General features: G+C 44.1%; 1 protein-coding gene across 1 annotated transcript; it reads right to left on the bottom strand.

Moving 5' to 3' along the window:
- Positions 1–13028: 13028 nt before the first annotated feature.
- STAC2 (SH3 and cysteine rich domain 2) lies at positions 13029–57551 on the bottom strand. Its single transcript, XM_069952410.1, has 11 exons — positions 57275–57551; positions 36607–36910; positions 30422–30519; positions 29831–29924; positions 27094–27212; positions 26863–26935; positions 26450–26496; positions 26263–26366; positions 18048–18099; positions 15886–16023; positions 13029–15154 (listed from the first exon to the last, which is right to left on the bottom strand). The coding sequence occupies exons 1-11, from the start codon at positions 57368–57370 to the stop codon at positions 15053–15055; spliced, it is 1227 nt and encodes a 408-aa protein (XP_069808511.1). The 5' UTR covers positions 57371–57551; the 3' UTR covers positions 13029–15052.
- Between the last annotated feature and the right edge of the window lie 487 nt (positions 57552–58038).

Below are 58038 nucleotides of genomic sequence, written 5' to 3' on the forward strand. Positions count from 1 at the left end.
AGGGCCTCTTCCCCTTTCTTTAAGCAATAGGTGGGGGGTCTTAGCACCTGGACCCCACTGATACAAACTTCTCATAAGTAGCTATGACATGTCAGAGGTTTGTTTTAATGATAGGTACACGTTAGGGGTACTTTTGTTGGGGAAAATTGTTTTCAAAACAACTGGTGTCTGAAAGTTATTCAGATTTGTGAATTACTTCTATGCCAATGTCAGGAACTGTCCACAGCAGGAGAGGTTTTCTATGGGGATTTATTACTCTGGGCAGTTCCTGTTTTAGACAGAGGTGGCAGCAGAGAGAACTGTCACACTGAAAAGAATATACCATGCAGGACATACAGCAGCTGATAAGCACAGGAAGGCTAGAGACTTTTTGAATAGAAGTAATTTACAAATCTTTAACTTTCTTACACCAGTTGGTTTGAATTTTTATTTTTTGTAGGGTGGCTTCACACGTAATGGAATCGCAGTGGATTTCACACTGAGTTCCATACTGTCAGTTTGACTAGGATTACATACTTGCAGTGGAATTTTCATCCCATGGCGAGTATGTAAACGCCGCCCTCAAAGGGGTTACTCAGGGCTACAAAAACATGGCCACTTTCCCCCTCTCGTCTCCAGATTGGTTGGGGTTTCAAACTCCGTTCCATTGAAGTAAATGGAGCTTCATTGCAAACCACACCTGACCTGGAGATGAGAGGGGGAAAAGTGACCATGTTTTGTAGTGCTGGATAATCCCTTTAACCCAGCCTGATGCATACATTACCTGGTCCACGCTCTGGCCTGCTTCTGTGGCTCCTGGCATCCTAATGTCCAGCTCAGCCAATCAGTGGTTGCGGTAGGACAGCAGGATGAAAAGTAATCCCAGTCAAACTGACAGTATGAAACTTAGTGTCAAATGCCCTGCAATTCTGTCGTGTGTGAACTCATCCTTGAGGCAAACTCACATTTTTGCCATGAATTCTGCAAAATCTCTGGAAAAGAATGAAGTGAAGCCTAACTTATCGGCATGTTGAAAAATTACAAAATAAAAATAAAAAACATGGATTGTGAATATTTACGGCGCTCAGTTTTACACTTCATATTTCTCAACTCTTCTAGTGAGTCTGCACAGGACGACGTGCTGGGATTGTGGCCTCTTCATACTGTAGCGTGCGGAGGTAAGTCTTCCATTTGCTGGTCTACTCCTCGCATCAATCAGGATTTGTATGTCAGCTTCTTCCCTACATTGTGCGACACCTGAAATCAATATCCATTGTCTGTAGTCAGGGATGATACAAAGAGATGCAACAAATTCTGAATCCCAGCGCTCACTCCGCTGTCATAATGGAGCTGTCAACCGGGCACCAGACGGCTGAAGGTCAGCATGAAACCTGAGCCTCTTGGTCTAAAGGCTTTTCCATGTCTGTTTGCACTTTGTCGCCATTTTCCCTTGGCACCGCTGATCTATACTGGGGCTCCCGATCTCATATGGCGACGGTTCTATCCGCCCCCCCCTGGTGTAGTATTAGCACCTAAGTGCAGAGCCTTGTCTTGTGTCTACGTAACCTCTCTCTAGCTGTCAATTTGACCTCCCCTTGGATTTATAGGCTTTGCAGCACTCGCAAAGTGCAGGGCTTATATCCTGCAGCTAGAGCTGGTGCTTTACAGAGATTAATATTGATGGTAGAACTGTATATAACTGCGCATCTATCTAGCGGACGGTGTCCTAGTGTCAAACTAAGAATGAAAAGCGAGAAGCTGTGGTGTGTTTGGCCGGACATGCACGCTCTATTACACTCCTTACACATCGCAGCATGGCAAATATTGATACAAGTAATATGGGAAAATCTGCAGAACCTAAAGCTCCAGGCGCAGGATTGATGCGGAGGCTGAGAATAGAACAAATATGGCTGAGACAGCAAAAAAGAGCGTAAAATGAAATCCGGGGCAAATTAACGTAATTATTAACATGGCTATGAGGCGCGTGGCTGTAACCAGTGCTGGGTATTCATCCTCTTTGCGTCATCAAAGTTTTTAATAAGCTCTTAAAGGGGTACTGCAGCAAAAAAAAAATTCTTTCATATCAGCTGATGGCAAAAAGCTATGTAGATTTGTAATTTACTTCTATTTAAAAATCTCCAGTCTTCCAGCACTTATCAGCTTCTGTGTGTACAGCAGAAAGTGGTGTATTCTTTCCAGTCTGACACAGTGCTCTCTGCTGCCACCTCTGTCCATGTCAGGAACTGTCCAGAGCAGCAACAAATCCCCATAGAAAGCATCTCAAGCTCTGGGCAGTTCCTGACATGGACAGAAGTGGCAGCAGACAGCACTGTGTCAGACTGAAAATAATACATCACTTCCTGCAGGACATACAGCAGCTAATAAGTACTGGAAGGCTTAAAATTTTAAAATATAAGTAAATTACAAATCTATATAACTTGCTAATACTGGTTGATTTGAAAGAATTTTGTTTGCCAGAGTTCCCCTTTAACACTAGACATCATATGATGGACATTGTAGTCTGTATTTTCTATATGGAGGCCACTTTTGGGAGAAATGGCAATTGGCCAAATAAGTTGCTAGTTATCATGACCCTGCCGTTTTGGTTTGGACAAATGGGCTTCCTCTGTCGAATCCAGACAGTGTCTTCCTACTCGCACTGGGGGAGAAATGTGACCATCGGTTCAGCCCGATATCACTTGGTTGTATTCTGCATTGCGCTATGATGTGACAGCCGTGTTCTTAGCCTATGATGAGACTACTATTTGGACTGTGAGACGTGTTCCCATTGGTGACAGACAGGACAGAGGTAGTGACTACATCTCCTGTAGTGACGTCAGACAGGTAGAGAGACAGCAGAGGCCAGAGGGGTCCTGTGGCAGGAGAGGCCTATGGCTGGATCTATGTTTTCCAGGACTTCCTAGGGCTTCATCCAACTTCAACCACCAGTAATCCAATGGTGAGATTTCGAGTTTGGAAGAACCCAAACCTGCTCGAAGTTCGCTCCTCTCTAGTGCTTAGTGTAACCCAGGAGTAGGGAACCTTGGCTCTCCAGCTGTTGCAAAACTACAACTCCCATCATACCTGGACAGCTAAAGCTTTGGCTGTCCATACAAGGTTGCCAAGGTTCCCTACCCCTGGTGTAACCCTTTCCTTGCTGTTTCATCACTTTGTACACACAGTGCATCAATAACCCCTTCTGCCTACCACATTCTATGTATAATAGTGTATAAATAATTTCCCAACACAGCGCCAGCCTGCACTTTCATTTGCCCTATGTCATGGCATAGCACAGAGAAGCAAGTGCTGTGCGGTGACAACTAAGTGTATTTTCACGTGAGCAAAACCAGCATGATTTTGGCCAGAAACCACCCCCAAAACCATGAGGTGTCACTTTGAAAAATTGACTTGACGCTTTTTCTGTGCAGGTTGGCTCCGACTCTCTCGTTGTAACCCCATTAAGTCCCCTGTCCTCTTTAATAATAAACCAGCACTGGGGTCTCTATCAGGTATATGAGATACTGCTGGAGCCCCTTCCGTGTAGTGATTACATTGTGACACTGTTCACACTGAGAAAGGCAATCAATAATTTATTGTGACAATCATATGAAAGCTGTATGGGGGGGAAAGACAGGCATTCAATGACGTGTATATCACCCAGTGCCTTCAACTTCAGTATATTAACCTCTTCCTGCCCTGTACATCATGGCTAGATGTGGCTTGAGGCGAAACACCAGACACTTATCATCATCTAAGTGGAGGGTGGAAGCCGGGCCTGTATCTCATCAACCCTGCCAATCATTGCGGTGGCAGACAGATTCATAATGGCCCTGGGTGTGCCGTGTATGAAAGCCTGATAGACAGCCTGTCAGCTATAATACACGGAAATAAAGAAGTACTGCAGTGTTATACCAGTGATCATATGATCACAGCTACAATTTCCTTGACTATGTTCCATAGAGCAGTATAAGTACACAAATAACATGGGAGTCTCTGTTTGACAGATCCCATGAAGCAGCCGTACGTCCAAGGTATATTAGAGTCCCAAAAAGTGATAAATAGGTTATATTAAAGAGGTTACCCTAAGATCAATAGCTATCCCCTATACACAGGGCATGTCAAAAGTATTTTTTTTTCTTTTTTAAAGTAACGGGTACCCCCCATACTCTCTCTTTATTTCACCAGTTAAAGGGGTTGGTAAAATTGCTCAATGTACAGTATTAGTAAGCGTACTCGCAGCCCTTACTGACAGCAGCTCCCTGCGTGGTGACCCCTGGTGTGGAGGTACGGCCGGTCACTTGTCAGATGGTAAAGTGTGACGCCAGTTCTATGGTGGTTGGCCAAGATATAGCCGGGCCCAGTGATGTTATGTTGCGACGGCAGTTCTGGTTGGGCAAACAGGTATGGTGGCACACCTGCTTTTATTTTAAAGGGCCGGTTATACCTTTTTCCCCTGTGGACAGTGACCTGCCTGGTTGTTGCGGGGTCCCTTGGGTACTTATCACGGTGGCCATGCGTGGAGTAGTGGCCCACCCGGACTATTGGCACTGCCACCCACAGAAAGGGGAGTTGACCCAAGGAGTGTGTGTACAGTATACTGTGTTGGTGCTTGACGAAGAATCACAGTCTCTTTATCATAAATAAAATCTGGTTTACTCTGAAGATACTTGTATGCAGCAGATTATACAGCTTTGCATCGACATAAGACGTTTCACTTGATAAGACACTTGATAACTTAGGATCCAGATCTGTAGTGAAAGTATAGAGAGTGGTACAGTCATGCTGACTGAGCTGCGTGCTGAGAGGTACAAAGAATCAGAAGAGTAGAGAGGAGGATGTCGTGAGAGTCCCATCCCAAGTAGTACTGTCCTCTGCTGGGATGTTGGAGGTAGAAATAGAAGAATAGTTGAGAAGAGAGAGAATGCTTGTGAGTGCCTGTGTTTTGACTCTTTGGTCTTTGCACCACCCATTGCCATACCAGTGTCAGAGGACCAGACCTTGTTACCTGGGATGAGTGGAGTGCTGAGGGTTCCCTGCTTACACCCATGCTGCGAGATAGCGTTCATAGGCTTCTAGCAACTTTGCTCTATCCTGATCAGTTCCTTTAATTTCTTTATGGATACTGTCCTGCACTGTGTCTTTCCTTGTCCACTGCATGGGTTGAGATGATCTCTGATATGTCCTCTCTAGTGAAGGGTTTAACACTGCATAGTGTTGAGTGGAGTTACTTGAGAATAAGCTGTAGGTTGCATGTGCCTAGGTCTGCTTCTAGACTGCACACTGAGACTGGGGACCTGGCAGAGGACCAGGGCCCAACTGGACCACTGTAGAGAGCGTTCTGGCTTGTGTCCTTCCTCTACAGAGTCTAGCGACAAAAGACACTGAACTTTCTCTACCCATATGACTTCCTATCTACGGCCCCTGTAAGGTGTGCTGTGAATGGGTGAGGAGTGCATATGTGATAATTAAAGAGAGAAATGATAGGATAGAAGAAGAGTGTACTCTCCTTTCTCTGTATGTGACATACAAACAAACAAAACCCCCTTTAATACTACAGCTGTGCAACAACGGAATACACATACTTGCGATAGCGACATCTTGTGGTGAAACTTTAGCACTACTACATCACCACTTACACTAGAAAAAGTACAGGCTTTTACGAAGGGTGTAACTAATAGCAAACCCGTGGTGGGACACCACACCTGTGTACCGCATAGAGCTAAAATCAGACCCTCCTCCTCCAGGCTGTGCTGTCCTGCTCTGTGGTGAGTTTGTCCAAAAGATGGCCGACATGGAGGAGCATGTGACCATGCCCCGCCCCCAGTGTCCTCCATAGGCATATACAGGTTCAGAGTTGGACACTTGGGGCAGGGCATGGTCACGGTCACATGCTTCTCCATGTCAGCCATCTTTGGACAGACTCACCACAGAGCAGGGCAGCACAGCCTGGAGGAGGGGAATCTGATTTTAGCTCTATGAAGTACAATTTTACTATGAAGTGGGCAATACCTTTTTAAGTGTCATTTGGGCGGGGCTTCACAGGAAGCCCCCCTAGTCGATTATCTTTCTGCTCTAAAATCTCTTCATTTTATTAGTGGACATTTTTATCAAACATGCAGCATCTAAGCTTGTGGTTGGTGCAGAGAACCGCACATAGAGTAAGAGGGTGGTCAATATCACTTTAAGATATGCCTCGGGTTACAAGAAATAATTATCTGATTTAAGACATCATTGATTGTACAGGAGGAATGTTTCATTAAAGGATCACCTCCAGCTGTCCGTGAGACCACAAGGGGTCCTATAATGTAACCTGTAAGTATAAGTGGGATCCCTGCTTTCAGCATGTCACTCTTGTGCAGATATAGATGGTTGGATAATGTCATCTCCGTCACAAGGTTAATGATGTAGTAAGGCAAAGCTGTCATCTATAAATACCTAGTGACTGCACCCCCAGTAGAGACCTATTAACAGATATAGTATTGAGACGTTCTTGCCTATTTTTCGACTTTTCAGGCTCTGTTCACATTAGCACTTGACACCATGGTGTTTATTGGTAGAATTGTAGCTGAGCTATAAAAGTCTGAAACTTTGCTATAACATCGGTAATGTATCCTGCTGTGTCCCTACACTATGCTCAGTACTGCAGCTCTGCTGCTCTGATTGGCTGCTGTGAATAAGCACAAGCCCACTAGGGAGTCACTGCATGTTTACATGGTTTCCCTTATGGCAAGGACAGATTAAGGACTTACCGTATGCATTTTATGTGGACACCTGCTGAGACTATTTCAGGGTCACCTCTCTCATAATGAACAGGTTTAGTTTATGCTTATTATTGGCTGAATATAAAATTAAAAACTTTACTATCCCTCGCTTCCCCCATATATCCTGCCGTGTAATATGGCTTTAACTTATAGTAGCGTAATGGTACATACTTTTACATGTACACATAACTCGTTTAAGCGAAGGACAAGCGGCAATTTTTTTCTTTTAAACGAGAAGATAAATCGCTATGAAAAGTCGTTAATGCAATCGTAATCATGATTTTAAATATGATCCTAATTGCGTTTGGATATATACTATGAACAATGGGTTTTTACATTGAAAGACTTGGGAATGATTTACAATGATTTTGAGGTCAGCTCAAAAGATGTGATCTCTGACATATGAATTTTCGTTCGCCGTCCTCTGTGTCGGGATCACAGGTCCTCCGTCTCTTCAATGGGCTGGGTTAGCGCTTCTAACCCAGCCCACTGAAGTGAAGGAGGACACTGAGATAGTGACCACTGTCTCCTTCTTTGACAGCAGCCTCTCTATCACCCGCACTCTGTGCCCCCCAGCGCTCACCCGCACACCCTCTCTTCCCTCGCCCCGGCACTCACCCGAAACTTCCCCTCTGGTGCTCACCCCTCGGCACCCCCCACCCCCTCAGCTCATCCACGGCCATCCCCGGCTTTCACCCTCGGAATCAATCACCCGCGGCCTCACTCGTGTTCCCCCTCCCCCCCCCCCCCCCCCCCCCCCCGTGCTCACCCGCGGACCCTTTCCTCAACTTACTAGCTCAACTCTGCTATGTCACTGCCTCAACTCTGCTGTGTCACTATTTCAACACTGCTATGTCACTGCCTCAACTCTGCTATGTCTTGTGAATATCAGCTCTGCTACATGATGGACCAATCAGGCATAAGCATTGCATGATGGAAGATGTAGTTTTCTGGCCAGCGCCATGTTGGATATAGATCGGCGTTTTAAAAAACTTGTAACTATGCAACGGCACAGCTAGAAAGACGGGAGACGACTCAAAATACTCATGGGGACTTGGTGAGTAAGACCAGCTAGGTTTTGGAAAATTTTATTTTTTTAGCTCTTGGGGGGGGGGGGGGGGGGGGGGGGGGGGGGGGGGGGGGGGGGGGGGGGTCCTTTGGCACCTGATGTTCTCTCTATGGCATAAGCCTCCCATGGCCATGCCCGTTCTTTATCTAGTCACCGACATCTCCCCACTCCCCTCCCCGGGATCTCGTCTTACATGTCAAACATGTCTTGGCCTAAAAACAAAAAGTACATCTCTTTATTCTTGTCGATTCAAAATCAGTGGAGGTCATAAGGATTCAGTGGTAATTCCTTGGTCAGTACAAGATTAATTTTACATTTCCTGGTCCAGGCTAGTGATGGTGTCAATGGTAAATTACAGTGACTCCTGGGGGTCTCATCGGTGTGGGCGATTAACCACTTTACTAGCCCTGAATTGACATTTACTATAAGATCTCAATGGTCTTGCTCTCCAATCCATGGCTTACCAGATGTTGCTGTCGAAGCCTGCTGGGAGTTTTATCTTCGCAACAGTGATCCGTGTCCGTGTGACCGCGGCCCCGTAGCAAGCCATATCCTGCCATTGCGTTATGCTAGAAAATGGGATATGGTCTATAGACTAATCCGGGACAAGACCTTCCAGAGAATGTAGCTGCCCCTAGAGAGCCTGAATAAGACCTGTGGCTCTTTAACTTTACAGTCCTCCCAATACTCCGCACCACGTACGCCGACTGCAGCTCATAGACTTCCTTTATTTCTTAATAGTGGCGTAAGTAGATTTGGCCGATTTGACCTAAACGAAGCTTAAAAGTAAAAGAATAAATCCTTTGGATCTTCTCAGCTCATCGCTACGTGCCCAAATACGTATTTCTTTTGGTTCAGATTTCCTGAAAATTACCCGGTTGAGTCTCTTTGTCATCTTTTCTTTCCCCCCTCAGCAGGGGAGGGGTTAATGGAGCGTAATGCGCAGAGCTAACTGGGTGTGCATAAAGCCAGGAAGCCACTCATTATTTATAGCCGATCTGCTTGTTGGCTGGTAAAGGATTGTGAGTGTGCCCCGCTGCCCAGATGAGCGGCCCGGTGGAGGGAGGTGAGGCGAGAGGAGCGAGGTAGCCTGGCCTCTTCCATTTTTTTCTCTTTTTTTTTTTCTCATCCAACTAAAAGCACCTTTTTAGCTGATTGGGACTTTGTAAGCAAGCTTATAAAAGTGATTGGGGATTACAGCGGTGAATGTTTTCGGCATCAGCCAAGAAGGGAAATGTGTACGCGGTGGATTGTAGCTGACAGCATATGTTCTCATGCCCATCCAAAACCTATGCCTGCATCCTACTCGGCGGTGATAAGCAATAACTCTGCAAGCCAATATTTCCCCTGATCGTTCCAGGTCATGACTGCCCCGTAAAACCTTCATGGATTAACTCTGATGGTATATTGTCATTTACCAGAAGGGCCGGAGACCCCGCCCACATTAATTTCCGCTCCTAGGACTTTAACGATCTATAGATCATAGGTCTATAGGCTCCAGTGTCACTCGTCCATTGCCTCGGGATAACCTGGGATTGCACTGTGTCCTTCATACCATAGATCCCAACTCCATACATCCCCTGCCGCCTCCACCACAGAGACATCTCTCCAGTTCACTCCTAAACCTTGAGTCAATGGAAATTATAGTATGGGCCCTGGTCTCTACGTCCCTACTCTTCTACTGCAGAATCCACATCTTCTGCCAAGACTAATGCAACGGACATCTGTGGTCTCCCATTCACAGTCGTGCATCCTTCCAATGCATCCAGTGTATTCGATGGATCCCACCTGCTGCAGCAGCACTATCTCTACTACATAACTATATAAGCAGCTTCTACCTTACCATTTGTATGTTTTTACCTTAAAGGGGTTATCCAGAGCTACTTAAACATGGCCACTTTCTTCCACAGACAGCTCCACTCTTGTCTCCAGTTCACGTGTGGTTAGCAATTAAGCTCCATTCACTTCAATGGAACTGACTTACAAAGCCCCGGTAATCAAATCCCATATGTTCAGATTTGGACGAACTCTACTTGTAATGGAATATAAAATGCTCTTATAACGAATTTCAGAACTGCATTCATGTACATGGCCACATTATAGGTTTTGCTGGTACCCATAGACATCTGTAGGCCCATACCTAAGGGTCCTGTTCCACAGGATGATCAATACTGTAATGGTATTGATCAGGATGATGGACATCGTGCCAGAAACCCAATGGACCCCATTAAAGCCAGTCTATTAATCTCCATTTGTGTCTCTGTTTTTCAGTTCTTCTGCTCAAACAATGGAGCTGATGAACAGGAAAACAATAGATTCTTCAACGCCGGTGAACATAGCCCCATGCATGAACTCCGTCAGACTTGAAAGGTTTTTCGAAGAGGGAGCTTCCCGCAATTCATACTTCCAACTCCCTATGCCAACCCCTTTAAGGACTGCTTATATACACTTATGGTTGTGGAGTCCCTTCTATAATCTTTTGAGTGACTATTGAAAGGACATATTGGAAATTCTATGACTTGGTACTTGGACAGGAAAGGATATCCCACCATAGAATTTACTCAACAGAAATCCAATGGTTTCCAATAGTGACCAGTCATCTTAATGGAAGGATGAGTGTATCTTGTTCAGAACACACAAAATAACTGTAGATACCCCCAACAAAAGAGTCACTACCACTTTATTGTTATAGAGTTGCTTTTATTGGGTCCTTTATTGCTGCTAATGGGATACAATGGTAACAAGGTATATAGAGAAGGAAACCCTTTAAGACCATGCAAACTGCAACGTTGGTACACGCCTATTTTTGATAGGACGGGTCACTGGGTCCTGGTATTCAGAAAGGCAATGGGTTATGATAGTGCAGTTGTGGAAGAGAAGGCAAAAATAACAGTACTCAGTGCTGCTATACAATGCAGCGTGGGCAAGATAGAATATGGCATTAAAAAGCAGTGCAAGCCCTAAGGACAAGACCAAGAAATGGAGCGGAATGAATGTGGGCAACAGAGCGGACTGAGAGCGGAGAGGATTCAGGGAGATAGGAGGGAAAGGAAGGCTAGAAATGAGGACAGGAGAATGCAGGGAATGGGAGGGGAGAAGGGGTTAATGCAGGTTGGAGGTGAGGGAGTGGAGGAGCAGAGTTGGGAGGCGAAGAAGGAAGAGAGAAGGGATTAGGGTAGGTTGGAGGGCAGAGGTGTGGAGTTTGGGATTGAATGTGGTTTTTGACTGGAAGAAAGGTGGAAAATAAGGGAGTGGGAACAGGTGGTGGTGGTGGGGGAACGGACAGAAGATGGTGACTATCTAGACAAGAGGTTTGGATTTAGTATAGGTTTATTAAAGGGTTTGTCCAGCGAAAATATTTTTCTTTCAGATCAACTGGTATAAGAAAGTTATATAGATTTGTAATTTACTTCTATTTAAAAAAAACAACTCCTGTCTTCCAGTATTTATCAGCTGCTGTATGTCCTGCAGGAAGTGATGTATTCTTTCCAGTCTGACACGGTGCTCTCTGCTGCCACCTCTGTCTGAGACAGGAACTGTCCACAGCAGGAAAGGTTTGCTACTGCTCTGAATAGTTCCTGTCTCGGACAGAGGTGGCAGCAGAGAGCACCGTGTCAGACTGGAAAGAATACACCACTTCCTGCAGAACATATAGCAGCTGATAAGTACTGGAAGACTTGAAAATTTTTAAATAGAAGTAAATTACAAATCTATATAACTTCCTGAAACCAGTTGATTTGAAAGAAAAAGATTTTTTTGCGGAATTACCCCTTTAAAGAAAGGAACTGACTATAACGTCTGTATAGGGTTTGACTGTTATGTTGCGGCAAGGTGAAGCCTGGTTATGGTACTACAGCCGTTTGCCACCAGATACACCAAGGGGTGACCCCTTTTGCCATCCTGTCTACATCATGTTTTTTTTTATTTCGCTTTGGCTGGCCAGGCATGATGGGAGTTGTAGTTTTGCAACAGCTGGTGGGCCGAAGATTCCCTACCCCTGACAAAACCCTACCTCCTGATCTAATAGAAACTCATACATTCACACAGAGCCAGCACAAAGTAGTGCCCAACCTGTGCAATCACATAGGGCATCACTTAGGCTTGTATGGGCCTGGGGGACTGTAGATTGCACCCAATCCCAAATTTGACATCCAACCCTATGGAAGAAAGCTGTACAGGATACATGCATAGAAAGTTACTGAATGGGCATTGTAATTCTGGTGTCCATACAGGTTATTGTTGTATTATTTGGGCACTGTATGGTCAGGATTAATAGAAGGTACTGCGCATGGTGAAAATCCATCTAAAGGCCCCAATGTTCCGCTAATAATGCTAATCATATTGACCACACAAACAAGCGTTTGCTCGTTCACCAGCCAATCTCTGGCCCCTTTGTGCACAGAAATGCGTATTCCTAGTAATTGGCCTGTGTGAAAGGGCCGGTGTTTAAGTGGTCAATAAAATTATCATTATTATTACTCGCCCATCACCCAAATAGTAAACAGGCAAAGCAACAATAAGAAATTTAAAGGGCGCAAATGATTGTTTATGCACCCCAGTTGCACTATTGAGCACAGCACTGTCAGCACCTGCTCCCCCTGCCTAAATGTAAGATGGGGTTGTTCATTAAAAGGGAACTCCAGTGAAACTTTTTTTCTTTCAGATTACCCATTGTCAAAAAGTTATACAGATTTGTAGTTTACTTCTGTTTAAGTGGTGTATTCTTTCCAGACTGACACAGTGCTCTCTGCTGCCACCTCTGTCCATGTCAGGAACTGTCTAGAACAGCAGCAAATCCCCCAGTAGAAAACCTCTCCTGCTCTGGACAGTTCCCGACATGGACAGAGGTGGCAGCAGAGAGTACTGTGTCAGACTGAAAAGAATACATCACTTCCTGCAGGACATACAGCAGCTGTTAAGTACTCGAAGACTTGGAATTTTTAAACAGAATAAAATCACAAATCTATATAACTGTCTGGCACCAGTTGATTTGAAAGAAAAAAAAATTGCCCTTGAGTACCCCTATAATCACAAGTCTGAGTGCATGGACAGCACCACCCTTGTCCACTGGATGTATGTGGTATTGCAATTGAGACTGTTTCACTTTAATGGAGTGAAGTTCCAATTCCAGACACAAGCTATGGGCAAGGGTGGTGTGTGTGTTGTGTTTTTTTTTTTTTTTTTTTTTTTTTTTAAAGTGTGTGTTTTTTGTTTTTCGTAATAGTCAACAACCACTTTAAGGGAGAAGTCCAGTGGGTGGGTATTGTCAAAAGCAGGGTATCCTTCAACCAGATTGTGACGAAACCGGAGGGGAGCTAAGAAGACAGCTGGCTGGGGTCCAGGAGCAGAACGCAGGCATCGGGACAGGTGAGTATAACTTCTTTTTTATGCACACCTCCCACCACCTGGAATAATTTTTTTTTGATCCGTGCCAAACTTCCCCTTTAAGAATTATCTTCAAGAAAGCTGGTGAAGGAGGGATTGAACAAGTGAAGGAATGAGGGTTACAACAGAATAGGAAGAAGTGCAAGAATGAGAAGACGATAAGAACACCAGTCTATTGGCGGGAAGTCTGTAAAATAAAGACAACTATTCAAAATGCAAATAAATCTATGGAATAACCAGAAGTTAGAGATAAGCGGGCGAGAATAGCTGAAGGACACAACGGGATATATAATACAACTTAAAAGGTGGAAAGAGAATAGGAGGAAGCTTTGAAGGTGACTGATACAGCCATGGAAGAAAATGAATTATTCATCGGATCTTAAAGCTGACACAGCAATAATACAGGAAAAAATAAAGGAAAAAGATGAAAAGAAGTCGCTTGGCTATAGGGCTGGTGGCTCACCGATGGGATTTTATTCCTCCCACACCTTAATGACAACAGATACAGTAATACTCATATATATATCTATATATTTACACTGGTACCGATCCCCCCCTGATCAGCACCGAAAGGGTAATGATGGAAGTGCTGGAGCTGCCAGGGGGGCTTGTGATGTGTGACTCTGTGTAGGACAGATATGGTACAGGCAGAGCATAGGACTCTCAGAGAATAGCCTAGAGGCTGGATGCGGGGGTGGATGTACACACATTTATATAGATATATACAGATATAATGAGAGGATGAGCAATGGAGACAGAGAATGGGTGCTGGTGGGCACATTTCTATCTCTGGCACTGAGCTCTCTGCATACACTCTTCTATTGTTGTCCGCTTGCACTGTCTCTTTGTTATGTACATTGTTTGCTCTCTAGAAAGCGGCTCCGAAGCTTGCGGCTGCATGCTGTTCTTCTATCTACCTCCACAGGTTTTGCCCCATGCACTCTATTATAACCTGCTATCTTGAGAACCCTATAATCCCTTCAGCTACGTCTCTGTGAAATCTACAGTATACACCCCCCCCCCCCCTCCTAAGTAATACATACAAGCTATAGTCTCTATATTCTGCACCCATGCACCGCTCTCTTGTTTGCTCCTTCACCTATAAGTAATTCGGATGAGCCTCCTCTTGTCGCTCGGCTGCCGTCTCCTTTACGCCTTATGTAGCTGAACTTCTGCTTGTATTTTCCGAAGGTATTAGATCACAGGTTCATTGAAAGACGTGTAAAATGAATATTTCATATCTCCTCCATTAAAAATGCACGCGGCATGTCATTAAAAGAGCGACGAGCAACAATCCCGCTGAATGTGCGCGCTCTGCGATCTCTGGTTGGCACGCTCCTGCCACGCTTCTCTTAAAGAGGTATATAAATATTGATGGATTTACTCCCCCTTAAAGGAAGGGGGGATGCAACTGAAGGTGACTGTGACAATTACCCTATTCCTCAAGTGCTTTGTGCTGGGAGGAAAGCCGCTCCTGCAGCAGACTTGCAAGGTTGGGTAAAAACCAAGGGCTGATCCTGATGACAATCCAACCCCGGGATGAGGTCACTAAGAGACTTTCCCTGAAGAGATGGCCCTGAGTGATGATGTCACAGACACCTGGTGGACATATTGCAAAATACGCAGTTATATACTTGAAGTTATATATATATATACACGGCGGAAGAGGCTTGTTGCAGCATTTATGGGTTCTGCAATAAGTTGTCATTGGCGGGGTACCTAGATGGAAGTAGGTTGGGTCATCCCAGTGTTACCATGCCACTCAGTAGCATCTGAGCCCCCTGAATGCCTTATTGCTTTTGCACACAATCACAATTAGTTTTGTCCAGTAGGTATGTGCCAAGGCCGGTGTAGCCCCTCAGACCTCCACAAGACAGTCTTGAGGCACCAGGCCTCTCTTTTTTCCACTTGACACTTTAATGAGACCTTCAGACTCCGGTTTCGCGACTCCCACGCAAATCTGAGGAAAAAGAAGACATGTCAAGATGTGGAAGGGTAGAAGAGACAAAGTTTTGCCCATAAATATTTCTATCTTGGTGTAAAAGAGTAGACTGTGGTTTTAAGAACCTGTGCAAAGGTTTTTGATCGGTGGGGGTCCAAGTGTTCAGATGATTTAAAGGGAACCTGTCTTCACTTTCATGCTGCCTGAGACAGTGCTCGGTGGCTTCTCCCCACCGCATCGGCCATGATTGATAGTAATCTACATAATGTTGGAATGACTCTGGTTATAATGGCCTACACATCAACGTGTCTACTATTCTTATGCTAAAGGTCCTGGATTTCGTCATGCCATGTACTATAGTGTGGCCCTTGTTCTGAATACTGCCTTGGCCTCTTTCCAGAACAAACAATACTTTGCCCTGTGTCTGTGCTGTTTCTTCCTGTTTGCCCATAAGATGACAGACTTTTCAAAGACTTTATCCCAATATGATCTACAGGGGGGGTCCCATATTCTTCCATGTGTCAGATAAAGGAGATATCCTGCATTATATCAGAAAATCTGGCGATATGTAGTAGACATTGGGCAGGGTATATGTGATTCTCCATGGGCATAGTCCTATTCTTTATGACATATCACATGCAGTGATATGTACGTCAGTGTTAAGCTGCATTCACCAAGCAATAAATCTGACCACAGTCTACTGACCTGAACTAACAGCATTGTATATAGGGGGAATAGCAAAGACTTACCTGTCCTTCTTTCAAGCTTAGTTGTCCCTGCTCCTTCACGCCCTGGAATGTCTTTGTGCTTCTCCACACTGTTTCCCCTAGTCGTACCCGTTGCACAAAGTTTGCAGGGAAGAAGCCAGTCCTGTCACAACATTTCCCCTGGAAGTAAAGGTCATCATATGATGTCTATTCTAGTACACGTTAGAGCCCCCCCAAAGGGATACTATTGGGGGGGGGGGATGGGGAGTTTATTAAGGCTTGTGTTTCATACACTGGCCTAATGTGAAGATTTGCTGGCACAAAAACTTGATTTTCTTCCAATAACATGCTGCCAATGATTTCTGATATAATTCAAGTAAATTTTCTGCCATAAATTATTAGTAAAATTTGTTCAACTAAAATCTTTCTTTCCAGGAGTCTGTAGGCAGCACCAGCTCTCACACTGTGCTGCTGTATGACGTCCAGGAATAATATAATATGTATGCCTGTAATATTTTTTCCAGGAGTCTGTAGGCAGCACTAGTTCTCAAACTGTGCTGCTGTATGATGTCCAGGAATAATATAATATGTACACCTGTAATATTCTTTCCTGGAGTCTGTAGGCAGCACTAGTTCTCACACTACACTGCTGTATGATGTCCAGGAAATATGTACACCTGTAATATTCTTTCCAGGAGTCTGCAGGCAGCACTAGTTCTCATACTGTGCTGCTGTATGACGTCCAGGAATAATAAAATATGTATACCTTTAATATTCTTTCCTGGAGTCTGTAGGCAGCACTACTTCTCACACTGACTTCGAGGAATAATATTCCTGAAATTTTCTTTCCTAGAGTCTGTAGGCAGCACACTTTTGCAGCTGTAGGATAGTCCCATGGAGGACATGGTTCCTCCTATTAATCCCTACCCACTTTTAAAAGATTAGGAAGGCACCAAGTCTTTTTTGTAAAAATAAGGCCTGCACAAAAGTTTGTGCTTTATATATATATATAAAACAAAACTGGTGTACATAATTTAAAGGGAGCCTGTCATCACTTTTATGCTGCCTTAAGTTTGAGTAATTGGGGCAGTCCCACCAGCCTTTATTGGTAGAACTCTTCCTGTTTGCGTATGAGAGAGATCTATCAAGGCCAGCAGGTCACCAAGGATCACCATGAGAAGAATGACTTTAGACATTAGACATAAAGTATTAAAGTGATACTGTCACTCTTTTTACTCTTGCTTCATTTCTTCATGGAGAGAGGGCCCAACTGCTGTGAAGTCCCGCCTAGGTGACACTCCCCGGGCATTGCCGAAAAAGGGTTCCTACCTCGAGGACCCATTTAAGGAGGGAAGATAAAGACAGCCTGTCATCACGTTCATACTGCCTAAAACCCCTAAGTCAGCAGGACTCGTGTTGGTGCCTTCTGGATGCCCCACTGGTACTCTCTACCCAGGTAGGAAAGGATCTAACAATCAAGACTGGTGGGATGGGTAGAAGCTGCTGGAGACCACCCAGATGACTCATAGTTCAGGCAGCATGAAAGTGATGACAGGTTCCCTATAAGAACGTCTGATGATAAGAATAACTCATTGCTGGAAAAGAACTTGTGTGATTCTTCTCTTCTCTCAAACAACAAAGGGGGTATGGGGTCCACAGGTGCCAGCGAGCACAGATATGACGTGTTTCTTTGTATGGGCATTTTTAGGATGAATGGAGGCCTTTGTTACTTTCTATTGTCATCACTTTTAATGTTTCTCCCTGCCTATTTTCCATATCCCTCTTCTGTATGTCTGGGCGATCTCCCTCTGTGTTTATCACAGTGTGACCTCAATCGTCTGCCCACACACAGAGGAGGGCCTGGATGCTCTGACAATAACTTATGGAGAATGAGGCTGACAGTGCGGAGGAATGGTGGGTGGAGGGGTCACTCATGAATAATTACATGCTTGCACATGGGTAGGGATTATGGAGATAACATCATCTCCTCTCTCCTCCATCCCTGTATCATTCATTCCTATAATTGCTGTCCAATCTAATTGTTTTACACCTTCCTATCACTTATTTTGGAGAAGTCTTCATGTGCCACTAACAATGCTGAGACAAGAGAAGACCTGGCTCTCTACAATCCATTTTCACTTGTTTACCCCATCTCTTTTTTTTTCCGCTCTACCTGCTGAGACCATAAAATCTAGATTTCTCACCTTCCACCAATCCTCGTTTGAGTCATCCATCACCATAACTCTGTCACCGGGCCTGTGGGGGGGAGAAGAGGAGAATTGTAAGAGGGAGGGATGGAGGGGAAGGGGGGATACGGCGAAAGATGGCAGGACGAGAACACGATAGGGGGAAGAGGGGAGGAGAAGATGGGTGAAAGTATAAGACATAGGAGATTATGAGAACATACAGTTGGTGCCATGGTCTATGCACCATTATACAGTACTGAAGAGGTCAGGAAATATAGCTAATAATGTGGAAAATTTGACTAAAGATTCTATATGTATATTAAATATCTTCTATCTATGATCTATCTGTCTCATATATATATATATATATATATATATAAAGTATATATACATTTATACACATATATATCTTCCTACCTCATATCAATTGTCTATCATGTATCTGCCTACTCAGTATCTATCTATCTATCTATCTATCTATCTATCTATCTATCTATCTATCTATCTCTTTCATCAAAATTATTCTCTAACAATCTCCTTTCTTGAGCTGACCATATATATTATAGTAAGGACAGCTGAACCCCCTGATATTTGCAGGAACATATGACTGTTGATGTATTTGGGGGGCTTCCTGTCTTGTCCGACCCTTTTTTTGTGCTGAGAGATAGAGGGGTCTGGCAGCAACTTATATCCCTATTGACAACAAAGGAAACATGCAAGTGTATGGCGGGGGTCGGGATAGATGGCTGACGGCTGAATGCTTGCTATCTGAAGTATATGACCATCTGTGGTGTTGGGTTTGCAAATATCACTACAACACTGTTCTAGGGCTATCATATGATAATCTATTATAGCGTGTCTGACAAGACACATACTATCTTGAAGAAAGCTGCTTGAAGCCTTTGGCCATATGTTACATTTGCAGAAGCCTAGCCTGAAGCCACTGGGTCCTAATGCGAGTGCTGTGCCCGCATCTACCATGTGGTGTCTTCTTAGGGGGCAAAGTGGTCTTTAGGCCCCTCTGGCCACAGTGCCCCGGGTATTACTACTACTGCAATCCTTATAGCACCCCCCCCCCCCCCAATTGCTTGGCACATACAGACTAGAGCTGCCCCTGTCTATGCTTGGCAATGGATATTTAATTATGAAACAAGATTCACGCAGAGACTGAAGGACAACTAAGGTTAGCTAGTACATGATAAAACAGATGGCTGGAATAAAAGAAATGACCTTCAGGAGTTATACTTTATCGACAGGATAGGGAATAACTAGCTGGTTGGTGGCTGTTCAACCACAAAGGTGTCCCCGGCCACCGCTCTACTTACTGTCTATGGGAGTTCTGCCCACCGCTCTACTTTACTGTCTATGGGAGTTCTGCCCACCGCTCTACTTACTGTCTATAGGAGTTCTGCTCACCGCTCTACTTACTGTCTATGGGAGTTCTGCCACCGCTCTACTTACTGTCTATGGGAGTTCTGCCCACCGCTCTACTTACTGTCTATAGGAGTTCTGCCCACCGCTCTACTTACTGTCTATGAGAGTTCTGCCCACCACTCTACTCACTGTCTATGGGGGTTCTGCCCATTGCTCTGTTTACTGTCTACGGGAGTTCTGCCCACCACTCTACTCACTGTCTATGGGGGTTCTGCCCATTGCTCTGTTTACTGTCTACGGGAGTTCTTCCCACCGCTCTACTTACTGTCTGTGGGAGTTCTGCCCACCGCTCCCTTTACTGTCTATAGGAGTTCTGCCCACCGCTCTCTTTACTGTCTATGGGAGTTCTGCCCACTGCTCTACTTACTGTCTATGGGAGTTCTGCCCACTGCTCTGTTTACTGTCTATGGGAGTTCTGCCCACCGCTCTGTTTACTGTCTATGGGAGTTCTGCCCACTGCTCTCTTTACTGTCTATGGGAGTTCTGCCCACCATTCTGTTTACTGTCTATGGGAGTTCTGCAAAGTGCAGCATTCAGCAATATTCAGTAGTCCCAAAGAGATTAAATATGACAGCCGCAGAGCATGCTCACAGCAGCTCTTTTGGGGACCTTTATGTGTAGTTGGGTGTCATAGTGTTCAAACCACCACTCCTTTAGTAACACTGTAAAGCTAAAAGGGGTTTGGGGAGCAGGAGAGGTCTTCCCTTTCCTTGTTTCCAGGTGCTCCCCTTCTATCTCTATCTTGGAAGTAGGATGAGGGGGGCAGATACCATTGTGGTTTTGTCCGCATGTGATAGCCAATGGCTGTACAATGTTTTCACCCTATTGTGTGACTGTTGGCCACCACATGTTGGCATAGTTTCACCAACAAGAGATGATATGGCACTCGAACCCCTTGTCTTGGAAGGTATACTTTAGAGATTGAGTTTAGCGCAAAGGATTGAGCACGGAAAGTTAATGCATAAAGCTTCTTGTACAAACCATTTAAAGGACTTGAAAGACCACCAGCAAGGTTTCCTGTAGTGCCATGCAACACCTGACTCAATGTTTAGATGGAAGTAGACATGTGTTGTTCTCTCTATTTTTGATTTTTAGATTTTTATTATTTCGGCCTTGGTGGTAAGCTTGCACACATACTCACCAGGGGAGCGGTAGTATTTCCATCTTCAATGCCGTTCCGGTCCTGCTCCAACCAACATGACTTCTCCTTCAACTTTCTTGAGTCTACAGGGGCCTGAAGTCACTGTCTACTATGCGTCTCTAATGAGAGTGTTATCATATAGATACATAGAAGACACTAACTTCCAGCCTCCTCACAGAGGAGAGGTCATGTGGGTGCGTCCGGATGAGTGTGAGGTCATGTGGGTGCGTCCAGGTGAGTATGAGGTCATGTGGGTGCGTCCGGGTGAGTATGAGGTCATGTGGGTGAGTGAGGTGATGTGGGTGCGTCCGGGTGAGTACGTGTGCAAGCTTGCTGCCGGAGCCAAAATGAAAGAAAAAACTATAGTGCTTCTGGTTGGAAATTGAGGTGCAAGGCTAAGGCGTGTATCCAGCCCTCCATATAGTCTGCAGCTTGATACGGTTCCCTCTGTCTGAATGGATCTAAGAACACATTTCTGCTTGTTTTTTTGTAATTTTATGGTTAAATTTCCAATAGTAGTGAAAAATGAGCAGTAAATGTGATATTGATTTGTGACATGTGAATGATCCAAGGTTGAGTGTATTAAAGTGAGAAATTGGGTGGGACAAGGTATGGAGTAAATCAAATATCAATCCTTTTCCCCCCACATTATGAAAAGCCTTAAAGTGACCTCCTGCTTTCGGATCAACGGTGAGATCCTCTGTTAATTCGGAAGTTCGGGTCTCCATGCCTATGGTCACACAATGAGACCATAATGCGTTGGAACCTATTTCGTGTCCGTATCCACAGAGACCTGAAATCCCAGATTCATTCCCACTGATCTGTAAGGGGAGCTTCATGACAGATACACTTTAAGGGGGGCATTTATTAAGTCCGGACTTAAAAATTCCCCCGCAGCTCCGGCGCTACGGAGATTTATGTAGAGGCGGACTGCCTCTACATAAATCCGGTGCGCACCGCCGAAAACCTACGCCAGCTGAGGACTGGAGTAGGTTTTCGGCGTATATTTGGGCAGAACAGATGGTAAATCGCGCGGACTCTGAGTCCGCGCCCTCCGTTCCGCCCACTACACGCCCCCTTTCCGCCCCCCTGGCGTACTCGGCGGAAAGTGCCGATTTGCGAATATTCTATTCGCAGATCGGCCATTTGCGTATAAAAAAATACGCAAATCGCCACTTTCCGCCGAAAATCATCCGTTCGCAGGATGATACATGTGGCCCTTAGTGTAAAGAAACACCATGTCGTTTCAGGGCCAACATTCCCTTCTTAAAATATCCTTATATTATTATTATTTTTGTGATACGGAGCTCTAACTGTGTACAGATATGGGGTAGCTTTCTGTTGTATATGGGCAAAAGGTTTGGCATAAATTGCACCATAAATAAAACAAAGTATAAATGACTTAAAAAAATGGGTGGGATTAACAGAGAGAGGGGGTGGTTTAAAAGTTTTAGATAGATTTCTTAAAGGGGTATTCTGATTTATTTAAAAGCTAAACTGCAGCTTGCTAGGGCTGTAGAATAACAAAGTGCAGCAATACTCACCTCCCCGGCTCCACCACCGATGCTGTGTTCTGCCTGTGGTCTCTGGTTACTTAGCTTAATGATGCACTCTCCTTGTTCTGCTGATGACAATCTGAACCCACTGTAGCCAATCACTGAGGCTGAGTGGGTTTCAGAACATCATCGGTATAGCGGGGAGAGCGGATCACAGCAGAGAAGGGTGAGTATTGCTGTAGTTTGTTATTTTACATTCCAACAGGCTGCAGTTTAGTTTTTGAAGGGATTATCCAGGCTTAGGGTCCGTTTACACACACAGATATCTGACAAAGGTTTTGAAGCCAAAGCCAGGAACAGACTATAAACAGGGAATAGGTCATAAAGGAAAGACTGAGATTTCTCCTCTTTTCAAATCCATTCCTGGCTTTGGCTTAAAAAAATCTGTCAGATAAATCTGTGTGTGTAAAAGGCCCATTTGAAAAACATAGCCACTTTCTTTAAAAAGCAACACCACTCCTGTCCTCAGTTTTGGTGTGGTATTGCAGCTCAGTTGCATTGAAGTGAATGGAGCTGAACTGTAATATCACACACAACCTGAGGACAGGGGTGGCGCTGTTTTTGAGAGAAAGTGACTATGCTTTTTTAACCCTGGATAACCTCTTTATATGAGAATACACCTGTAATACTAAAACCAGAAAATGGTTCAAAAGTTGGCATAAATCTACTCTCATTTGCAATCACCACATTTTGAATTATTTGTAACAGTTTCCCCAATCTTCCAACAGTCTTTCCTTTCTTTCTGGCATATGAATAATACATTTGTCCTATAATGCTGAATTGTATAATTCTACCTAAATACAGTCACCACTAGAGGGAGCTTACCGTATACTTGGCATCACAGTTGTTTGTTTTTGCCTTATTGCTTTCTGAGGGCCATAAATGTTTTAATTTTTTTTCCATCAATGAAGCAATTTTTTTTTTTGAGGGGGGGTGTTCTTTTTTTACTACATTAGCTGTAGTTTTCAGTGATTAGGAAGACAAGGCTACTTTCCACAATTTTTAATCCGTGATCTGTGCAATTTGGTCAGTAATGGCATCCTGGTGCATCTGTATCCATATCCACATAAAATGTGTGACTAATTTGTCTAGTTGCTTTAAAGGGAACCTGTCAACCAGCATTCCGGCGCAGGGTCGGCCCAAACCCCCCCCCCCCCCCCCCGGTGGAGCCCCGGATACTTACCCTTTGCTGCAAGTACCGCTCCTGAACCCGGGCCCCGGACGGAGATATCGGCACCCGAAGCTGAGCACGCGCTGTATGCTAATTACCAGAGATGAGTCCGATGCCCATAGAGAATCACTGTAGCCGTCATTTTCCATGGGCGTCGGACTCATCTCTGCAGAGCGCGCAAACGGCTTCCGAAGGTGAGATCTCCGTTCCGGGACCAAGTCCAGAAGTGGGGCTTGCAGCAAAGGGTAAGTATCCGGGGCTCCACCGGGGTTGTCGGGCGGGCTCTGCGCCGTAATGCCGGGTGACAGGTTCCCTTTAGTTTGATCTGCATCTTTCACAGACCTCACGGATGTGACGTCCGTGACAAACACAGATCCCATAGACTTCTATTGGCTAATCCATGCCATGATCACATCTAAGTTATGACATGTTCTAATTTTTTCCTAGTGGCATGGATTGTCTGAATAGACTCATGGGGGAGAGTTATCAAACATGGTATAAAGTGAAACTGGCTCAGTTGCCCCTAGCAACCAATCAGATTCCACCTTTCATTTTCCAGAGTCTGTGAGGAATGAAAGGTGGAATCTGATTGGTTGCTAGGGGCGACTGAGCCAGTTTCACTTTACACCATGTTTGATAAATCTCCACCGATAGGATTCAAAGGCCCCTAAAATTGTCTGTGGTCGCGGATCCGCGATTACAGACAATTTCACGGAACATGTGAATGCATGCAGCCTTAGTTGTTGTCTATTGGTGTAATGCTGAGAGACATCTTAGTAGGAATGTGACTACTGAGATTATCAGCACAGCGGTTTAACCATTTAGTTACCACAGGCACAATTGACAGCATCTATGGAATTAAACGGGTATTTCTTTTTTTTTTTTTTTTTAATGAACTGGTATCAGAAAATGATATAGATTTGTAAATGACTTCTATTTAAAAATCTCCAGTCTTCAGTACTTATCAGCTGTTGTATGTCCTGCAGGAAGTGGTGTATTATTTCCAGTCTGACACAGTCCTCTCTACTGCCACCTCTTTCCATGTCAGGAACTGTCCAGAGCAGGAGCAAATCCCTATAGAAAACCTTTCCTGCTCTGGACAGTTCCTGATACAAAGAGAGGTGGCAGCAGAGAGCACTGTGTCAGACTGGAAAGAATACATCACTTTCTGCAGGACCTACAGCAGCTGATAAGTACTACAAGACTTGAGATTTTTTAATAGACATTATTTACAAATCTGTATAACTCTCTAACATGAGTTGATTTGAAAACAATTTTTATCTTCTGGAGTACCCCTTTAAACAGCTGAGATCAGAGTTATCTCCAACCCCGGAAGTTATAGTAGACGAAAGACTGTAATATACAGCTGACGCCTGCTGCCAATGATGTTTTCCCAGCTCCTGCACCACCATCATCCCGGTGACATATAGTATTGACAAGGGCATGCTAGGAGTTGTAGTTTGGCCACAGCTGCAGACCTACGGGGTGACGGCCATTGCCCTATTTAACACCCATAGAACCAAGAGTTGTTCGCTTCTTTATTTAATTCTGCACATAAAATCCTTGTTCTATCACTTGTCAGTCCTGCGCCCCTCCTGGGCTTATCAGAGGTCTTGGTGTTTTCATCTGACAAGTCAGAAACAAAGCAAGTCCTGAAACCATCTACACCCCAACATCTGAGGGATATCTGATGTGAAGCTCCAGAGTTGCTCAAAGGCCCTGAAAATCCTTCCCGTAGTTTGCTGTAAAGCATCCGTATTATTACAGGCGGCCTCCATACCCGGAATAAAAGCCTTTGTTCAACTCTTATTTAGTATGAATCATCTGACAGGTTCCTTCTATGGATATTGTTGTAGAGGAATTTTTGCAATGATGCAGCTCACTGGTTTCACTAGAAACTTTCTATATGAAAAATTTTTATATTAAAGGGGAACTCCGGCGAAACTTTCTTTCTTTCAAATAAACTGATGACAGAAAGTTATACAGATTTGTAATTTACTTCTATTTAAAAATCTCAAGTCTTTCACTACTTATCAGCTGCTGCATGTCCTGCGGGAAGTGATGTATTATTTCCATTCTGAGACAGTGTTCTCTGCTGCCACCTCTGTCCATGTTAGGAACTGGCCAGAGAAGGAGAGGTTTTCTATGAGGATTTCAGTTTCCTGACATGGATAGAGGTGGCAGCAGAGAACACTGTGTCAGACTGGAATAAACAACTTCCTGCAGGACATACATCAGCTGATAAGTACTGGAAGAAGCAAGATTTTTAAATAGAAGAATTTACAACTTTCTGACACCAGTTGATTGAAAAATAAATAAATAAAAAATAAATTGCCGGAGTTCCCCTTTAATATAAACATTGATTATATGATTTTTTGATGATCATATCAGTACATAGTATAAAGCTAGGGCTACATGGCCATGTTAGCCAACTCATACATGGCTTAGTAAGAGATTGCTATGTCTTGTTAATGAACGTGAGCATGGCTGCATTGCATTATACATGGTGCCACAACCAGAAATCTGCCCATTGATTTATGCTCACATCCACAATGGCTTTCATTAGCCGCAATGCACACAGTAGGACGCTGTACATTGCAATTTTTCAACAGCAAAAGCCCTAGTATAACTCCATAGCAAACCATGGGATCCTATAATGACAATAAATATTTCCATTCCATTACTGCAATCCAAGATCCTGGAAACTGCAGAAAATTGATGTTTAAACTATATTAGAAAATTGCATAACTTTCCATTATGTGAGGAATAGCCTCTTATCAATCGGTTTAACCAATCAGTGTCCTCCATGTAGAGTGATGGAGATGTAGACTGTATAAGACTGGATAACAAGACGGGTGGTGGTATAGTGATATGGATCATAGACAGGACACAGCTTGATAGTAGACAGGACACAATGGTTCTGGTACTCACTGTAATGGTAGATCATTAATCTCCTGAGGCAGGAATTTATATAGAGCCACATAGCAGTACATAGGTGACATTTCCTTCCTTGTCCTGCCGGCTGATACTGTGCTCTGAACAGAAAGAGACAGATCGGTTTTAGAGGGATACCTCCAAATTACTAGCACAACCCCTACCCCACCTGTCAATCACTCACCGTCACACTGCGGGCATCTTCACTGGTGGTTTCATCTACTGGGAACACTAAACAGAGGATAGAGAGTAGAGATCAGACTAGAGAGATGATGGTTGGGCTATAAGACAAATGGTGGATGAAGCTCTCTGCTGCCACCTCTGTCTGTGACAGGAACTGCGCAGAGCAGGAGAGCTTTTCTATAGGCATTTGCTCCTGCTCTGGACAGTTCCTGACATGGACAGAGGTGGCAGCAGAGAGCACTGGAAAGAATACACCACTTCCTGCAGGACATACAGCAGCTGATAAGTAGCGGAAGATGTGAGATTTTTAAACAGAAGTTATTCACAAATCTGTATAACTTTCTGACATTAGTTGATTTGAAAGATATTTTTTTCCTTTAAGTGTTTTCATGCAGCTCATGTCTCCTCTCTCACCGGGGTGACTCGGACTCTCCTCGCTGCTTTGGATGCTTCCTTCCGGATCGTCCGCCCTTTCTTCTTTTTCGCTCTGTAAGACACATCCATGTCTAGTGAACTGACAATGACAATCTGACAATCTCTGGTCGGGGGGCTGCAGATACACCTGTTATTTTTTAGCCTGCCACTTCGGCGAGCATCAATCTTCCCTGCTAGAGAAGGCGCGCTGGCGCTTTACCGTTCACTTACCAAGCTGCGGGTGGGGGACTCGGACACGCTGCTACACGTCGAGCGATTTAGATGTGCTAGAGAGGTTCCATAGCGCAGCGTCTCGTACACAGGATCGACCCCCCTACCTCTCGGAGCGGCTATTGGGGAAGGGAGGGAGAGACAGAAAACCAATGAGCAAGATTCTTCCCGGGATAACAACGGCCTTATTAAGAAGCAAGAAATCTATAGACAAAGGGAATGACAAATGGAGCGGTGGGCAGCCAGTGCCGGTGACATCGCCCAGACAATAGCGCACATCCCATCCAGGGCAGAGAGGTTGCCATACCTCTGTAAATGGATTCTTTTATTAACATTTTGCTACGTGGACAGATAAAAGCAATCCGAACACAAGCTCCATACCCTCGCACATATATATTCAATGGAAGCTGTGAAAATGAAGTGACACATTCTGTCGCTGACTGGCCTCCGCAGTGTATGTCAATGGAAACCAGCTGTGTGCCTCCAGGAACCACTTGCAGTAAATTGATAGGGAAGATGTCTCGGAGATGTCAGCATCTAGTAAAGCTGGGAAGACGTCAGGACCGCTTCCATCCGGAGGGGCATTATGCTATCCAAGAAATGCACTTATACGTTCATGTTTAAGAATTTTTTTTCTATTGAGTAGATATGTTACATTTTATGGAGGCCATAAAGGAATGATCAGTAGGGGGTCCCACCCCAAGAACCAACTCTGCATAGACGTATAGTTAATCTGACAGCTGCAATTCATGTTTTAAACTGCTGAAAGTGTTAGGACAAGGAGACACGTGGTACCTTTCATATACCTGTCTCTACTTCCAAAACATAGAAACAAGCTTTTCCTCCAATGCAAAGTGGTAGAGGCATTCCTATGTGCTGAGGGATGGAATGCCTCCTCACTCGCTATCCCATCCCTATTCCTGTTTAATAGCCTCAAGCCTTGCTTCCAAATCTTTGTACTCTGTTGTACATACAACTTGTGTGCAGGGATGGGCCATGGATGGGAGGGGGAGTGAGCAGGGATTACAGACCTCCACACTTTGCACCTTGCAGAACATTTTAATACTTTATGGAAGGACAGACCGATATATGAAAGGTATCGTGTCTCTTTGCTTTAACAGTATTAGCACTTTAAAGTGTGAAATGCAGCTGACAAATTCACTGTAAAAGAGGACATATTGTCTATGTCAGAGCCATAATGTTGAGCCGAGAGACTGAACTGTTCAGTTTCTGCAACATTCTCTGAACGCTCTACATTTGACTCCCTGTGGCTGCAGAGCTTGGATGCCGCCCTTGGGAGTCCTGGAAAACATGGATACAGCCGTACACTGCATCAAACTTCTGCAGCCACAGGGAGTCAAATGCTCAGCAATCAGGCTCGGAAAATGTTGCAGAACCTGAAAAGTTCAGTCTCTCCACTCAACGCTACTCTGTGCTCCTTCTTCAGACCTTCTTCCTCTCCGCTATTCAGGATTTCAGGGTTTCTATTGTCTATTTACAGTTGTCCCTTAATCTACAATAGCTTAAAGTTACGGGTCTTGTTTTTGGGCCACTGAAAACACGTGACCACCATTATGTTTCAAATATGCAAAAAAAAAAACACTGCAGAGTCACCATCACGTGTTTCTCAAAGTCAGTGAGCTAGCCAGACCTTCCTCTGGGAAGGAACAACCACGCCAAGGGGGATCTCCAGTTAAGGAAACCACCTTCCAACAAGCCACAATCAAAAATGACAGGGCTTGGGAAATACCCCAGCAAGGTATCCATCCACAGACAGCTGTTTCGGGGTATTTGCCCCTCATCAGTGTGGAATAGGATTCTGGCCAGTGGGAGCGAAACCTAGTAAGTGCATTCAAGAGAATGATAGTTGACCTCCCTGAGGTCAACCATCATTCTCACCAATACATTTCAGACTCACAGGATCTTATTTATGGCTGAGTATACAGGACACCATGCAGCAAATGCAATATGGTACCTGCCCCACTCATCTTGGAAACACACCTTCCAAAACGACAGGACTGCATTGGGGTGAAAGAGTAGATAATATCCTTTCTTCTCCCGGCACAACCCTTTTAAAGACTGCAGCTTAGAGGAAATGTCTGGTGCTATTTTAAGTTAAGTGCATTGGAGAGGAAATACCGAAACCTGTGAGAAACTGACTGACTGGTGACGTAATCCTGAGCGGTGGCGGCTAAATAGGGGACTGTTATTCAACAGTTATTCAATAGTCGATATGTATATCCTATGGATTATCTGGCTGCTATTTGGAGAGCCTTGATATGTCTCCGTGCCACTTAAAGGTGTTGAAAGAACCCTTATGCCTGGCTAGACGTACATAAATTCTATTACTGCCAGACACATACCTCCCTCAGAAAATATCATTTAGAGTTCGCAGTTAAAAAATACAACTGAAAACCAAATAGAAAATATAGAAACTTCTGTTCAATGACCTGCGCAATTGTTCTCTCAGCAGCCATCACTAGATAAAAAAGCCTCTGGTGCTTTCCACAATTTGTCTGAAAGTTTCAACTAAAGTAACCTTTCATAGGCAGCCAGTAATTTTCTGCTTCAACAAGCGCAATTTCACCAACACTTTACAGTCAAAATGCCCATCACTTCCCCTCCCATGCCATTCAACATGCCAACATGAAATATTATGGCGTAGCTTACGATGTTCAGGCGGAAATGTTGGCAAACTTTCCATTATATATACAATTATATACAGCAAGAAACAAACCTGGTATTTTCTCAGGTAATGGAGACTCCTTGGGGCTAGAGAGAGGCTCATGGATCAGGAGAGGAGAACTGAAATTCCGTCGAAAAGATGTAGACTGTGAATATAAAATTGCAGTATTAGGAAGTTGAGGAGGGACATAGTTCATGGATATGTTTAAAGGGAATCTGTCACTAGGTTTATGCTACCTTAAATGAGGGCAGCATAAACTAGTGACAGTAATGCTGAACAGATCTGTGTATTACTTATATCATTTTGTTTAGCTGTTCTCCTAATAAGTAGGAGAATAGGATTCTTGCAAAACCCCTCCCCCCACCCTCCAGCTTCTGATTGACAGCAGTTGCCTATACACAGCATGGATAGAAAACTGCCAATCAACGTCTGGTGGGCGGGGTTTTCTGCTTCTTATGAATATTGAGGACTACTGGGCTCATGCACATAATGGAGAGGACTACTTATTGTCCATGTTATTCAGAAGGATATCTCTGAATCAGCTACACAGAACAATATAATAGATAAATCATCGTGCTCATGCTGAAGGATCAGACTCGAACATGTTTGAAATTGGAGAATAGGAGGAGTCTAGTATCTTACCGTCTTCCCTAGACATTGTTGGTGTGACACCTCCTCTGAACACCACAAATGAACCCCGATCTTACACATCTTGCAGCGCAGTCCCTGCTTGGAGTTACCTATAGATTCAAATAAATGTAAATAAATAATATTTAAATTTAAACTAAACAACAACTAAATTTATTATAGACAGACTACAAATTTAAAACGGTTGCTAACTGGGCAAATCAACAAGATAGTTGGGCACTGTCATGGGAACCCACTGTGACCATGACCGGGCACATGCAATATTTTGGTCAGTATTTTTAGCCAAAAATGGAACCAAAACACAGAAAAGGGTGCAGGGTGGCTAATCACTCAAAAGACCAAAAGACTGTATGTGGAGACAGTATAAACTTGGTGCTTGATGACTTACTGAACATAGATTGAAATTTGCTCCATTTTCACTTATAAACAAAGATTTTACCTATCATGATAATGTAATACTATATCACTCATTTTGTCTATCCTAGTTCTTGTAATGATAAATATATGCCGCTTCCGGGATCTTCAAAGTTGGAAACAAAGCAAGCTTAGAAGCCTTCAGTATCTCAATCTCTCAGCAAAGCGACTCGACTCGCACAGGAGCCATGAAATCCACTTTGGTAGATTTGCTGTGAAGCTTCTCTATTTCTGCGGCTTCAGATCTCGGAGCAGAATGCATTGTTCAAGGGCTGTTCAATATGAAACATTTCACAAGTTGCTACTGCGGGCTTTGTTGTAAGAGAATCCTGCAAATTAGAAAACTTCGGATGCGGTCTTCAATTATGGCAGCAAGGACATGAGTGTGGCGTCCCCAGACGTGTCTCCTGGATATCTGGGTGCACCTCTGCGGGTCACACCTGGCTTCAATTATTTCTGGCTGCCATTGTCACCTCCGTAAACATAACCTACACGGGGACAGTTCTGTATGTTTTTCTCCTCTTTTCCTGACCCTTCCTGCTCCTGGCATTTCCCACTAGCAATATCTGAAATGCACAGCCCATCCCCTATGACAGCCTATCACCAATATGTCAGATGTGCCATTTGGAGGGATGACTACATTTCCCACCTGTGTTGTCTGATACACAGCTCTTGTACATGTATATATCCATATAATTGATGTCAGAAGAATATCCTTTATATCATAGACCTTTATGGCACTCCGGAAGGATAATGTAATAATGTCTGATTGAGGTTCAGATCTCACTTCTTTGCAGAATAAGGCTTTCCAGGCTGGGCAGGAGTCCCCATTTAAAATGTTCCCCCCAACATGTTTCGCCACCAACATGGCATCCTCAGGGGGTAATGCAGCAGTTACCGTTTGTACTTGTGCAGCATTGGGTTAGGGCTACATGTCAACTTTGGTTTGCAATGTGGTATTATATATATGAACCTAATCTCTATTGTATTCAGACCACTCATTTCCGGAGGGGCTCCTTTCTTACTCAGGTCCATGGTTGAGAGACCTGAGGAAGAAAGGAGCCCCTGCCTCAAAACATGTAGTAAACATAGTAAAGTAAACCACACATATTCTTTTATTACATTGGTGACAAGCATCAGGAGTTGTGCCCCACAAGCACTGCATCTTCCCATCTGCAACATATCTATGCATCTAATGATTGCGACATGATGCAACTAAGTCAGATGCACAAAATCCGACTTTGATGGCTTTTTGGTTACGTCCCTTTGCCAGCAATGATCCCAGTGCAAGTATTTTTATTCACGGCCAAGTCACAGGCTTGATTGCATAATATAGTTTTAATGGATGAACTTACATGTCACCATATATCCCTAGCCTAATATATTGATGTACTGTAGAGGGCAAGTATAGTCACAGAAGCTGTCGCCCACATAAATAAGAGTGCTGTATTTTCAGCCGGATCCCCTGACAATCACATGTGTATCCGGTGGGGGCGAGAGGGGGAGGGGGGAGAGTGTTCGGATATTTGTTTGTTGGAGAAAATTTAATATGACACGGATCTGATTCAATTGCTTTCTATCTTGCTAAAATCCGTTGTTGATGTCTGGCAGTGACTCACCCTTCCCATCTCCATTAGGCTCAATATCCACATTGAGCTCAATGGAGGAGGGGGCATTAATGACTTTAGACCGACCACCTGTGCTCCTGTGACATTGCTGTGGCTGTTCCAAAAACTAGCGCCTGCTGTATATATAGTGGGATACAGAACACTATTTTACAGCTTATATACTGACACAATCTACAATAGTTGTGAGATTGTGTAATATATACAGTGGTAACTTGGTTTAAGAGTAACTTGGATTAAGAGCGTTTTGCAAGAAAAGCTCACAGTTTTTCAAACGTGTAACTTGGTTTAAGAGCATTGCTTTGGTTTAAGAGCTTCCTGTACTGTGTGGGAGGGGAGGTGGAGAAGGGGCAGGGTCTGCATAGCGTGGTCTACAGCTCTGTACTCTGACCCAGGAAGTCTCCCTCACCTTCCAAATCATAGCAGATCCACTTCAGGCTGGGGCTTACATCAGGGGACAGGACTGTGGAGGTAATCTTTTCATAGCTGTAACCCCTCTCTCCCCGGACAGAGAGTGCTGCATGTATGTGCCCACATCTGCCCTGTTCATTCCTTCATGTTTCCTGCAGTCTCTGTCATTCAATGTGTTTCCTATCCTCTCCATTCCTGCTATAATCTGCCTGCACTTACACTCAGCCATTCACACTGCTTTATAGAAAGGTTTTTGTCCTCCTGCACAGCTCTGTGATTCTCACTTCCTGATTGGTCCATGCTGATCACACACCCCTTCCCCGTTGCTGTCATGTGACCACACAGACCTCTGACAGCAGCCCTGTTTCTCTATTCTAGCCTGTTGTACTACGCTACTGCATTATGGGGAAACTGCTGCTGTTTTTCAGGTTTATGCACTTACTATACATTATACTCCACATGATGATTGCTATACTGTACACTAACTTATAATGTCACATATTCTGCTGTTTCTAAATGTTTGTTTAGTCTGTTTTACATGTTATTTAAAATTTTAAAAAAATCATTATTTTTGGGGTGTGGAACCAATTGTCTACATTTCAGTGATTTCTTATAGGAAAATTTGCTTTGGTATAAGAGTGGATTTGGATAACAAGCACAGTCCCGAAACGAATTATGCTTGTAATCCAAGGCACCACTGTATATCATTTCACTGCCAGGTGTAGAGACTGCACGACGCAGAATGAAGTAAATGCCGTACAAACATTGAATCAGCAAGGAATGCTGGGAGCTTTCAGCTCTGAAGTCTGTAGAATTGTAAATGCAGACTAAGATTCAGGATTTTGAAGAAAAGTTAAAGGGATACTCCGGTGATTTATTTTATTTCTTTCAAATCAACTAGTGTCAGAAAACTATATACATTTTGTAATTTACTTCTGTTTAAAAATCTCCAGTCTTCCAGTACTTATTAGCTGCTGTATGTCCTGCAGGAACTGGTGAATTCTTTCCAGTCTGACACAGTGCTCTCTTTCAAGAACTGTCCAGAGCAGGAAAGGTATCCTATGGGGATTTGCTACTGCTCTGGACAGAGGTGGTAGCGGAGAGCACGGTGTCATATTGGAAAGAATACATCTCTTCCTGCAGGACTTACAGCAGCTGATAAGCACTTAAGATTTTTAAATAGAACTAAATTATAAAACTATATAACTTTCTGACACCAGTTGATTTGAAAGAAAAAAAATAATAGCTGGAGTACCCCTTTAATTCTAAAACAGATATCCATTGGATGGGTGTGCAGTGCATTGGGATACTTGTACATATATAGCACCTGGCACGTGTCATGCACATCCTTTAGTGTTCACTTTTATTTAATTTTTTTTTCTGTAGTTCACACTTCAATATCTTCCTTGAAGACAAGTGGTGGTGAAGTGTTGTGCAATCAAGGAGATCGTCATCCTAGAAGTAAATGCTTCTCAAGTGGGAGTTGTTTTTTCTCATTTGCAATGTTCGGAATAGTTCTTGTGTCTTTTGTTGGCAAACAGTTATTACTGATGTTCGTGATGATGTGATTAATGCTTCATCCATCTGATGCCAATGGGGGGCTATAAGAGTATGGGCAATCATAGTATAGGATGGAGACATCTAGGCCTGGGACCCCATTACAATCACTTCTGGATGAGCAGACAATTGGCCGATACTTGTCCCAATGTACTATATACAAGTCAATCAGCGCTAGTTGAAAGGACACTTGTTGGGTACGAAGGGCCACACCAACCATTGCTTGGTTTGGTCTTTAATAGAGATGAGCGAACCTGGTAGGGGTTCGAGTCGATCCGAACCCGAACGTTCGGCATTTGATTAGCGGTGGCTGCTGAACTTGGATAAAGCCCTAAGGTTGTCTGGAAAACATGGATACAGCCAATGACTATATCCATGATTTCCACATAGCCTTAGGGCTTTATCCAAGTTCAGCAGCCACCGCTAATCAAGTGCCGAAAGTTCGGGTTCGGATCGTCTTGAGCATGCTCCAGGTTCGCTCATCTCTAGTCTTTAACGTTTCATTGTTGGCAGCACGGCCCATCTTTACAAGGGGGATGTGCCGCCAAAGATCGATAATTTTTTTTTTCCTGTATCATAGATGTGATCAGCCGATTTGCCCATTTATTGGCCGATCGCAGATTGGGAAAACCACTGTCAGGAATGTGCAGTAGCCTGGTGTGAACTGGGCCTGGTGTTTGCTTTTGTGTGACACAGTTACACTGAACTCTGCTAGTCTCGATTGCCGCAGCTAAGAAAGTCTGTTTGATTGACATATTTCTTTGCCTGTCTTGAACCTGGAGGATCAGAGAGCCGGTTCAATCGGGATCCGGACCGGGCTCTTGATCCTCATAAAAGAAAGCTGAGCCAGTCTCCAGCACTGGCTATTAAGGTTCATACCCTGATCCCAGCTTCCCCTGTTTATTCCTGCGATCCCCGTACCTAATCCCTCTCCTCGATTTACCTGTTATCTGACCTCCCGCCTGACATTTGACTATCCGACTGCTTACTGATTTGTACTGCGTTGCCCGTTTGGTTTGGACTTTGGCTTGTTGACGATCCTTTGTGTTTGTTTGTCTGTCTCATTCTGTGTATTCACTTACACTAGAGCAGGGACCGTCTTCGTGGTTGTCCGCGGCTACCTAGGGCCATTTGAGGCAAGTAGGTATAGACAGTGGGTGGGCTCAGCATTATGGTTCACTGTCGTGTCTTGTCCCTACCTCTCCTGTCCTGACAACCACCCTGGGCCAAATACTATAGACATGGAGAAAATGGAGTGCTCTCTTACCCTGCAAACCAATATCCTACAGCGGGTGCTCTTGGTGCAATCAGCATTCTTACATTACAAGTATGGAATGAAAATTAGAGAAGAGCACAATGTGAACATGCTCAAGTCCCATCGTTTGCATTTGATTACTGGCTGAAGAAGTGGGATGCAGCCCTAGGGCTGCCTGAAAGACATAGGCCATAGGCTGTATCTGTTACTCCATACGGCTGCATCCAACTTCTAATCAAAAGCCGAACTATCGCACCCAAGCATGCTCGCGTTGCGCTCATCTCTGATGGTAATCCATTGTGCTTTGCTTGCTTTAGTTCAGATGCTATTCTCTTCAACAATGTTGGGGTACATATTTTCTAAGGAGTATGACGGCCACCCCAAATCTCCACCAACAGATGATGTTGGTGGATAGGAGGGTGGGGCATCTTAGATTTTCACCGCCTGACCCTATTGTTCTGGGAGTGATAAGTCAGAGCTGTTTGGTTGCAGCTTACCCCTACTCATAGAGAACACATGAACGCTTGCCCATGAAGAATGTTCCTGTGTAGGGAAGGCAGTAGAAAGGACCCGGCACTCACCAAGTTGTTCTACTTATTTATTATAGTACAGTAGACATTAGGTACAGTAATTAAACTTAAGGATGAAAGCTGATGAAGGCCATGCTTGGCCGAAACACATCCTTGCTGTACCTGATGTCTACTGTACTATAATAAATTAGCAGAACTACTTGGTGAGTGGCGGGTCCTTTCTACTACCTATCTGGATTACCACTACCTCGGGCACCACCACTGACGAACATGCCGTCTACCCAGTCTACTCAAGGACGTTGACTATTAGGCCAACAGTTATTGAAAATGCATGACACTTAATTATGAACCAAGTACTGATAAAGTGTAAAGACCCGCGTAACTCACCAACAATGATCTGGTGGCACAGATGACAGGGACACTGCTTCTTAAAGACATGGTCATGGAAGCTGTGTGTACGGACCGGCTGCAGAAGCGATAGGGGCTTGTGATGCTGGTGAGGTGACTGGTCCGTCTGTGGTGGGGGATCGGTTGGGATGGGTGGAGGAGAAGGCGGTGGCGGGGGCACAGGTGGACTGAGAAGAACATCAGAAGGAATCCTCATTTCACTGTTTGGCTTCTGAAAGAAGTTCTCCACGCTCTTACTTCGGAGGATGGTCTTTAAGGAGATTGAACGGCGAAATCTCTGGAGCTGAGGAGGGAATGAGGAAATGTTATGAGATGAGGGCAAGAAGATGGAACACCATTAGCAAAAAGTAAATCTAAATTCCCTCTCGAATACTCATGTCTGGCGTTGTGAGACAATGTGACATTGGCTTTTTTTTTGTGCCTCTCAGGGGGGTCACAGAGCACTCCGGACAAGCTAACGTTCAGATGAAATGTGACAGGCCCTGCGGATTGGTGGCAGGGTACATAGTGGGAAAAGGAAGCCTGACCAGTGCCAAGAGCATAGCAATGACAGCAACGCTGCGTGTGAGACGAGGAGGGTGGACAAAGGCAGGAGAGACGGAAAACACCATGAGATGTAGAATGAGGACGTGTACTCTTATTTGGCAGAGAGTAAGACCCAACAAGTGGATGGAGGCGAGTAACTAAAATTGTTGCAGAGAGTAGAGTATAGGGCGTATTATCGGGCGAATGAGTAAAATGGCCAAAGTTAAAGCGAATGTTCCTGCATAAGGCGCCGTTCTAGTCCTGGGCAAAGACTGGGGGGTGAAGCACTGGAAGCGGGCGGCCAAGTTTGCAATTTACATTTTTTATTTTTAGTTATCATGGAAAACACTGCACTTCCTGTTTTCTGACTCTTTATTTTCTCAAAAAAACAGAAAACCGTCAAAAAACAGGAAGTGTGTGTATCCCAGGCCATCTGAGCGCTCACAGAGAGAAGGCAGTCATGTGACTGATGGACACACTGAGCAGTGACTCTCTGTACTGGCCGGAATTTCTGTGTTTAGTCTGTTTTTTTCAACCAGCACAAGTCAGAGAATCTGCCTGCAGGAGACTGGACCTGGATTTCTGGTAAGTTCAGCTTTCTTTTACAGCATGATAACAACAACAAAATAATAAATGTATATGGCAAACTTGCTTTATATCACATTTACTGTTGATTTAGATTTTGAAAGTTATAATGACAGGGACACTTTAAGCCCACGGGTGAGAAGCCACTCGATTGTCGGCTGATCACATCTTTTGGACAGACAATAAAATCAGCCTTACCGGTAGTTATGAGTGAACCTGTCAAAATGTTTGGGTTTTGCAACATTAGCTGAGTCCTGGAAAACAAGAATACACACCCACAGACTGTATCCATGTTTTCCTGGCAGCCCTAGGGCTGCATCCAACTTCTGCAGCCACGGGAAATCAAAGAGAGAACGTTCTGGTTTAGCTGAACATTATGACTATATGACTATTATGATTATGACTAACTATGACTATTAAGCCACAGTTCTTGTGAATTGTGCCTGGTAAAGGCACTGCAAACAAGCCCCGATCTCGCTGGTCAACACTCGTTTGTGACCGGCCAATAATCATTAAATGTAAAAGGACACTAATTTAACAGTGTAAAGGGTCATTAAATAAGCGCCAATTAGTAAGAGAGCCATTCATTATCTTACCCTGTAAATGGGTCTTAAAGGGGTTGTACACCAATGTTTTTCCGAATGAACTGGTGCCAGCAAGTACCAGAGATTTGTAATTTACTTCTGGTAAAAAATATCAAGTCTTCCAGTACTTATCAGCTGCTGTATGTCCGGCAGGAAGTGATGTATTCTCTCCAGTCTGACTCTCTGCTGCCACCTCTGTCCATGTCAGGAACTTTCCAGAGCAGTAGCAAATGCTCCTAGAAAACCTCTACTGCTCTCCAGACTGGACAAAAATACACCACTTCATGCAGGACTTACAGCAGATGATAAGTACTGGAAGACATGAGAATTTTTATTAGAAGTAAATTACAAATCTCTGGCACTTTCTTGCAGTTGATGTGGCAGAAGCATATAACATTCTGCGATCTGTTTGTTTGGTGAGCATGTAATGTTCTCCCCTACTCAGTCCTCTCATCACTTCCTGGTTGAGCAGTTGCTTAGTACTACAATTCCTAGAATGCAGAATACAAGAAAAAAAATAGGAGAACATTGGTGGTTTTGCTGGTGCACTCCCTGTATAGCTCCCTGGGCCCTGTAGTTCTTCACAGGATTTGACACAGATTCTAGATCAGACGTGTCAAACTCAGGCCCTCCAGCTGTTTCAAAACTACAATTCCCATATAAAGCTAAATCTTTGGCTGTCCAGGCATGATGGGACTTGTAGTTTTGTAACAGCTAGAGGGCTTGAGTTTGACATCCCTATTCTAGATCAAAGATAATGTTTTATTGGTTTAGAAATCTGTTTCAAGAAGCCCACCCTCCTCTATACCAGGCCTCTGAATGCATTGCTTTCCCTCAGTTCTCCAGTACACCACTCTCACAGCACTCCTGCCAGTTCCCTACCCTGAGCTGTTGCAGAACATTTTAGTACATAACAGACTATTGACATGCATCACCTGCTGTGTTCATTTCCTGTCTACTCCTCAGCCTGTGGCACTGTTCAGCACAAGGCAGCATGCTGTAAACACACCTCATTCTTTCATTCTTCCCTGAATGTCTTTATAAAGGTATATATGCATGTGTGTATGATGATGTAGATCGGAGGGGCTGCTCAGAGGTGATGACATCACTTAGGGGGCGACATTACTTAGGGGACGGGGATTGAGCTCAGACACAACATCCAGGCAAAGCTGGAGACAATACCATAGTGAAAATTAAAGAACTGGTATTTTCTTATAGGGAATAAAAGAATATGGGAAACCTCAGGGCCTGGGTACGGTTGCAACGTATGTATTTCCTATAGCTGCGCCCCCGTTCACATATACTTGATACTCCGTGTAACATACAATGAACTAAACAGAAATTTGTAGGTGTAGATTTAAAGGGATATTCCATTCAAATATAACTTATCATATGTTGCTGCCCATGGTGAGAGTAACAATTCATTCCATACTTGTTATTATCTATCTGTCTTCTTTCCCCTTTTCTGATCTGTGTGTGAGCCTTTCTCTCTCTCCCCCTCCTCCCCCTCCCTGGGGGGTCCCTGGCAGGCTTTTACTGCAACTTTGTAGCTTCTCTGTAATGCTGGGAGGGTTAAGTTGCCGATGAACTCACTGTGATTATCCCTCCACAAAGTTTTTACAAAATTGCAGATAGCGACTTCATCACCTGTCTCAGAAGGGGGGGGGGAGGGGGAGACAGAGAGAAAAGCTCACACACAGTTTTTTTTCTACAAAACAAGAACGTCAACAGAAATCAGCAGCTCAGAACTGGGGGAAGGAGACTGAATAGATAATAACAAGTATGGAAGGAATTGTTAATCTCACCATGGGCAGCAACATATGAAAAGTTATGTTTGAGTAGAATACCCCTTTAAGTTCTTTCATTTCATGGCAACAATGATGATATTTGGCATCATGTTATATTGTTAGGCTATGTTCACACTACGTTAAAGTACGGCTGTTGTTGCCGATGGCAACAACGGCCGTACTTTTGGCGCGGTGGAACAATGCCTTACTTTCAATGGGATCCCGGGGTCATGGAACGGCCGGTCTCTCACGCCGTGTGAACATAGCCTTATACTGTATAGATTGTAATAGATAGACTATAAGACTGCATTGGTATGCTTAGAGGGTTTATTATAGACCTACATGTGTACAGGTGGGCTTTGTAGCATTTCTGGATAGGTTGTAACATTGACCACCATAAACTTTCCGGTACTCTCTCTTACTGTGTTTTACAAAGGAGCTTAATACCATGAGACAAAAAAGGAAAGTAGAATTACAGGCTCAAGTGCCCACTCACTCAGAAGCTTCATGCCTCTGACATGTCTGCTGATATGGGGGCCCTTCTTTCTGGCTATGTTTCAGATTTGTTAAACAGAAGTCATTGTTAAAGAGAATAGCCCCTTATCAGGACCACTCTCCACCCCCACCTTGACTGAATTTGGCTCTGCACAAAAAAAACAACTGGGTTTATGCCAAATGTGACTTCAGTGCAAGCGGTCATTTATCTCGGTATGGAAGGCTGATCGTGCCTCTGTGCAGACACAGGAGGGACAATGGATAAGGGGCAGGGGATGGAAGCAAGGGGTTCTTGTCAAGGAATTTTAGAAATGTTTAAAGGGACACTGTAAGATATATGTGATGTCCCACTAGGGGTGTTCCAGTTATATACACCCTTCGCAAAAGTCTGTACTTATTGTATTATTATGGTTATTGTTTTGTGTGTGATTAGAATCTGTAGACCAGTAGGAGTTCTGCTTTCTTCTTTCCTAAAATCTCCCTCCTTTCTTCTTCTGTTGCACTCTTTTACCCACTCACAGCGCACCATACATGCTGTGAAAGAAGTGAGTCACACAGGAGACAGGAAGGGAAGAGCTTTTCGTTCTGGACATTGTGGAGGAAGGACACGAGCCAGAGAGCTCTCCACAGTGGTCCTATCTGGGCCCTGGCCCTCTGCCAGGTCCCTGTACCTAAGTCAGTCTTAGCTAGTACCCCGCATAGGAAGGACGCAAGACAGCAATCTGCTACCAACTTTTTCACTAGTAACACTCCAAAGCACTATGCACTGTTAAACTCCTCTTAAAAGAGGACAAGCCAGAGACAACCTCAACCCACGCCGAGGACTAGGAGAGTCACAGAGCAGGACAGATTCCACAACAGAGCCAAAGAGCCAGGAACTGATCCAGACAGAGCAAAGTTGAAGTAGCCTAGAAACTCTGTCTCGTAGTGTAGGTGTCAGCAGGGAACCCTCAGCATTCCGCTCAACCCAGGTAACAAGGTCTGGGGCCTGTGTCACCCTTATAGGACGGGTAACCCAACACTGGTGGGCATAAGGTGGTGTAAAGACTAAAGTAAAGGTCAATACACGTGCACAGGCGTTCTTCTTATTCTTCTAAGTATTCTACCTCATCCTCCAACATCCCGGAAGAGCACAGTACTACATGGGTTGAGACTCTCACGGCATCCTCCTCTCTGCTACTTTACTTCTTGTATTACTCAGTACAACGCAGCAAACATGACTATATCCTACACTGCACTTCCATTACAGATCTGGTCGTTCTATTGTCAAGTGTTGATTGTAACTTTGTCAAGTGTGTCTCTGATATTTTATCTAAAGGAACCTTATACTGTTGAACCTGTATTACTTTCCACACATTTACAAGTAGTAAGCCAACTCAACTTTATTCTTAGCCTCTGTGATTATTCGCCACCACCGACACAGCACACACCGCAACCTTGGGACACTTCCCCTTTCTGTGGGTGGCTGGTCCTACTATTCGGGAGGGTCACTATACCACTCTGACCATCCGTGACATAACCCCAAGGGACCCAGTATCAACCCGGCAGGACGCTTACCACAGGGGAAAAGGGTACAACCGGCCTGATAAAATAAAAGCAGGCATGCCATCACACCTGTGTGCCCACCAGGCACTGGCGTCACGTCACAACATCCCGAGGTCTGGCTGTATCTCGGCCATCCACCACAGTAGTGGCGTCACACTACAACACCTAGCAAGTGACCGGCCGCTCCTCCGATATAACATCACACCAGGGGTACACACCACATATATATAAAAAGGGATGTATATAAAAAGTTTCATGATGATGCAGCATAGGGGTAGGTCAACTATGGTTTCCATACAGGGATGTGCTTAGATGACGAGGATCCTGTGGCAGTGGCGGGCAAAGGGCAGTTCCTTTTTTTTCCTGTATGATAATATTACAGATGGGAGGATCAGAACCTTGTGGGCGCCATAACAGATGCTCCATTCAGGGTAGTATTGCTTACACACAATTTTTAAAGGGGTTGTCCATGATTTTTCTCTCCAAAAACAGCACCACTTTTGTGTATGAGCTGTGTCTGGTCTTGTAATCTTCCTATAAATGAGCATGTGCCATAACATCAGATCTAACCCCCCCCCCCCGGGCACGGACATGAGCGGCGGCGGGGGGTGTTAAAAAAAATGTTCCCTGCGGGTACCGGACCACGGGTGCCTAGTGGCAAATACGGCCCTGTGTACAAGAGTGCTACTCATTTGGGGGGGAAAAAAATAGACCCTTTAGACCAGAACAGGGACAAGAGGTCTGCAATTTCTGGTGACCACTAGCACCAGGATTTCTGGGCACTTGCTCTGAATCTTGATCCTAGCGAGTGGTGCTTGAAGGGCTGGCGTTATGTCCTTTAACTGTAAGCGTTCCTTATGAGCACTTACCATTAAATGCAGTGCTGACTGACAGAGTGAGAAGCCATTGGCTCCCCGCCCTGCCAAGCATAGCATTGTTACTGTGGTCACAAGAGACTGCTCTCCCCCAAAGTGCTCCAGTGCATGAGTTAAGTCACTTGTGCGCATGCAAAGCAGGGAGGAAGAAAAGATGATGGTGGACTGCGCTGCTGCCGGAGCATATATTTGTCTTTAATGTTATTACACAAAGGGAGTTGCCTACATGGGGGTGCTTACTACTGAGGGGGATTACCAACAGGGTGATATTTAAGGGGGGCTAAATTCCAGAGGGACTTTCTAAAAGGGGATACCTACATGGGGGATACCATCACCTACGAGCCTACCTGTACAGAGGGACCTAACTACTATATGGAGGGCATAAAAGGAACTAACTACTATATGGGGGTACACAGGGGACCTAACTACAATATGGGGGCAAATACTAAATATATTTTTCTAACATATTTGTAAAATCATTTAATTCACCAAAATGACCCCAGATAACAGCTCTAACATCTTGCAAACTAGGTGTCTCACTTCTCTGCCAATCTGACATCCACTGCCCCTTGTTAGCCTTAGCCTGCCTGCTGAATATGATCCACCCTATTTCAGAAAGGTAAATCAAGGATTTTATTTCATCTCTCACCCATAAAGTTCCTGGCAGCTGGAAATCCCAGTGTACCTTCTCCTGTATGTTCACAGTGCTGCACTGTATTCTCCCCCTCCCTTTAGCTTCAGTTCAGTTCTTAGCTGAGCATACACATAAGTCAACCATAAATCCCCTGTACATATACATTCTTAAAGGGGTAGGGGGTTTAAGCCACCACCAGACTCTTCTGGTGCTGACTTATCTCCTATTGGGTAGTTGAATTCAAACATGGTTGATCCTTTTCTACCACATCACATGCTGACAATTATGTGTAGGACCCACCTATGTTACAGCAGATTGTACAGATGGTGAATAATAGGCTGCGTTCACACAACGTGAAAATGTTCCAGATTTATGGTATGAAAAATAGTATACAATGCAAGTGAATGGGATATATATATATATATATATATATATATATATAGTGTATATATATATATATATATATACCTACTCTGTTGGTTTGTGGCACAGAGTGGGTGAAGGGTGAAGGAAGTATGAACAAGTGCGTACATTCCCCCTTCCGAGTGCCTTATTACCTTCCATCCCTATAGGGGGCTTGCGGCTATGACAGAGCGTGGGCCCTGCCTGTGTAATTACACGTCACAGTGTGTTCTAATGAGCATGTTTGCAGTGGTCTTCATGTGCAACGTGCAATTACTGTGACACGGCCCTGCAGAGCATTGCTCAGCTCTGACTCACTATTGCACAGGTGCTGAGGTAGGTCCCCCCATAGGTTATTTTCCATGCGATGCAGTATTTGTCCCACCTTTCCCTCTCCACCGCCTTCTGTTGTTTGCAGTACCTCTCAGCTGTCCAGCAGGGAAAGTGTTAAACAGCCACTGGCCCTTTAAGGGTTGTTTAACTACAACTTCCAGCATGCCCACCTGGGAGTTGTTGTCCCAGAGCAGCTAGGAATCCACCGGATGTCTACAACATTCCTGCCAATTCTGTCCTTCTGCTTAGCCTCCGGATCCATGCCAAGTTCTTTGTGCACAGCCATGTTTTTTTTTCTGCTATGTACATCCTAAAAGATAAAATTCCTCGGCTACGAAATTATACCAACCTCATCAGAAGCGTTCCCTCCCTCCCCCCTCTGTGGCTGGCTGCGCTGTCAGCAAACACACAGGTTTTTAAAGGCAGGCGGTCATTTATCACAGGTGACATGACGCCATTCATAAGCAGTTTTTTTCCTGCAATGCACTTAACCTTTCCTTTGCCTTGATGATCTAAACGACCCCTCCTCCATTGCCAATACCAATTGTGACCATGCTACAGCCTCCGAATGCAAGAATAAAATAGGAAGAACGGGATGTGCAGCTGGAGTAGACTTTAGAGTACATTTAGCAGAGGGTTGTTAAAAATTGTCAGTCTTAATTGCTTAAAGGGGATCTGTCCTTTTTTTGCAGGCAGAATGAGCTGAGCGGATTTATATAAAGCTATTAGGGATGGTCCGAAACCTCCGAGGTTCGGGTTTGTATGAACCTGAACTCTAGGCATCAGATTCCCGCTGTCTGCCCGCTCCGTGGAGCAGGTGGATACAGCGGGAGGACCGCCTGGAAAACTGGGATACAGCCTATGGCTATGGCTGTATCCCAGTTTTCCAGGTGGTCCTCCCGCTGGATTCGCCCGCTGCACGGAGCGGGCAGACAGCGGGAATCATTACCGAGAGTTCGGGTTTGTACGAACCTGAACCGAACTCGGTTCGGACCATCCCTAAAAGCTATGTTAAAAAAATAAAAATAAAAAAATTTTGTTCTTAATTATTGTAAATTAAATGGGGCCAATTAGCCAAGTGGGTGGTCCTACTAAGTCACTGGCAGCCTTCCATTATCAGGACCGCCTACTTGACTACTTAGCCCAGACATTTACAAGAATAAATGACAAGTTAACCAATCAACTTTTGTAACGCAACTATATATCACTCTGCTCAGCTCCTCCTGCTCTATAACATGATTGGATTGCATTTTCAATGTGACAGGTTCCCTTTTTATAGGGGAACTCGTATTAGTCACAGTAGGCCGCATGTTTAACCCGTCATTTGTTAGACCAGCCTAAAACAATAGCCAGTGTCTTATGATATAATGTCTACCTCAGTAACTGTCTTGTTGTTCAAAAAGATCCGTGGAGCCTCATTCAAGAGTCTCAAAACATGGGACTAGCCTGATATCCCTCCAGGGAAGGTCCTAGAAAAGAGGTGGCTCCTGTATGGAGACCACCAAAACTCCAAAACTACCATATTAAGTGGCCCCCTAAGTGAATATCCAACCCAATTACGAGTCTGATGATATGACCAGGAAAATGCCAAGGCCAGGTATCCATCCACAGACAGCTGTTTCGGGTGTTGCGCCTCATCAGCGTGGGGAGTAGGATTCTGGCTAGGTGGGAGCAATGCCTGGTAGAGCCATACAGGAAACAGATCACTGATCTCAGGGAGACCAGACAAAGATTACACTGCCGGCTGTTGGTTAAAGCGCTCAATACAGTGAAATCCTAGGTGCAATATACAAAAAGGTCCTCAGAGCCACATTTAATAGTCTCAAAACATGGGACTAGCCAGATATCCCTTCAGGGAAGGACTTAGAAAAGGGATTCTTGTGGTTCTAACTTTACTTGTGCTACTGACTAACTTTTTTATTAGAGTCTAGTCCATTCACAAAGGGAACATCAGAGTGTATATGTAATCCATGACCCCTGATACATGGCCTCTCTCCACTATGGCTCACAAAGGGAGGATCCAAAAAGGAGACTACTCCCTCTATGACATCCATGTGCCCTAATATTCCATATGGAAAGGGATTGTGAGACATTCTCCAGCCATTGCACTTATTTGCACAATACAATTTCATGCACATATGTTGCATCCTCCACACCCGCTAATACTAGGAGTCAGTGCAGCTGTTCAATTCACACAACCCTATTTGTTATGTCTGCATTTCATATACGTATGTTCTATCACATTTACTGGAGACAATGGCTTTTTAAAAAATTCCAGTCTCTTATGTCAGTATTTGTATGAAAATGTGACTAGTGTGGACACAGTAGGGGGTAAATATGGAAAAATACACCATATGCCATATCCATCTCTATGCTTTTCTATGCTTGTGTTAAAGGGATCCTCCGGTTGGTCCCAAGGTCTGTGCACCAGCGTCTGAGTGACCTCCGCTGTGCTACGGTGCCAGCACTGTGGCACAGTCAGAGATTGACTATATCGACAACCAGACCACTAGGGGGAGACAGCAGGATGGTGTGCTATTTACCCAATGATGATGGCCGGGGGGGTGGGATTCTTGGTTGAAAGGTGGGCCACAAGAATGATTTATTCTGGTGTGCCCAATGTACTCCAGTCCGACACTGATACCAGGGATGAGGACATGGTCATACAAGTGAATGGTTAGGGCAAGCAGTTTCAGAGGCAGGTCAGATAATCTTAGTCAGCAACAGGAGAGGCACACGGTAGAAACGGGGTCAGGCAGAAACCATAGTCCAAAGAACAGGCACAGGTCGGGATACACAAGAATACAGCAGACAGCCACCTTTACTACATGTGCAGGAATGCAACAATGCTCAGACAGGGAGGGGCAGATAGACCTAGTCTAAATAGGTGATCTGGATTGGTGGACATCAGTAGCAGGTGGAGACAAGCTGCCTCTATAAATCCAGAACAGTTGGCCACATGTACACCCTAGTGGCCAGAGGCACCATTGCAGCAAATGCGAGAAGGAGGAAGAAGATGTTAGAATACATAAGGGTGAGCAGCCCAAGACCGGCATGGAACACAGCAGAGGAACGGATAGGAGCATGACGGTGGGGAGCGGAAATTGAATGGTGCGGTAAGCGGTGAATAATGGGACCTAGTGGCATTACACTTAGCAAAAGTCACTGCCCATTTATTCTGCTTATCAACTGGTTCTCAGTGAATGAATCACCACCAAAATCCAAGGACAGACCATCCATGTAAAGGCCCCAATAAATATTAGACGAAAGTTGGCTGAACCCAGCCATTTTGACAGGACTAGCTGTCTAAAGTATAAGGCGGCCTCCTGATTCTTCCCCACAGATGATGAAGGGGAGCAACAAGAGTTTGGTACGTTGAATGCAAACTGCCTGACCCTATTGTTTTTGAAGAGATAAGTTGCTATCAAAGCTGTCCATTGAGAACACATGAATATTCTGCGAAATTGGGGCTGACAGCTATTCATCATCTGACAGCTATTGAAATAGTATGGCCTCCTTTACAAACCTAATAAACTCATTATTGGCCACTACCACAATAGATACATAGGGTGAGATTATCAAACATGGTGTAAAGTGAAACTGGCTCAATCGCCCACAGCGACCAATCAGATTCCACTTCTCATTCCTCACAGACTCTTTGAAAAATGAAAGGTGGAATATGATTGGTTGCTAGGGGCAACTGAGCCAGTTTCACTTTACACCATGTTTGATAAATCTCCCGCATAGGGTGTGGACATGTAACAAGGTTTTTACATGTTTGATAAAAAAACAATATTCAATAATTAGCATTTAATGTCAGATATATTTCCTCCTTTCTTTGTTAAAATTTAAAAATGGCAAATAAAAAAAAGGAAGCTTCCAGTAATTTGATATTATTGTCCCATGGCTGAGGAGCTTTAGTGTAGACTTCCTGGCAGGTTTAGCTCTTCCCATTACATTTCTATTGCATTCAGGTCTGGGCTTCGTGATAATTTTGTTTCTCCTCAGTCATTCAGATCTTGCTTTTGTATTGTGGATCATTGTGCTTCTATATAACCCAACCATACTTCCAGCTTCTTATGGACAAAAGACCAGATAGTCTCTGTAGAAATCGTCTGGTACAGTACAGACATCATCATACTAACACCACCATCATGCCCGACTACTGTTAGGGTATATTATGCATAGTTTTTTGGCCATCCAGGTATAAACTTTGCAGATGAGCATTGATATTACCCATGGATAACACTATTCTTCTTTGCATAAAATTTCTGCTTACTTCTTTCCTTATTGTAAAGTCTTGAACACTAACTGTAGCTGAGGCTGGATAGGCAAGGAGTTCTTTGAAAGTCCTTAAAGGGGTATTCCAAGAAAAAAGAATTAAGAGATCACATGGGGTCCGACCTCCGAACCCCCTGGCGATCTCCATACCAGCCCCCGGCTTCTGTGTTATGAAAAGAGCCGTGGGTCACGTGCCTCCATTCCAATGGATGTCCCTGAAAGAGCCAAGTAAGCCAGAAGAGTGCTTACTCGCCTCTCTCCGACACCTCCATAGGAAAGAAAAGTGCAGTACCCGCGCCTCTATTCATAACACAGAAGCCAGGGGCTGATACAGAGATCGCCGGGGGGTTCGGAGGTCAGACCCCCAGTGATCTCTTACTTGTCTCCTATCCTGTGGATAGGGGACAAGTTAGTTTTTCTTGGAATATAGGGTAGTAATTTTGGCAGGCCGGCCTCTTTGTTCTGTTTCTCAGTAGGGTTCCTGGGTTGGACAGGACATCAGCCTCAGTCTAGAGATAGGGCACAAGCTAATTTTAGAGACTAGATGACTACACGGATTAGGATCTAGGATTGCAGCCCACTCCTTTAGGACATGAAAGGATTGGGCCCTAATGTCTTTTCCTCCTTTCTTTATTTCCACTGTTTTCTTCTGGTACCTTGTCCAGCTTTGGTTGGTGAATAGCTCAAGCTGGATCAGATTGCTAAACGTCTAGATGCCTCGTCCTCTGGTCACAACGTAATCCACACAATGCCCACTACCTGGTATCCTACTTCAAGGGAACCAGACTGCCACGTCTTGCCTTCTGGTTCATACTCTTGATCTCCGCCTTGTTCATGAATATTGCTTCCTACCCACCCTTACAAGAGGTTATCCAAGATTTTCTTGCAATAAGAGCACCCCTTTCATCAGGTTGTGGGTGGTGTTACAGTTTAGCTCCATTCACTTCAATGGAACCCATACTCAAACTGAAAGTAGTAAGGCTGTTCATGTAGGAAAGTAGATATGTCTTTAGCCTGGATAACCCCTTTAATATACTACTTCTACCTCTGTTCATTGGCTCCATCACTGACTATGCTCTCTCTAGTCTATCCCATCCTAACCACTCTCATAGTAATGACCATTGACACCATTCCTTACCATATTACTTCCACCAATCAACATCTATTCAGGTAACTAAAAAATTCTAGAATTCAGCACCGAACCAATTGTGACTAAAGAATTAACACATCCATTGAGGAAAAATAACACCATCAACCACAAATATAACTAACTGCAACTCAGTGGAGATTGGAAATGGGCCCTTGCTTCCCTGGAATTTACACCTACATAATTTATATAAAGCTCCGTACTAATCCACAGATACAACTGTAGCCCAGAGCTTTTTTCACAATTCTGCATATTACCATTGGAAGCAGATACACGCTTGGCAACAGTTCTAATTTGGCCAGATAGTCTAGTGAACGGGACTGCAAAACCTTAAAGGGGAACTCCAACAAAATATTTTCTTTTAAATCGACTGGTGACAGAAAGTTATATAGATTTGTAATGTACTTCCCTTTAAAAATTTCAAGTCCTCCAGTACTAATCAGCTGCTGTATGTCCTTCAGGAAGTGGTGTATTCTGTCCAGTCTGACACAGTGCTTTCTGCTGACATCTCTGTCCAGGTCAGGAACTTTTGTGCGGAATTATTGGACATTGCTGACATGGCGTGTCCATGGGTTGTAACTTGTATTATAACTCGGCTCTACTAAAGAAACAACAGAATCAACCTTCGGGAAGGAGTGTCAGGGTTTCTGATAGAATTAACCCATTTTTCTCCTGTACAACCCATTGGTCCTTAATTGCTTCACATGTTCATATCCTATAGATGTAGCTCTCGTCCCATGATTCTATCTAGTTTTTTTTTCGCCTACCTAGTGCACTGTGTTATATATTTGGCATTGAAAGCATTGAAATCCTCCCATTCATGGGCTTAAAAATAACTTCCCGGGCTGCAGTCATGGTCAAATGTGTTCTGGCTACGCTGATTTTATTGTCACAGGGCGCTCACTTTGCTATGTATAATTTAGATGATATTAGTCACTTTTGGATTATTTATGGTTATCGATGTACAAAGACTTTGACGTCAGCTCTTTTACTTTATATTGAAGAGGGATCACATTTATAACTGGAGAAAATGTCAGACTAAACTGATCCGATACAACTGGGAAAGTGATCAAAGGGGTCGCCTCCTGCGGTTATTTATTTGTTCTTTTTTATTTCCGTCGCTGGCAAGAGTTCAGAGGTCATGTGTAGGAGTACTGAGGCATTATTGGAAAGGAGGGGTCAAAAAGCTTCTGGGTTCAATAGTAAAATCTATCAAACATATGAAATATGGCGGCACTCCTCAGACTGCATAGTTATAAACATGAAGATGAGCAAAAACTCCCTGAAAAGTGCACGGAAACAGTTTACAGAGTGAGCTGTCAGGTTGCCGGTGGAGTGGCCCTTTATGTGAATTATTTGTTTATTTATTTGTTTATTATGAGGCGCTCCGCCTACTTGTTTATGTATTGTTTGGATACCATTCACATTCTTATTAGGTCATCGCCGGTTTTCTACGGGTCAGACAAACCGCTTGACTGGCTCTCATATTGGGCAGGGCTTGGTAACATGATCGACCATGCAGGTAAGGAGGGAGGGAGGATTCTATATACTCCGACACTCGAACTGGCCAGTGGAGATAACGCAAGACTGTGAAACTTCTAGTCTCTGGTGTCATGTCTTCCCTGAGACTTCCCTGATGAAGTTAGCAGCATGCTAACAAAATGCGTTGGGAAGGGCTAGGTGTCAGGACAGCTACTCTTTGCTGTATGGGGTATCTGTATATATTTCTTTACCAGGGCATGCTACATATTTTGTGTGGTGGCTTTACATGTACTGACTGTAGGTCTTTGAGTCTAAAAAGATGGTTTAATTTCACCATATTTTTGGCATTTGGCATTTGATTAGCAGTGGCTGCTGAAGTTGGATGCAGCCCTAGGGAGTATACTGGTGACATAGCCCCGAAACATGGTAGCAACAGGGATGTTACAATAAAGCAAAAGTCTTTATGTATGTAGACAGCAATAAGTAATCTAAAAGTGACAAAAACAATACAACGCAAAGTGAGAATAGGGACCCAATAAAATCAGAGGTTCCGTATTGTCCCATAAATCTGTATGGCGCAATATAATGGATCCATGTAACACAGATGTGTCATATGGCTGAGTGCATGAGGCCTTACGCTATTATAAGGTATAGGAAATATTCATGTTGACAAGTAAGGCCCCATTCATGTTGGTGGGAATTATAAGACCAGCATTAAAAAGTTGCACATTTTTGTTCAGGCATTATTTACACAACAGTTTGTCACTTGTAAGAAGTGGGTGGGACTTTGTGTAAAATAGGTGGGTCTTCATAGCCTTTAAGATTTATAATATTATTGATGATAATTTTGGTGGACTGTGTAGTGCTTCATTTCACCTGTGGTGGCGTTGTAAGAAATTTAAGCACTTGCGTCCCAATACATACACAGATTACATGTGATCAATAGCAGCTTTAGAAGTGGGGCACCCTGTGATCCCCATTGCCGATGCTGTGTAAATCGCTCCCAGTACCTCATAGTTGCCAGACACAACTTGAGTATTCCACCCAAGAGTTACACCCAAGTTTTTCTATATCTAAGATGGCGCCGGTTGGGAAACTACATTTCCCATCATGCATTGTACCTAAGAGCCAACTTCCAAGTATCAGCCTCATCTTGTAGTATCTGCCCATCACTGGCTCAATCTGCTTCTGCTTTAGGCTATGTTCACACTACGTAAAAGTACGGCCGTTCTTGCCAATGGGCACAGCCTATGAAGCAATGGGATCCCGGCCGGAGCGTACACACATCGTATACGCTCCGGCCAGGATCTGTGCGGCCCCGCAGATAACTGACAGGTCACTTTTCTGCGGCCGGAATTCAGTCAATTCCAGCCGCAGGGGAAGGAGAGAGGAGTGGAGACAGAGTGGACAAGGAAGTGAGGGTTTTCTGCAGCTTCAGGAAGTAAGGATGTGCTGCAAACGGCCGAATTCATGTAATAGAAACCTATTATAAGCAAGCTTAGAATACTGAATAGGGTTAACTCCCTCTTAAGTGGAGTACCCCTTTAATCCCACGATCGGTAAGCAGACATTCGGTGGCATGTGGTCACGCCGCTTGCTCCCTTCTCCCAGCTACTCATATGCCTACAGATTCACTTTAAGTTCCTTTAGGATACCAATCAAGTGTGATTGACTGCGAGGAGGGTGGGGATAGCGTGACCACATGTCACTGCTGCTCCACCCACATGCCTACTTACCAGGAGTAGGGATCAGAGACCTATATTTAAATAAAATTCCGCCACACCACGGATTGCCGGGATAAGTGTCGGAGAGCAAGGCACAGTATCAGCTACGTGACCGGTTCCCATTAAACCCAATACACATAGACATCGCTTCAAGAAAGTAAAGCGTTAATCTTTACAAGCAGCTCATCACCACAAGCTCACAGTTCAATGAAAAGGGTCAATTCTTAAAGTGGCTCTCCCGAATCTGTGGCAACTAAATTAACAGGAGGTGGAAATAATCTCGGTTATAAGGACGGGCTGTCCAAACGCAATGTATTTACTCTGGAGAAGAGAAGACTACATAGCATGAAATGAGTGAAGGGAACAATAATCGCTTCCAGTAAATGGGGCGAGCAGCCAAACAATAAGCAATATAATGTTTCTCAAGTGGAAACTTGACGGTTTACACATAAAACTGATTGTTCTTGTTTGAGTCATCGTGCCCAATGGTAATGGAGAAGTGGTCGTCCCCTGACTTGTTACTACTCTATTGTATCACAGCTGTGATTGAATTTCCATAGTAGTCCTTGTGAGAGTAGTAATAATGGAAAAATCCATATTGTAATAGAGTAGTTGCCATATGTAAACACCCTTAAAGGGGATGTCATCTTTTAAAAAAAATAGGTTACCCTACTAAAGAAATTAAAGCGGAATCTACTCCATTTAGGACCTTCAACCATAAGCTAGCTTCTAGAGTGGCTACAAAAAATATTTTAGAAGGTCCATCGTGTCTAAGCCCGTTTTTGCCACTCCTGGGGAAATGGACACTTGCTAACAGATTTATTATAACCAATGATTGGGGATCTCAGTAATGGGGGGCAACTTTTTGACCGTTCAAAAATGGGGTTGCGCAGTGTTGACGACAGGGGTGGCCTCATGAAGAGAACTGACATACAAATGCCCTGGTAGGGTATACAGATATAATTGTGGGGCTTTCCCACTCAGGACTCAGGAGAGTAATGCTGCGTTTACACGTAACTATTATCGTGCGAATTTGCGAGATAACGGTCGAATTCGAACGATAATCGTACGTGTAAATGCAGCGAACGATCGAACGACGCACGATAAATCGTACATTTTGATCTTTCATCAGGTCATCAAATCGTCGTTCATCATACGCAAAAAATTCGCAAAACGTTCCGGGTGAACAGTTGTTCGCCGATTTAACCAATGTGTGAGATAGGCTTAAATGATCGCAGTGCGAATATTCGTACGATATATCGGACCATCTAAACGCTGATAGTTATAAAAAAAAATCGTAAATCCGACATCGCTAATCGTACGATCGGGCCAATAATCGTTACGTGTAAACGCAGCATAAGGGCCCTATTCCCCGGGACGATTATCATTCGCATAATCGTTAACTATAAACGATCTCAAACGACCTGAATGATTATCGTTACTTATGATTGTTCTAGCGGTCGTCTTGTCGTCGCTATTGCGTTCGTTGCTACTGCAAACGTCCGAACGACGTCTTATTCCAGGCGAAGGATTTGCGAACGAGCAACGATTAAAAATAGGTCCAGGTCTTATTAAGCGATTAATGATTTCTCGTTCATCGTTTAATCGTTAACTGCTATTCAACAGAACGATTTTCGCTTCGTTCCAAACGATTTAACGATAATCGGCCCGTGGAATACGGCCCTTAGCCTTTCTTTAGGGGTGGCTGCCATTCCGGTAAACTAGAGCTGACCTTATCCCATTCCTGATTTACTCATTACCAAAGTAAATAGGTTATAGTGTGGCAGTAGATTGACCTCAGTCTGTATAATCCAATATAAGCACTGGTATTGCATTGTTCTGTATTGTTTTATATGTGCACACTGTGGCATAGGATTGTGCAATCACTTCTATGCAATGTATATGTGCTGCCACCTCTGGTAGGTTATATGTAAGGGTCTGGGAGGTAGGTCACATGACCTTCCCACACAGGTTTCTGAGAGGAGCTACAAAAAAGTTCTGTAGGACAAGTCCACAAGTCAATAATTTCTGGAATAAACCAGTTGGTTTGGTGGGAAGAATAAGGTCTACTACCCCTACAACTGCCCCCCTGTACCTCTAGTCAGAGCTGCAACTACGCAACGTCCACATCAAGAACCTTCTATAGGGAACCGTAATGCACCAAACTATGAGTAACACAAGTGTTACTCACCATAGGGGTGTATCTATATCAAATGTATTTATAAAGTTAGCAAAGTTAGCACCCCAGAGACTCTCTAAGTGTGTATGCAATCTACCAAGGTGAATACTAACCCCTCTCATACTGAAGCTACAGTCTGTGTGAATTGCCTTTATCCTATGTCTATCCTCCATTGGCCTGCACAGAATAACGCTTGAGTAAATTTATAGTTACTTCTTCATGTTCACAACTGGGTCGGATCACAATTATTTGTAGTTAATAGCCACAGCCATGTTTACACCCAGACACCACCATATAGGAGTGCCCCAGAGTCAGAGACAATCCTATACATGCAGACCCCCCCATTAACAAAGACACCACAAGGGTCCAACTACAGCTCTGAAGTACTACAAGTCCCAGCGGGCTTTATATAACATCTTTCATCTCTCAGGTGGGTAGGACAGACCAACGTAGTAATCACACCATGTCCCATAATATTGCTTTTAGATCATTTGGGGGTTCATACATATAATAAACCTAATATGTCAGACAGCCCAATAACTATGTATATACTGTGTTAGTCAAATAACTTAGAAAATCTAATAGTTTAGAACGTTTTTGGGACTGTATTTGGCATAGACAGATGTGGGTGGAAGAAGTAGGGGGCTATAGTAAGAGTGTCAGTGAGTGGTGGAGAAATATGGGTGTAATGTGGCTGGTAGGATCCAAGTTAAAGGGATGAAAATAAATATATATTATATATTTATTATATAATATATTATTATGTATATTATATAAATATATTTTCATATCAACTGTTGCTAGGAAATTATACAGATTTGTAATTTACTTCTATTCAAAAATCTTCAGTCTTCCAGTACTTATCAGCCGTTGTATGTCCTGCGGAAGTGGTGTATTCTTTCCAGTCTGACTCTCTGCTGCCACTTCTGTCCATGTTAGGAACTGTCCAGAGCAGGAGAGGTTTTCTATGGGGATATGCTACTACTATGGACAGTTCCTGATACGGACAGAGGTGGCAGCAGAGAGCACTGTGTCAGACTGGAAAGAACACACCACTTCCTGCAGCACATACAGCAGCTATTAAGTACTGGACGACTTAAGTAAAATTTTTAAATAGGAGTAATCTACAAATCAGTTGATTTGAAAAAAAAATTTCCTTCTAAGGGACAACCACGGCGTGTTACAAGACAAGTGTGCGCTGTCCGCTAATCTGTTCTTTATAATAAAATGATGGTGTGAGAATCTGAATAAAATTGGATGTAAAATGACATTATAATGTCTGCTGAGTTCTTGGTAACTGCGGATGTTGATGACGGATAATAATACACTGACAGTAAAGAAGATAGGCAGCAATGATTATGGGGAGTACAAGGTTAAGTCAGCAACACTGCATCAATGGGCAGGGGGGCCATAATCACAGCTATATTCCAATGAGGTGCCGGAATGCTGCTGATGCAGACGTACATGACGAAAAAATTACCGACAAGGCAACTTTGCGCACAATGCAGACATACATAACTGGATTACAACGGGAGCCGTAATTAGATATTCATGCGAGAACCTGCTACTGGGCTGGCTGTAATTCACTATATCAGAGATGATGGGAAATGAATGGAGTTGGCAAATGGGTAAAGTAGGTCAAAAAGCTGCCTAAGTGGCTCTCCTGCCGACAGTAACGTAACCGGCGCTGATGATATAAGACCCAGAGGCCAAGCGATCCAGGTATATGACAATGTGAGGGTATGAGTGAGATCATCCTGATTCCAAGCGAGCCAGAAGGCAGAGACATTGGAGATCAGAGATTAGAGGAATACTTGTGCTAATCATACGTAAGTGGGATTTATGGAGGCTGCACTGGTAATCCTTCCTGAGAACCCATTTCAGAATAACATCTTTACATTGATTGTCTGCAATACTGCTTTAATTCCTCCCAATGGACATGGGACATGAGCGCTCAGATGAGTGCGCACTGGAGTGAGCACTACAGAAAACTTCTAGGATGTAGATGGGATGTGAGCGTGAGCTTTTTTTTGGATGGTTGGTGAATGAAGGTGTCTTTTCAAGGATACCTTGCTCTCCGGCAGTCCACACCCTCCTCCGCTGGTGCTGGTCACCGGTGGTCTTGGCTCGGAATTCTGGGGGTCGATTTCTGTTATTTCCGTCATGTTCTCTGGCAAAGGTCCCACCGTAGTTCGGGATGGAATTTGTCGATTCTTATCGAGGAGATGTCACCTGCTGCTATACGTACTATGTCGATGTCTTCCCTCTTGGCTGTTCATGGACTCCTTCTCATATTGACTGTCACTTCTCTTCTCGTAGTTGTTGTAGATATACTCTGGGCTTGGTTTAGATGTTCAGGTCCCTGGGGGGGCTCCGGAGGGTGTCTCTCTCTCTCTCTCTCGTTCTCAGTTATGCACCTTGTTCCACACTCGGTGAATTGCAGCACCAACTTGATGGACAGCAGTCTCTTGGAGTAGCGTGCCAGCAGTGTCTGGAGACGTCTACTACGCTGTCTTGTCTTATATCAGCTCACGGTGGCTCGGGGAAAGCTGCAGTCTCTGTTCTCTAATCCCTGCCACTGTCTCCTCTTCTACTCTTTCTTCTTCCTCCACTGCAATCTCTCTTTCTCCCTCCCTCCGGTGCTCTGCCCCCCTCTCTTCTGCTGCAGACTCTATATCTCTCCTTTGCTCTCAGTGCTGCAGTCTGTCTATCCCATGCTCTGGTGCAGAGCTCTCTTTCTTCTCTCCTGATGCACTATTGCAATGTCTCCCCTTTGGCTGGCACTCTGCCCTCAGTTATTCGGGTCCTCTTTGTGCTCACGTGCCCCCTGGTC

Source organism: Dendropsophus ebraccatus, chromosome 14, assembly GCF_027789765.1.
Source record: "Dendropsophus ebraccatus isolate aDenEbr1 chromosome 14, aDenEbr1.pat, whole genome shotgun sequence".
Taxonomy (NCBI): Eukaryota; Metazoa; Chordata; class Amphibia; order Anura; family Hylidae; genus Dendropsophus; species Dendropsophus ebraccatus.

Bases quoted from the DNA above. Each gene is read 5' to 3' on its own strand.
- STAC2 (XM_069952410.1), bottom strand. From the start codon at position 57,370: ATGACGGAAATAACAGAAATCGACCCCCAGAATTCCGAGCCAAGACCA. The intron at 36,911-57,274 runs GTATCCTTGAAA...TTCCCTCCTCAG, and splicing joins GTGGACTGCCGGAGAGCAAG to CTCCAGAGATTTCGCCGTTC. The intron at 30,520-36,606 runs GTGAGTTACGCG...TTGAATCTATAG, and splicing joins GTGCCACCAGATCATTGTTG to GTAACTCCAAGCAGGGACTG.